Here is a 72,089-nt window from a genome sequence, read left to right on the forward strand (position 1 = left end):
GCAGCAATATTTGCAAAGTTGGGAGAGATTCTTGCCAAATAGGGAACTGGTGCCTCCAAAGTCCAAGGTTGAGAGAGAAGTTCCAGGCAGACAGAAGAGTGATTGCCCTTTGTTGTGTGTGTGTGAGACACAAGACAACAAAAATCACCAGGGAGATAACCTTGATTAGAAAAGATCAGTAACCCAGTTGCCATGGGAAATGCATATATAAACAAATGCCCCTTGTTGCTGGCTTATCTTCAGATACAAGCTAGGGGCTGTTTGTTAAAGAGTCACCCAACCCAAAGGGAGATAAGGGGAAATCTGTGTTGAGAAATGGAAATTAGCTAACCCCAGGTAGCATGCCCTTTTGTACTTTCCAAAGGGGAACCCTCTCAGTCAGTTGTAACAAAAACAATGGAGCCTTGTAGTACTTTAAAGACCAGCAAGTTTTATTTCGCATAAGCTATGGTCCTGGAGCCCACTCTATCAGATGCAGAGAGCATTGTCTCAACTGGCAGATTATTATACCCATGTCTGAGTCTCAGGTATTCAGGTGGATGAGTGGGTACAGAAGGTAACCAGTAAACTGAGAGAGAATTAAAATGCCAAAAGTGCAGGCACAGATCATTAAATTTTAAAGTTTCTCCTAACTTCATTACAATAAATTCCTGTGATTTTTCAAAGTCTAACCATTTTTTATAGCATGTGTTGTTGTGGTTGGTAGTCTACAATATAGGTAGTGGTATGTGGAATTTCAGGTTTTTATACAGTATGCAAGTGTGATTATAGATTTTGAGATCAGAGAGGAAAAAAAATATTGATAGTAACAATTACATTATTAATGCTAGGATAAATTTGTCAATCTTTAAGATGTCACAAAACTCTTTGTCTATGCACCAGTGTGAAAATGTTGGCTGTCTTGAGTTTCAGGGTCTACTTTCCATAATTTCATTGGGGTCACAGAATTTTGACTTGTTATTGTGGTGGTAATACTGTCACACACACCCCTTCAAATAGGTACACCCCATTTTTTTATTTATTTACTTCATTTGTATACCCCAAGAAAAATTCAAGTTCAAGTTTCCACTCAGCCATAAAGTTTGCTGTGTGGCCTTGCTTGACCTAGTCACTCCTTCTTAGCCTGTGCTTCCTCACAGGGTTATTGTGAGGATAAAGCAGGAAGAGGAGCCAGAAGCACCATAATGACCTCACGCAAGGGATATAAATGTGTTAGGCTCAGCTTCTGCCAACCTAGAAGTTCGAAAACATGCAAATGTGAGTATATCACTAGGTATCGCTTCTGCAGGAAGGTAACAGTGCTCCATGCAGTCATGCGGGCCACATGACCTTGGAGGTGTCTACGGATAAGGTCGGCTCTTCGGTTTAGAAATTCCCAGTCGGACACGACTCCACTTAATGTCAGGGAAAACCTTTACTAATTAATAAATAATAATACATCAAAGTGATGTCTCTCATGAAGTGGCCACAGGACTGCATTTTAAGATAATCTTATATGGATTAGTCTTTATAGATAAAGTAGATTGTTATTTGCTTTTTCATTCAAAGCCACCCAAAGCCCTGATGCAAGCCCAAACAGTTAAGCTATCCACTCTCCAAAGAGAAGGAAATCCCTATAGATAAAAAGAAACATTTATTGTCCCAGATCTATATTTCCTTTGTTCTTCCAACAGAATGACAGCTCAAAAGGCAATTTTCCTGCACAGATTTTTTTTTAAAAAAAACTAGAATACTGCCTGCAATACCTGCTTCTCTATTCCTACTCACACTCTTCTTTTTCTGCTCTGGGAGATAACATCGTTTTTTGTTATCATACTTGTTTGAGACTTAATATATCTCTATACAAGTCTTCAGACTATTTTACACGCTAAGACTTGGCCTTTCTAAAAGATGAATGTCTGCGGCAGGAGAGCGTATTCTCCAAATGTCCCAATCTTGCAGGGACAATCCCAATAGATTCTTTTTCATCCCACTTTTTCAATGGCTTTGAAAATGTTGTAGTTTTTCTCTCCTCCTCCTATTTCTTCCCATTGCCCTCATCTTACTTTAAGTGCTGCAAAAGAATTGTAAAGTACAAAAGTAGTTTGCACTCAGTTGATTCAGCAAGGGGAGAAGAAGGGAGGGAAGGAGTTTTGCCTTTCCCATGTTTATCAGTCAATGGAAGGCAAACACATACTGAGAAATCCTGCAAACACCCAGTAGGGTGCATGCACCGACCATTTTAATCTACCACAATATCCCGTAATGATACTATGCCAGGGACCTTTGGGGAAAGTCATATGATAACTATGTTTAGCCTGCCAGCTCTACTCAGATTGGGTGTTGGGTCCAAAATCCACCCAAATAGACTCTTTAATGTCCCAATATGCCCTGGTTAAACCTTTGTCACTCCACTTTGTCATCTGCACTTAAAATGTCCCAGTTTTCTCCTCTCACTTTTCCTCAACTGACTTCAACTGTGGAAAAGTGAACTCAAAGTGCAAAAATACTTTGCACTTCATAGACTCAATGGAGGGAGAAAAGAGGACAGAATCTTACCCTTCACAGTGGGATCGGACAAAAGGAAATTGCTCCGAGCTGGTATGTTTTTCCTCATTTATAACCTTTGTCATCTTGACCACCCTCTGATGTTGCTTGGTCACATGCATTCCAGTTTTGATTTGTGAAACAATGGCATGAGAAGACCAGATCTGACACTGGTGATGAATTATACTGAGTGCTTCATGCAAAGCTTGTCAAAGGATATCAGCTCATACTTGACCCTGAAGTTCATTAACTTGATACTTAACTATGTTTTACATCTATAAAGGTGATTGTTCAAATATGTGTGAATGACAAAGAGAAAGAGAAAAAGTGAGAGGAAGAAATCAATACGGGATTACAAAAATGTCCACAAACAAGAAAAAAAGCAGTCTGTTGCTGCCCTCTAATGTTAGATGAAAACTAACACCACTGTAGCATTCAAGGATGAGGCAAGCATACTGTTATGAGAACACTTGCTTACAAAAGTGAGACTTGTTTTTTAAAATAACTATGAGTGGTATCGTAAAGCCAATGCATTCATGGTTTAGATTTAGCAGTAGCATTACAATTATTTTCCCATACACAATAAAGTAACGGAAAGAGGAAATTAATAAGTTTTGCAACAGGCAGATTTTTTTGCAACTTTTTCATAAGAGCCTATCTGATCTTGGAAGCTAAGCAGGGTCAGACCCAATTCGCACTTGGATTAGAGACCACCAACAAATACCAGGTACCATAAAGTCTATTTCAAAGGAAGGTACTGGCAACTCCTCTCTGAGTATTAATTGCCTAAGAAAACTCTATGGAATCCATAGGGTCACCATAAGTCAGTAGGCAAACTGAAGGGACATGGGATACATGTATGCTCTAGTGCTGAATGTTCCTACACCATAAAAAGTAAGAGCAGTTCAACATGCTTCAGAAAACTTCTTATTTAAAACTAACAACATGCACATCTATACAAATAAAAAGTAATGTTCGTTTGTGGGATTAGCATAACCCAAAAACCATTGGTCGAATTGAAACCAAATTTGGACACAATACATGTATCAGGCTAGCATGTGACCATCACTCATAAAAACACTGAAAAACACAGCAGAAGAGACTTAAAAAGAAAAAAAATATTAAAAAATTACATTACAACGCATGTGCAAAACCACACACACACACACACACACATATATATATACGCAAACACACGTATATGCACATATACACAAATATATATGCATACATATACACACAGGAAGCACATATACACAAACTGGGCCACAGCAACGCATGGCAGGGGACGGCTAGTATGAAATGAAATAACCAGGTCAGGTAAGGGAGTCGAATCCCAGCTCAGCCGTGGAAATTTACGGCATGTCATTTGTTAAGTTGAAGTCTCTCAACCTAAAGGCAAAACAATGACAATTAATCAGCTTGTAATAAACGTTGCAAAGGAAACCCCACCTGGGTTACCATAGGTCATTAACAAGATGCCACAGTTGCTATGGCACCAATGCTACTCATAAGAGTTGAGTTGCCACAGCTAACAGGGGATCAGCTGGTATGATTTGTCCCATTTATGATCTGATGCTTCTCAATTCTGCAAAGAATGCACCCAATTAAAATCCAAATCTGAGAATATCTAAAAGTACAAATGGTGCAAATCTGAAATTGCAAAATTCCCTAAAATACTATAAAAAGAATACAATTAAGTAGCTACTACTCGGATTTGTATCCTATACCCAACCAAATGAGGATAGAGAATAAAACATATTTGGAAAGAATTAAATGGGTTGCTGAGGGCAGACCTTCCCCTCTGCTCAGAGAGCACAACAATCCACCTATTCCTGGCCTATGACAGAAATCTCCACCATCACTGTTCAATCTTCATTACCCTGATGAAACTTTGTTGTTGTGTGCCTTTGTTGTTTTCACTTTTTGATGACTGCAAGGCCACTATGTTGTGGGGTATTTTGGGGCTGAGAGAGTGTGACTCACCCAAGGTCACCAATTGGGCTTCCATGGCTGAGTGGGAAATCAAACCTTGATCTCCAGAGTTCTACAGTCATGAAAAGTATCTGAGGTTAACTTGAGAAGCCCTAGATCCATAGTCCCTTAGTTCCCCAACCTGTTGCAAAAGTGTGCTAGCCCTGTAGTTGCTGTCCTTCATTCCTGCCTTTCACTGAGAAAAATGGAAAAGAAAATATTTTAAAAGTGAAACTGATCAATAAAGAAAGCTAGGAAGGAAAGCAGAGGACAAGGAAGGCCTTCGGCCAAATTTCTGTTTTGGCAGATGCTAGATTTGGCAGGGCATAAGAAGTGCTTATTGTTCAAGCACAAATTTCCGCATCTCATATTTATTTACTTATTTCACATATTTCTACCCCGCCCTTCTCAACCCCGAGGGGGGACTCAGGGCGGCTTACAAAAGGCACAATTCGATGCCTACACAATAATACAAATAAACATATATAAACAGCAATTAAAACAATTATAACAGTTAAAAACAATCAATTATAACTCACAATCAATAAAAAACCATTTGAGGTTGAGCATTCCTTATCCAGAATTCCAGAACCTGAAATGTTCAAAATTGACCACATAGGTGGCTGAGAGAGTGACTCCCTTATCACTAACTATGTTGAATGGGCTGATGTAGGATTAAAAGTGTTGGTGAGATATACTGGCATTAGTATATACTACACTCACTTGAATATTTACTATGCCATTTACTTGGTTTATCTGATTTTTAGATTGTTCAGAAATAAATCCAGATCACTGTCATAAAGCGAATAATGTCTTAAAGCCAGTGCATATACTGTTTATATCTTTATATACACATACATATACATATACATTTGGCTTGTTCCTTTCACTGCTGGCTGCTACTTCCCAGCAGATATCGGGTGGTGCTGTCAGCCCTAGCTTCTGCCAACCTAGCAGTTCGAAAACATGCAAATGTGAGTAGATCAATAGGTCCGTAGACACCTCCAAGGTCATGTGGCCGGCATGACTGCATGGAGCGCTGTTACCTTCCCGCTAGAGCGGTACCTATTGATCTACTCACATTTGCATGTTTTCGAACTGCTAGGTTGGCAGAAGCTAGGATTGACAGCACCACCCGATATCTGCTGGGAAGTAGCAGCCAGCAGTGAAAGGAACAAGGCATTGACATCTCCAGCCCATCCTCTGTTTGGATATCAGTCAGAAAGATTATGCTTTAAATCAAGAAACAGCTTCCTAAGATCTACACAGTCAAAGGCAGGAACATCTCAGCATATGAGAGTCCAAAAGTGGCAGGCTCAAAACAGGAACCTCAAGCCATTGCTGATACCAAATGAGAGACTTCCTCCTGGGCATACAGAAGATCGGGCGATTTGGAAAGCGCTGAACAGACTGTGCTCTGGCACCATGAGATGCAGAGCTAACCTTAAGAAGTGGGGCTACAAAGTGGCGTCCACAACATGTGAGTGCGGAGAAGAGCAAACCACAGACCACTTACTACAATGCAGTTTGAGTCCTGCCACATGCACAATGGAAGACCTTCTCAAAGCGACACCAAAGGCATTCCAAGTGTCCAGCTCCTGGTCAAAGGAAACTTAGTATAATGCCAAGTTTTAAACTTTGTTTGTGGTCTTTTTATACATTATAACTGTATTCTCAATTTGCTTCTGACATGATAAATAAATATATAAGGTATTTTAATAGATATTGTATGTCTTTTAATATATTTTAATGGTTTTAATGGGGTTTTTTTAATGCTCCTGATGTTTACAGGTTTTTGGTTTTAAAATGTACATTGTTTTTAATAACATTGTTAGCTGCTCTTAAAATGGGATATAAGGTATAAACAATAACAATAAAAAGATGTTTGCATTATCATTTACTAAGCGCACAATAGCACTAGGCCTAAGAAACATGCAAATGTTTTAAAAGACATTTTAACTGCCAGAATTTCACAGAGATATAAAGTGCACAAATCCTATAAACAGTAACAAATGGCACTGGACTGTATCATCGAAAAACACCACTTCAGTGAAATGCTCTAAAAGTAAAGCCCCTTCAAACAAAATAGGCCTGTAGACATTCTTAATTGATTTTGTTTTTAAGATGAAGATTGGAAAAGCATTTAGAAACCCCAGCTATCACAGTCCACTATTTCTTCTGCTCCGTGTGTATAACTCGGACCTCAATGTGCAAAAAAAGAAGGAATACTTAATACTGTCAGTACAGTTGACCCTTTGTGTCCACAGATAATGCAACCACAGATTCAGCCATCCAAAATATTTGAATATATATATATTTAATATGCAAAAAGTAAACTCCAATTTTGCCATTTTATGTAAGGGGCACAATTTCATTAATCCATTGTATATAATGGAACTTGAGCATCCATGGATTTAGATGTCCATGGGTTATCTCGGAACCAAAACCCAGTGGATATATGGATACAGAACATACAGAACACATGATGCTGCTTTACAGTGGGGCCCCACCTATGCTTCCATATAATCCAGTTTCTGAATCCAGATTATCTGCTTTAAATTGGATTATATGAGTCTATCCTGCTAAATAATCAAATTTAAAGCAGATAATTCTGATTGAGAAACTGAATTATATGGCAGGGTAGATGGGCATTGGGTGAACTGGTCCATCTAGCAGCCTCAAAGTAGATGGGAGAACAGTAAGCAGATCAGTATTCATTGCAGAATTCTGGGTGGTTTCAGCAAGGCTTTGGAGCTTGCTATTACTTAATTATAACTGTGTTGCAAGTCTAAATTAGACAGGAAGCATTTTTCATTTGAAGTAAGCAGGCCCTTCCGCTGTGGGGCCCAAGGAAGACAAGGGGGAATCATGTATTTTTGACTTGCCTTAGCTTAATGCTATGGAACCGCAGGAGTTGTAGTTTTACAAGTTCTTTCACTTTCTTTTTCCAAACTAGAACTTCCAGGACCCCATAGCACAGAGTCATAGGAGTTCAGGTGGGGCCAAACTGCATTATTTCTGCAGTGAAGACCCATCAAGTTTTGTAGAGTGATTATTCCGTTTAAGCCCTAAACGGTTCTGGCCCTACTTACCTCTCCGAACGCATCTCCTCCTATGAACCGACTAGGACATTAAGATCATCTGGGGAGGCCCTGCTCTCGGTCCCGCCCGCATCGCAGGCGCGGTTGGCGGGGACGAGAGACAGGGCCTTCTCGGTGGTGGCCCCCCGGCTGTGGAACGCCCTACCTGTGGACATCAGACAGGCCCCCTCACTGCTGGCATTCCGGAGGAAGGTCAAGACCTGGCTTTATGAACAAGCGTTTGGCTAATTGTGCAATGAAACACAGTAAGATGGTACAATCAAACATAGGAATTGGTATAAGGATTACGATTGCGGATTCTGATTTTGATCTGTTTGCTGAGGCGCATGTTTATGTTAATGATTGCTTGATTTGATATGTTTTGTATAATGTGTTTTAACTGCTTTTTGATGTTGTTGTGTTAACCTTTACTATGTAAACCACCTTGAGTCGCCTTTTTTGGCTGAGAAAGGCGGTATAGAAGTAAAGCAAATAAATAAATAAATAAATATTCCACTTCAACTGCCATGGCAACATCCTAGGCTTTGTAATTTACTGAGGAAAATTGCATTCAAAGCCCCCTTGACAGACAGCCATCCAGCCTCCCCTTAAAAGTCCCCTAAGAAAGAGCCTCCACCACACTCCGGGGCAGAGAGTTCCGCTGCTGAACAGCTCTCAGTCCGGAAATTCTTCCTAACATTCAGGTGGAATCTCCTTTCCTGTAGTTTGAAGCCATTGTTCTGCCTCCTAGTCTCCAAGGCAGCAGAAAACAAGCTTGCTCCCTTCTCCCTATGACTTCTCCTCACATACTTATGCATGGCCCTTTCAGCCTTCTCTTCTGCAGACTAAACATGTCCAGCTCTTTAAGTCGCTCTTCATAGAGCTTGTTTGTGGCATAATGTAAAATAAACCATGTGTAGTTCATGTTGGATGAGCCCACACACTACCTTGCTAGGGAAGGAAAATATGCTGCGCTGGTAAACAGTAAAGAACAAAGTAATTTACTCTTCTTAGTTCAGAACAACATATATGCAATATGGTCTGTAGCATCAACTCACTAAATGTCCTTTTAGAGAGATTTAAAATGGTATTTCTTTGTCCATATGAGAGATCTACAGCAGCCAACAAGCAAATCAGTCTGTCTTTCTCTGCTTCTCTCGTCTTCTCTCCCTGCACATGCATAGCTTGAGCCTGAATAAAAATGAAACAGTATCCAAAAGTTCCAAGCTCAGCCACCACCACGTGCATTGCCTGACCTATCCACTTTATGCATCTCATTTTACAGTTGACACACATACACTAACTGATATCTTGCATGCTCCAACATTTTTCTCTGGACCCATGATCATTTCTCCTCTGGACTCATTCCAGCTTGTCGACATCTCCTTTCAATTGCGGTGCCCAGAATCGGACATAGTGTGATTCCAGGTGTGGTCTGACCAAGGCAGAATAGAGGGGGAGCATGACTTCCCTGGATCTAGACATTAGACTCCTATTTATGCAGGCCAAAATCCCAATGGATTTTTTTGCTGCCTTGAGGGTACTGCATCTGCAGTAATCTTTGCACCTAGAAATACAAAGTCTATCACGGCCTCCACGTTTTCTCCCTCTATTTGCCAGTTATCAGTCAGTCTGGTTGCCATATTCTAGTTTTTTTATGTTTAACTGCAACCCAGCTTTTGCGCTTTCTTCTTTCACCTTGATTAGAAGGCTCCTCAGCTCCTCCTCGCTTTCGGCCATCAGAGTGGTGTCATCTGCATATCTAAGGTTGTTAATGTTTCTTCCAGCAATTTTCACCCCAGCCTTACATTAGTCAAGCCCCACACATTGCATGATGTGTTCTGCTACAAGTTGAATAGGTTGGGTGAGAGTAATCAACCCTGTCGTAATCCTTTCACAATCTTGAACCCGTCTTTTGTTCCATGGTCAGTTCTTACTGTTGCTACTTGGTCCTTACACAGATTCCTCAGGAGACAGGCAAGGTGATTTGGTATGCCCATCCCACCAAGAACTTCCCACAATTTATTATGATCCACACAGTCAAAGGCTTTAGAATAGTCAATAAAACCAAAATAGATGTTTTTCTGAAACTCCCTGCCTTTCTCCATTATCCAGCGGATATTGGCAATCTGGTCTCTCGTTCCTCTGCCTTTTCTAAACCCAGCTTGAACATCTGGTAACTTTCGCTCCATGTATTGCTAGAGTCTTCCTTGCAGGATCTTGAGCATTACCTTACTGGCATGAGAAATAAGGGCCACTGTACGGAAGTTTGAGCAGTCTTTAGCATTTCCCTTTTTTGGTATGGAGATGTAAGTTGATTTTTTCAAGTCTGATGGCCATTCTTGTGTTTTCCATATTTGCTGGCATATGGCATGCATCACCTTGACAGCATCATCTTTCAAGATTTTAAACAGTTCAGCTGGGATCTTGTCATCTCCTGTGGCCTTGTTGTTAGCAATGCTTCTTAAGGCCCATTCAACCTCACTCCTCAGGATGTCTGGTTCTAATTCACTTACCACTCCACCAAAATAATAATAATAATAATAATAATAATAACAATAACAATAATAAACCTTTATTTATACCCCGCTACCATCTCCTGCAGGACTCGGTGCGGCTTACAAGAGGCCGAGCCCAAATACATCAATAAAACACAACAACAATAAATAACTCATAACAAAGCAAAACAATAACAATAATATCACAACGCATTTAAAAACCTGTGGCAGGGCCAAATATAATGATTAAAATTTTAAAAATGCTGGGCATAATATCCTCAATGTTATTATCCTTCCTATACAGATCTTCTGTATAGTCTCGCCACCTTCTCTTGATCTCTTCACCTTCTGTTAGGTCCCTGCCATCTTTGTTTCTTATCATACCAATTTTTGCCTGAAATTTACCTTCAATGTTTCTAATTTTCTGGAAGAGGTCTCTGGTTCTTCCTATTCTGTTGCCGGACTCATATAATTGTTTAATGCGGAAAACCTGGGATCAGATCCTGGTATGTAGGGCCTCTATATTATTATTACTATTATTATTATTATTATTATTATTATTATTAACTTTATTTGTACCCCACTAGCATCTCCCGAAGGACTCGATACGGCTTACAAAGGCCAAGGCCTCAATACACAACATAACAACACAAAACCTAAAGCAAATTAAAAACAATTAAAGCAATATTAAAGAACAAGCAATAAACAATACACCAAGACACAATAAAACTGGGCCGGGCCAGAGTAATGGGTACAGAATTAAAAGTGCTGATGTGACAGGTGGTATATAAGGATTATAGGGTAAGTGCAGTGTGCAGTGTGCAGCAATCTTAATTATTCTAATAAAGTGCTTCTGGGACTTGGTATTGGAGTTTTCCTATTCTGGAAAGGCACATTGGAACAGCCAGGACTTCAAGTTCTTTCTAAAGACTGCCAATGTAGGGGCCTGTCTAAGATCTTTGGGGAGGGTATTTCAGTCGGGGGGCCACCACAGAAAAGGCCCTGTCTCGCGTCCCGACCAAACGAGCTTGCGATGCAGGCGGGATCACGAGCAGGGCCTCTCTGGATGAACGAAGTGAACGTGTGGGTTCATAAACGGAGATGTGGTCACGCAGGTAGGATGGTCCCAAACCGTTCAGGGCTTTGTAAGTAAGCACCTGCACCTTAAATTGGGCTCGGAAAATAAACGGCAGCCAGTGGAGCTCCTTGAACAGAAGGGTTGACGTCTCTCTGTAAGGAGCACCAGTTAACATCCTGGCCACTGCCCATTGGACCAGTTGAAATTTCCGAGCCGTTTTCAAGGGCAGCCCCACATAGAGCGCATTACAGTAGTCCAATCTAGAGGTTTTGTTGTTGTTGTTTTTTTTGTCGTGTCAGGAGTGACTTGAGAAACTGCAAGTTGCTTCTGGTGTGAGAGAATTGGTCGTCTGCAAGGACGTTGCCCAGGGGACGCCCGGATGATTTGACGTTTTATTATTATTATTATTATTATTATTATTATATTATAACTTTATTTGTACCCTGCTAGCATCTCCCGGAGAACTCGATGCAGCTTACATAGGCCGAAGCCTCAAAACACAGTACAACAATACAATACCTAAAGCAAATTAAAAACAGTTAAGCAGAATAAACAATAACAGTAACAATACATCGGGACACTATTAAAACTGGGCCGGCCAGAGTAGTGGGTACAGGATTAAAAGTGCTGATGTGGCAGGAGGTATGTAGGATTATAAAGTAAGTGCAGTGTGCAATGATCTTAGTGCTACTAAAGTGCTTCTAGGACTTGGTATTGGAGGTTCCTAATCTGAGAAGGCACATCGGAACAGCCAGGTCTTCCAAGTTCTTTCTTTTTTATCATCCTTGTGGGAGGCTTCTCTCATGTCCCCGCATGAGGAGCTGGAACTGATAGAGGGAGCTCATTCGCCTCTCCCCGTATTCGAGCCTGCGACCTGTCGGTCTTCAGTCCTGCTGGCACAGGAGTTTAACCCACTGTTCCACCGGGGGCTCCATGACAAGTCCCTTATAGTCAAAATCCCTGCCTTCATTACACCATCCATGATGTCCATTGCACAGCAAATGAAAGCTGTGGAAGATGAGATTAAGAAAGGAATGGACCAGACCAACCATTTTCCTTCCTTACCTGAAGCAGTGAATTTTTTAAAAATTGTATGTGTCATTGTTTTCTTTTCAAAGCAGAAAACCAAGATGTTTGATTCCCTATTATGGGTCTAAGTAAAGTGCAACTATCAGCACTGCAACTACTAGCGTTTTTCACCACTGGCTGGGGACGTTGAGTGCTGCACTCCAACAATATCTGGAGGGCTGCACTTTGTCCACCATGACAGCTAGGTAGGTTGCAGCATCATGCTGACTTAATTTGACATATTTTGGATCCTGATTTACAGCCCTAGACAAATCAGGGACTGGAGCAGAACATAGAAAAATGTGTTTTTCTCCCCCAAATTGGACCATATATCTACTCCATCTAGAGGTGACCAAAGGGTTATCTGAGTCCAGGGCCATAGCCAGAAAAAAATTTCGGGGAGGGTTGAAAATTTGGGGGGGGGGGGGGGAGGTTTGAAAATTTCGAGGAGGGTTGAAAATTTCGGGGGAGGGTTGAAACCTGCCTCCTAGCTCACGCTGAATCAAAGAGCACAGCAGGAGGCAGAGCAACCTTCAATAGCCTGCAGTTCAACTCATGTCAACCACTTCCACCAAGTCTGGCCTCCTTAATGAGAGCATTCAACACACACACACACAACTTGGTTGCTACAATACATCGGCTATTGCTGCAAGTAATGACAGTGTAAATAAATTGCCAATATTTGCTTGAGATAGTGCTTACAGTTCTGGAGAGACTCTTAATTTTTTGCATCTCATAGACTTAGCATGGGGATTTGGTTAACCAGTTAAAATTCATGAGTAAACCAGGTCTTTTAAAAAATCTGAAACATTTCGGGGGGGGGGGGGTTGAACCCCTAAAACCACCCCCTCGCTACAGGCCTGGTCAGGAGCGACTTGAGAAACTGCAAGTTGCTTCTGGTGTGAGAGAATTGGCCGTCTGCAAGGACGTTGCCCAGGGGACGCCCGGATGATTTGAGCTTTCAGCACTTTTAATCCTGTACCCACTACTCTGGCCGGCCCAGTTTTAGTAATTGTCTGATGTATTGTTACTGTTTTGTTTACTTGCTTAACTGTTTTAATTTGCTTTGTATTGTTATGCTGTATTGTTGTTCTGTGGCTTCGGCCTGTTGTAAGCCGCATCGAGTCCCTTGGGAGATGCTAGCGGGGTACAAATAAAGTAATAATAATAATAATAATAATAATGTTGTTATCATCCTTGTGGGAGGCTTCTCTCATGTCCCCGTATGAGGAGCTGGAGCTGATAGAGGGACCTCATCCGCCTCTCCCCGGATTCGAACCTGCGACCTGTCGGTCTTCAGTCCTGCTGGCACATCTAGAGGTGACCAAAGGGTTATCTGAGTCCACACAGCCATATATTCCAGTTCAAAGCAGAACATGTGGGGTTTTATTAAGCTGCGTGGAAGGAGCCTAAAAGGCTCAAGGTCACCCATGACGTTTCACAGGGAGACTGGGCCTTAGCACGACGCCTCTTTCTCCTCCCAACTCCTTCTGTCTGGATTCGCCTTTCGAAACCCTCCCTCCAGTTCCTCTGCCGCTTCTCTGCCCGCCCGCTTACGTTCTATCCCCTCCTTGCCGTCTGCAAACCGCAGAATCAAGCAACCAACCCGCCCAGTTTGCTTCCCCTCCCACCCCGCGCCCTTTTTTTTTGTTATTGACGCATCCGCCCCCCTGAGGAGGAGGAGAAGAGGAGGTGCCTCTTTCGCTATAGTCACGTGACAGCTGCATCCGGGCCTTTTGCCTTCTCTCCCTCTTCCCAACATGGCGGCCTCAGGTGAGTGGTGTCTCGGTGGCGCATGGGCCTGCGGCTCGAGCGGCCGGTCTGACCCTTTTACGACGCTGGGAGGGAAACGGGGCGCCTCAAGGGAGGGCAGGCGGCTTCGCTTCGGCGGCCACCTTGGAGCCTGGGTCCACTGGTGTGGCTCCAATCGCACCGGCGCGGCCTTGGCTGCCCTCGCTGCGGCGCGCGCTCCCAGAGAGAGAGAGAGAGAGAGAGAGACAGCGCGCGAGGCGAGGGCCTTGGACTGGGATGAGGGAGTGGGGGAGGGGCGGCAGGGGAGCGGGCTGATGGAACCTTCGGCCGCGCGCCAGTGCGCAAGCGCGAGGGCGCGCGGCAGGGCGCGGGCGAGGTGGGGAGGGGGAAGGGAAGGACCTGGGCGGCACCCACGTGGGCCCAGCTCTTTGCTGACTCCCCACAGTCTGGCGTTAGGGGCGGGGCGTGGGTGGGACACGTCGCGTGGGAGCCTACGCCCCGCCTCCCAGACGGGCGTGAGGTGGGTCCACGTCCCTCCTGGTGCTTTATTTTTTTCCCCCCACCACCTTTTCTCTTCCCTTTCCCCATTTGATGTTTGGGTCATCTCTCGCCTAGACTGTGAGGTCATAGAATTACAGGCCTGAATCTTCCAGTTGAAACCAAGTTTGCTCAGGTGTCAGTGCAAAGTACTCTTGCAAGGGACCCTTCCACACAGTCCAGAATATCAAGGCAGAAAATCCCACAATATCTGAGTATGAACTAAGATAACCCAGTTCAAAGCAGATATTGTGGGATTTCCTTCCTTGATGTGTAGGGCTGTGTGAAAGGGTTCTTACAAGGTTACTTCCCTCATTTAAAAAATAATAATCAGTGGAAACTTCTCCCTTATGCACATTCCTGACGCTCAGATTGTAGTGGAAGTGGCTTCTTGTTGTAATGGAGAAAGTCAATATAAAGCTATAAATGTATTTACACATATTAATAGCCAAGCCATTTTTATTCATAGAATCATAGAATCAAAGAGTTGGAAGAGACCTCATGGGCCATCCAGTCCAACCCCATTCTGCCAAGAAGCAGGAATATTGCATTCAAATCACCCCTGACAGATGGCCATCCAGCCTCTGTTTAAAAGCTTCCAAAGAAGGAGCCTCCACCACACTCCGGGGCAGAGAGTTCCACTGCTGAACGGCACTCACAGTCAGGAAGTTCTTCCTCATGTTCAGATGGAATCTCCTCTCTTGTAGTTTGAAGCCATTGTTTCTCGTCCTAGTCTCCAAGGAAGCAGAAAACAAGCTTGCTCCCTCCTCCCTGTGGCTTCCTCTCACATATTTATACATATGTCACTAGACCTATGGGTCACTAAACATAGTGATACATAGGTCACTAAAGGGGAGTTCACCAAAATACTGTTGGTTGACTTAAGACCCTTCCACTTAGCCACATAACCCGGAATATCAAGGCAGAAAATACCACAGTATGTGCTTTGAACTGGGTTATCTGAGTCCACACTCGGATAATGTGGGATTTTCTGCCTTGATATTTTGGGATATAGGGCTGTGTGGAAAGGCCCAGAGAGAAGTGCCCCAAGACAGGCTTCTTTGATTAGGATGGGAAAGAGTGGTGAGGTTTGGCATCTTCTATATAATGCGAGGAAATATGTTACAGGAAATAGGTTGGAGACCCCTGTGGCGCAGTGGGTTAAACCGCTGAGCTGCTGAGCTTGTTGACTAAAAGGTTGCAGGTTCGAATCCGGGGAGTGGCATGAGCTTCCGCTTTCAGCCCCAGTTTCTGTCAACCTAGCAGTTTGAAAACATGCAAATGTGAGTAGATCAGTAGGTACCGCTCCGGCGGGAAGGTAACGGCTCTCCATGCAGTCATGCCGGCCACATGACCTTGGAGGTGTCTCCGGACAATGCCGGCTCTTTGGCTTAGAAATAGAGAATAGCACCACCTCCCAGAGTCGGACACGACTGGACTTCATGGAAAACCTTTACCTATATTACAGGGAGAGAGGGAGATCTAGGTTTTTGTTGTGAGTCTTAATAGGTGTCTTAGGTTCATCCCATCTTTTTTCTTAGGACCCTTCCACACAGCCATAAAACCCAGAATATCAAAGCAGAAAATCCCATAATATCTGTTTTGAACTGGGTTTTCTAAGTCCTCACTGCCATATAATTCAGTTCAAAGCAGATAATGTCAGAAATTAGACAGCTATGTGGAAGGGGCCTTAGGGTGCATCAGCAGCATGCATCCACAAACTGCAGCCCTCAAGCTCTTTGGGCTTCCAGCTCTCAAGAATTCCTGACAATTGAATAAGCTGACAAGGGCATCTGGGAAGTGGAGGTCCAAACAGCTGGAGAGCCGCAGTTTGAGGGCCCTTCCAGATAGGCTCAATATCCCAGGATCTGATTCCAGTTTTTCTGTTTATTCCAGATTATCTGGCAATGGGAACTCAGGGCCCTTCCACACAGACCTATATCCCAGAATATCAAGGCAGAAAATCCCACAATATCTGTTTTGAACTGGGTTATTTGAGTCCACACTCAGATAATGTGGTATTTTCTTCCTTGATATCCTCCGATATTGGGCCTATCTGGAAGGCCTCTGAGGATGCTTTATAAAATATTGCATAAATAAATAAGTATAAAACTAATAAAATAAAGGGAGCACAAGTAGCTAAATATTTTTGAGCCTAAATGGGCAACAGTGACCACATTGTAGCTTTAAACAGTTCTTCCTCTGTGCATGAGGCAAGGCATTGTGTGCAAGCGTACAGATGCTGAGTTGTTTCTTCTGCTCCAGAGTCGCACAAGGTAGAGGATTCTTTTAAGTAGTGCCATTTTGCCAGGTTGTCTTTTGATCTGCCAACTCGATTTCTGAGTCTGTTCAGGGACTTCTTGGTTTGCCTCTGGAGGAAGTCCTTCGTAGGGGGCTATCCATTTGGAATTGCCTGAGTTTCCGCCCACAGGGATATTATTGCTGTTGCTGGAGGAATGCCTGATCTGCAGTGTCTGCCATGGCTCGGTGATATGGAATCATGGAATTTGCATTTTGATGAGACAACATAACTCTTTGACAGAGAGGCCCAAAAGACCTTGTAAACTATGGCTCCCATGATCCCACAGCATTGAGACATGGTTGTTAACATGGTGTCTGTCTGTATTAATTTTGCAGTATAGATGTACCCCTCCTTGCAGCCACTCCTTAAATATGCAACCTTTAAAGGTTAAAGTTCAATGTTCTGTTAAATTTCAATGTTCTGTAACTACTGTAAAGGCTTCTGCCCTCTGTCAGTAAGGGTTTTTTACCTGAGAGAACAGCTCACTAGGAATAAGCCTTCCATTGCAGTTCTGTAGTCTTGTTGACCATAGATTTGTGCTGGAGGATCTATATTCCATCTAGGAATGAAGATATTATTCTCATCTGCAGAAGTTAAACTCACAAATGTAGAGGGATGACTGTACTAGAGTTAATAATAGTCTCTATTTCTGCTTAAATAAGTATGGGATCGCCATGTTTTCCCATCTTTCCTACTAATCTGGACTGTACATGGACTTTCTATTCCTGGATCAATAGTGTCTATGTTTCTGTATTGTTATCTTCTAACTAGAAACCCCAGGTGCCTCTGATCTTGCAAGCTAAGTAGGGTCAGCCTTGGTTAGAAATTCATGGGATCACCATAGGTCAACAGATGGCACTTATAAAATGTTTTGCATATTGGATGAAGCGTAATCGGGACTTGTGCAGGGTTATTCCAGCTTTTCTTTCCCACTGCCGCTCCCACATACCACCATCTTGGTCTGTCCTGCTTGTGTGTTAGTTAGAGCAGAATATTTGGATTGTAAACAGGGAAGCATTTTAATAGCTTTCTTCCATAACAATTTGTCTTACAGGTAGAAAGCCAGTGCAGCCTGAACCAGGTATGATAAGAACCCAACTTTCTTGTATCCCACTATTTTATTTGATTGGAGAAGTTTTTAAAATGGCTGTTGGCATGCAAATCACTCATTCTATTCATTTTCAGTATATGTAAATTAAGCATGCTAGATAATTTCTTCTCAGTGGTGTCTTTCATCCTGTTTCACATATATGATTTATCATCAAGTGTGTGTGGTATGTTGCTATGATGTGCCTGCTGCCTATGTAGCTTTGTCCTTCAGGGAAGGCTTGCAAGAGGCGAGGCCTGTGGGATGCTTGCCATTTTGTCTGTGATCAAACATCAAATGAAGCTATTTAGTCTGTGTGCGTGTTTCCTCTTTCACTGGCATATGGCACATTGCTATTTGTGCAGAAGCTGCTGGTCATGGTGTGGTCTTCTCCTTTCGTCAGAGGTAATTTATTTCTATTAGAATATCATGGCATGCTCTGGGTCATTTCCTAGCAACTCCAGTTAGTGTTTCGCATGATGGGAAATACATCTAAGAGATGTGGTGTTTGTATCTTTAATGTATCTGTCTACTTATGGCAACCCCATACATTTCATAGGGCTTTCTCATTCAAGGAATATTCAGAGATATTCTCACACGAAATGGTTGGATCTTGGTAAACTATATGTGCAATTTTGTAAGGCTTTTCCTTGTGTCTTTTTCATTACTTGTGTATTCAACAAGGTGCAACAATTCCTTTCATTGTATATATTTCTCCTAGGAGTTACATATTTGTTTTTTTCAAGTGGAATTCCAGGGAATCTTGGACTTCCTTGCACAGTTATCATTGATTCCTCAAAACAAAACGAAAAATAGTAATCATGGACAAGCTTCCTGAAAAACCAGCTTGTCCAAAAGTGCTAATATCTCCTGAGTTGAATGTGCTGCGTATGTTTTAGGGTGCATTTTTAGTTCATATATAGAGTTGTTGAACCCAGACAGGTTTGGCAAGAATTCCCTGGATTAGCTGTAGATGCCCCAGGAAAAGGATGGCGAATCACTAGCCTACAGGCAAAATCAGACTCCCAAGGCAGTTTAATCTAGCTTCCTTACATCCATAAAAACTTTTAATTGGAGTCTAATTTTAATAAATTCATATTGTTAGACTTGAAAGGCAAAGAAGCAAAATGTCACGCTTCTGTGGAATGCAATGCTCATGTAAATATTGTATCTCTGATTCAGGTACATTCTTCAACAAAGACCAAACTACCTCTTGGGGAATCTGTTGTCTTTAAGGATACCCATTCATTCTATGACAAATATCACTTCCCTAGTCAGTGGCATGTCTCATGAGTGCTCAGCTCCATACTTATGAAGCCTTACTTCTAAGTAGTGACAAAAACAACTGTAAACTTTAGCTTCTTCTGGCTCCTGGATTGAGAATGTGGAAACTAGAGTGGATGCTAAGCGGTATACAGAACCCTGTTCAAGGTTTTTGTGAATAGGTCAGTGAGGAGAAGGTTTGCTCTGTGTAGGAATTCTCAAAATGGCAGATCTCTTTACATTGGAGAGTTATTTGTTTTGCTTTTTATAATAGTGCTACCAACATATTCCCTTGCATTACAACTCTGGGTTCAGATTTTGTTCTCTTCTCCCCAAGTAGCTAGCTGTCCTCCCTTTTCAAGTTAATCTGATTCAGTACCATCTTGCCCTTCAGTAGTATAGCATTTGTTTTCTGAAATTATAACTCTAGATGACTTACTAGCTTCCCATTTCCCTTTTTGTATTACAAGAGACAAAAGTTTGAACTATAGATTCTCTATGTGAGACAGTGATTCCTTGACCTTTCTTACTCACTGTGCCCCCTTTTCAATCAGTTTTTTTAACTTCCTGGTATGGGTGGGAGCATAAAATAACCTTTGCTTTTTTCCAACTTCCTTATTTATTGATCCCTTGGATTCTTCTCGAAATGCAAGTTCAAGGTGAAAAAGATGTCAGTATTTCATGTTCCCTTTTTGAGCTTACTCTGAAATATTTAATCTTGAATATAATGCACAAAAGGTTCTGTGGATCTGTTAAAGATAAAGGAGGGTCCTACAGCATCTTCCCGCATATTCATTCATTCCTGAGTAAGGGAGCATCTATTTATCTCTGTCTGTGGGTCATTCTCTGGCAGACTTGACTTTTCCTCCCAATGATGTAATACAAACTCTGTATTTTGAAATGTGCCAGACTGCACCAAATAGCATTACACAGGAAATGCTATTGTGCAAGGAAGAGGTAAAGGCCTGATTAATCTTAACTGAGCATCAGTTTTATATATATTGTGGTAAATAATGCTGAATTCCTTTATAATTTTTTAGCTTGTTACATTATTTGCTACCAGGAATGTTACTTATAAAGATTTTGTCTTTCCAGAGGCTGTGCGGGGGAACTATATGAACTGGGTTTCTTTTTTAATTTTCACTGTACAAGAAAAGGTTGAAGCTTTGAATGTTTGCCTTTTTGTGTGTGTAAGCTTCCCTGAGTCCTCTCGGGGAAATAGTTTGGTCTAAAGTATTATTATTATTATTATTATTATTATTATTATTATTATTAGCTGCCTAGTGCTGTCAGTTGAGGCATTAGACCCCCCCTCCCCCCAAAATTGCTAAAGTTTTAAAAATACCCTCTTTTACAACCAAGTCTCTTGTTTATTCTGCAGACACAGTGGGCTCTGCCCCATCTTTCTTTCTAAATAAATAGCAGAACTCAAAAGTTGTAGTTGCATTTATTTTTATAACATCAATGCAGTTTGCAAGCCAGTGCTTCAGTCCAGCAATTTTAACAAGTACCTTTCATATGTACTCTGAAAGAGAAAGAATAAACCATTTTTTAAAATATATTTTCAGAATTTCATATAAGAATTATCTGGCTATCTTTATGTCAGTCTCTAAACAAAATTGCAAGTTAAATTAGATTGAAAAGTGTTGAACTGCCCAGGGGATTGTCATGAACGTTATAGTTAGATGAACCTAGGTTTCCTATACCTAAAACCAGTAGGGTGTCTTCCTTCATAAAATGACCTTTGTCTTGTTCCCAAGGATAAGTACTTCAAATAATAAACAGTTCCATAAAGCTGTATTATGCTAGGACGAGCAGCTTGTATTTCAGCACCAATTGCTATGTGGCTGTCAAGATGGCTTCAGCTAAGTTACAGGAATTGTATCTGTTGTTAACACAGTAGCTTTTAGGTCTAATTTCTGACCTAGTTCTTAAGAGTAGCAAATGTGAAGAAAACGCCTGTGCCAACTCAACTGGTACACACATAGTGGAGTCTTTTTGGCAAAATCTGAACAAGCTATGAGCAGGAATTGGCATTGTTTTACATATATAATGTACCAAGAAGACAAGTTCTTCCCATACATTTGAATTATCAGTATTGTTTTTCTTGAGCTTTAATAGAGTTGATAATATAAAAATAGTATTATACTGTAAATTTTTGCAGTAAGGCTTGCCTCATGCTGTTTGCTCTCTGCCTACCTACCGAGTTGTCAGCCGTTTGATGCAAACCGAGCCAGCAGGTTTTGAGTCAAGTGCCTGCTAGTTGCACTTCAATAACAGTCACTTAGGCCCCTTCCACACAGCTGTATAAGATTCCATATTATCTGCTTTGAACGGGATTATATGACAGTGTGGACACAGATAACCCAGTTCAAAGCCGATATTGTGGATTATCTGCCTTGATTTTCTGGATTATGTGGCTGTGTGGAAGGGCTTTGAGAAAGCAGCATAAGGCAGGCTTTTTAGGAGTGTGTCATCAAGAGAAAAGTAGTGTAGAGATGGCTATATGCGAAACATATCTGTTTTAAGAAATTGCACATATTGCAGTAGAAATACAGCAAGGTTTATTTTCGAAGTTTGTAGTCAGTAGGTCACTACTGCTGACTGACAGGGTTTTTATTTTCATTTCCAAGTTGACGCCATAACATGTCTGTGTCCTTGACAGTTTGAACCTTCACCTTTCCAAAAGGGCTGATACTAATACTTTAATTATATACGATACTTTCAAAGAGACTACTGCTTTAGGGATGCTACCTAGCATGACTGGTAGCGGTAGTTTATTGGCAAGTAAAATTCCTAGTGTAGGCTGAATGACCCTTATTCAAAATGCTTGGGGCAAAATGTGTTTTGTTTTGTTTTTGTGATTTGAGAATATTTGTATTTTTTATGTATACATAATATCATATGATGTCTTAAGAAACAGGATCAAGTCTAAACATAAAATTTGTGTTTCATATATCACATATATATATATCCATCCCCTGAAGGTAATTTTAATATTTAATAATTTTGCGCATGAAACAAAGTTTATATTGGAATATCAGAAAACAAAAATGTCATTATCTCAGCCATGAGATTTTGGAGTACTCTGGATTTCAAAATTCTGTATAAGATACTCAACCTGTAATTGCTTTTTATTACACTCAGTATGTGTGCTTCGACATCTAATGTTTTCCACTCATACCTTTAAGATCCTACTTTGCCTTTGGTGCATGTGCGAGAAGATGGAGCTAGGTAGAGTTAAGTGATACCTGACAGAGCAAGGGATGGTCTGGCAATTCTTCATTAGAGTGGGTCAAAGTGGAGCTGAGGAACTCTAAGCAACTCCACAGTGCTCATATATTCAGTGCTTGCCCTCCACAGAGTCCTCAGATTTGTTTTTTCTCCACCCACCTGACGGCCTCCAGGAATTTTGGAGCAAATCTTTCTTTCTTTCTTTTTTTAATTAGAGGAATTTTATCACAACCAGAATCAGACCTCTGACTACTTTGGGAGGTTTTCGGAGGGCAGGTTGCTATTGAAATATAATGGAGTGGCAGTGTGACTGTTATTAAGCTGGCTCAGGATGCCATGAAATCTAACAAGGGCAAGTGTTTTGTATTGTTTGCTGAACAAATGTATACAGCATTTTATAAGCGGCTGCAGGAATCCCCAGCTGTTAAGCATTGGCATGAATATTAAAGCCAATAAAATGAACTCCAGCTGAAATTCCATATAAATTTACACGATTTGGGATTTTGAGATTATTGAAGGGTGCTGTGGTGTTTAAAGTGACACAGGAGAAGCCACCTTCTGCCTTTCATTTATATATCTTGTCTCATTGGAAGGCATTCGGAAAAAGAGATGGTGGAAGCTTTGCTTCCTGTTGAAATTTATTTACTTTTAACAGATTTGACAGTGCTTCCTTTTATTGGGGCTGAGGGAGAGATGTCAGGGTGAGTCAGGATAAAAAAGGAATTTTATGACTAAAATTAATGACTTTAAAAGAATGAAGGCCTAAAGATAGATCTTCCATAAAGAGAGATCATGGAGGTGATTCTTACATCTATATCTCTTTGTTTCCAATTTCTAAAGAACTCTGGGTGCCCATTTTAAGAAACAGTGGCACCTCAGGGCTAAAGTTGTGGGGATATTTTTGTCCCAACTGTGATGTAGCATTTCCATAGGTTCAAGCTATTTGAGAAGAATTGATTTGATGCTACAAATACATATGCTAGACCATACTGTTATGGTAGTACATCAATGCTTGTGACTAAGATTCATCAAGGAACCAAGACAATTCAGTTCACATTAGCATGAACTAGTTACATGGTCTTAAGCCAGCTAATTTAAGTCTTAGCTCCCTACTTGCCCCCAGCTATATGGGGAATAATACTGCTCTTTTATAGTGTTATTTTGAAAGTATACTTGGACAGGCTGTTGTTTGAATGCTTTAAAAACTACTTTTTAATACGTTTCATGTATTATGCTGGTGTCCAATTTGTACTGAGGTATTAAAATGGAATCCAGTACAGTGGTACTTACTCTGATGGAGGGTTTCCAGAGGCTTGGGTCGATGTCTTTTGAAGTCTTGTTATGTGTGATAACTTGATGGCAGTGAGTAAAACTGGAGAGTTACATGTGCATGACATGCCTTCCATTTCTCCCTTCTGCAACATGAATATTTATAATGTGGATTCTAGTTGCCGATGTGTGTTTCCTTCTCAGAATACTAGTTTCCTATACTGTACACAAAGCACAAAAACAGTGAAACAGATTCTTCTGCTGTAGCTGGGCAAAGCTGACTGTCTGAAATACTTTTTTATCTTCTAGTCAGCTCTGCCATGAAGTCATAATGAGATGACATAACTGAAATTATCACAATGTGGCAAATAAAATGACTCTAGGATTTACACTCTTAATAAGAGAGGGGAGGGAGAAAATAGTTTAAAACCATGCCGTTTAACTTTGGTCAGGGACTGGTCAATTACTATGCAGGTTGCAGAAGAAAGTAAGTAAATGGGTCAAGGAGCAGCAGCAGCTGAAAGACACACATTGCTGCATAGCATTGCTAGTTAATTTCACAAGTTGGAATAGTGCCATACCCTTCACACAGGAAGCGGAGTTGTGTGACAGCTAGTTTTGTGAGGGATAAGCTGCCATCCTAACTGAATCTGCAGATACCTTGAAATAGTATGGAATGTGTTGTATAATGAACCACCCTGTTAGTAGTGCATTTTAAAATCCCTGACTTTGCTTCACTGTTTTAAATGGGCAATTCCAGTGAAAATACACAAGTTATGGACCCATAGCTGCAGTGGGCAAGATATGCATAAGATGTCCACTTGTATAATAACCATAAAGGTAGATTCTAGTGTTATGAGTTGTCTGTCAAGACTTTTGCAGAGAGGTAGTCAGTGAGTGTTATGTACCCATATTGTATGTTTTCCTCCAGAGCAAAAGATTGGCGGGAAGCCAGGCTCTTTGAGTTACTGACAGGCTGTTAGGATGTCAATAGCAAGTGGATGTTCATAGCATCAGTTGGCATGCCTGTGAACGTGAGTAAAGAGAATAATTCATAAATTGGAGGGGGTGAATGATATCCTACTGAGTCTTTGTGCTATATTTTTTCAAATATGTGATAGCTTTATTTTATGAAGAAGAGTTGAAGGAGCTGGGCTTATTCAGATTAGTGAAAAGAGGATAGGGATGACACAATTGCAGTCTTTAAATACCTCAAGGGCCTTCATAGAGAAGATGGGGCAGCCTTCTTCAGAGGATAGGACATAGGTCTAATGGTTTTAGGTTAGAGGCAGTTAAATATAAATTAAACATTAGAAGGGCTTCTTGACAATGGAACTGCGCCTAGAGAGGTGTTGGGATTTCCTTTTCTGGACCTCTTCAGAAAAAGTCTGATCAGCTACTAATGAGACTACTTTAGCTGGAGATTCTGTACTCAGCAGGAGTCAGACCTGCTGGCTCATGAAGCCCCTTCCAACTGTTATATTTCTGTGATTCTGTCACTTTACTTGTTACAAAATTGTTAAATGAATGCTATTTTTTTTACCTTAGAGCCCACCTCTAAGAAATTGTAAATCCTTCAGCACAATTCTGTGGTCACCTTCTTCAGGGAGCTGACCATAGAACCCTACTGGAGGATCTAGAGATTCCTAGAGAGCTCTTCCAGTGTGATTCAATTAATTGTCAACTTATGGAGGAAGTTGTTCTGGAGGATCTATATATTTATAGAGAGAAGTTAAATTTGTGAATAATTAAACTTGCAAATGTTAAACCTGCAAATGTGCACATCATTACAAATGTGTACATCATTGTTTATTTGGACTTGTATAGTGTACTCCTGTGCGCATCCACTTGGGACTAAATCCCATTTATTTCAGTGAGACATAATCATGGTTAAGTAGATAAATGATTGCTGCTTTAGTAAAGATAAATCTGTTCCAGTCCTTAGTTTGAAACTTTGGGAGGTACAAATTAGTTGTGAAACTCAACCGACATAAAAATAGGTGATCCAGAACACAACATTGTTGATGCAGGAGAGATGCTTCAGTTGTTAAGGTGCAATAATTAAAATGTGGATTTTGTCTCTTCTTGACCCACATTAATTTCTTTCCCTCATCTTTATCTTGAGGCATTGTCACATAATGTTTCACAGTTATTGTGCTGTTAATTTTACAACTGTTTTAAAACATGTGCATCAAAGTTTGTTTGTGAGAAGCCAAGATTGGCTTCATCTTCCTATTGAACATATTTTTGGTATTCTGAGTTCGTGGATTATGTTATCTTTTCAGCAGTTGGCATGCTACACGTTGTCTCATATGGTTGTGAAGATAAACGAAGTTGGAATTATAACGTGTTTATGCTTATTGAACATTCTGGCAGAAATTAGTGTGGAAGCTATCCATTGTCAAGTCTACAGGTTTAGCAATAGCCAAGATGTAGTACGGATTAAGTTTCTTGTATCTGTACTACTAAAACCAATCTGAGGAGGTCATCTTTGGATGAGGTCAAGCAAGTCACAGTACACTATGAGGAAGACCATTTATCCCCACCTACACTGCCTGTTTTGGAACTGAGAAGTTAAAAGATTCTCATAACATTCAAGGAGCTTCAAGGGTGTTTATGTAACATCAGATTGAAGGCCTTCAGCCTTTGCAGAGCAGGCAAGGTTGCAGTCAGTATAAATTGTGTTATTTCCAAGGCCATCAAGTGTTTGTGAGCCCATGCTTAATCTGGCTAGGTTGTCCCCTTATACAGGATTGTTGTTCCCCATACTTTCTCCTTCTTTGCGTGAGTTTTATACTTCATCTCAAGTCAAGGGCAGCGTAATTCTTACTGCAGCCCAGTTGGCCATCTTTTATAAAGAAGGGTTTGTGCTGTTTAGGAACAGATAATGCTTTTGGCTTCTTTTTTTTAAGGCATGCTAATGAGAAAATAGAAACACTGAGCTCCCCATCTATGTTGGAAATGATTTTCCCCCAGAGACATTCCTGTGGTTTCATGATATGTAGTTATCCCAAATCCCCGTCTTTTTGGTTCACACCATAGTCTGCTTTCATGCACCATCATAAGACAGTAGATGAGTAGTACTGCTGAGCAGAGATTTTCTAGTCCTTCTCTTCTCCACTTTTGTGATGAGAGTCATATTCCAATATATCTGAGAAATCCCAGGTTGAGGGAGGCTCTATTAATGGAACAACCTATCTGCTTGAATTCTGATAGCTTGTAGCAAATACCCTCCCAGTTTGTTTGTTCAGCACTTAGGCTAAGGCGCAGGTTCCTTGCAATAAAGTATGGGCTTGAAAAATGGTTTGGTTTTTTAACAGAAGGGTATTATGTGTGGAGTTTTCTTTGCCTTTGTTCAATAGGATTGGGTTATTTGGGGGGGGGGGTTGTTGTTTTTTTGTTTTTTGCAAAGGCTTACAGTTTCCTGTGAAAAACCAGACCCAAGTTGAAGCCTCATATTCCTTTTTCATATGGTAAACCTATCAAACATGCTGCAAAATTTTTGTTATGTCTTCAGGATCTGTTGAAGCTGCGATCTTGCACTTTTTTGTGTGTACACATACATACACGTATGTAAGAATGATGAGTAGAAATTGCCTCCTGATAATTTTTTCACATGAAAAATCAGTCCAATACAGATTAGGAAACTGAATTGTTTTAATTTCATTCACAATATAGTATTAAAGAAGGCTATTATGTTCTCCTACAGTAAAAAAAAAAGGTTTCCAGTAGTACTACATTTCGGATTTTGTTTGAACCACTTAGGTTGGGGATAAAGTGACTTTTTAAAGGCTTTGTCATTGGAGATTTATCTTTGTGCAGCATTTGAATATTAACTACATATTTTATGTAAAAGGAGAGTTATCTTACCAAGTTTCTTTCTAGATAAAAGTAATCTTAACATGTAAGATGTGATTTTTGTGTACTAGGAAAAATATACCATAGTTGTTGAGTGTGTTCTATTTGTATTCACAATTTTAATATAAAAGTACTTAAAATATAAGATGTAATTGTAGTGAACTGTGAAAAAATACAATACTTGTGGAAAAGCCTGTGTATGTATATATACACACATAATTTTTCATTATTGTGAATCCTCAATTTCTAACAGTTATTCGTGCTTATCATCAACCATATTCCCAGGTCTCAGACAGTGAAAGTAGACTAAAGGGGACAAGTGTCACAAGTTGTGCTGGGCTTTGGAGAGGACTACTCTGTCCTAAACTTTTTTCTGTTTCACACCTAAGTGTGATGTAAGATATGTCCACAAGTTGTAAGGGGGGAATATCTGGGGATGGGATATATGAAGTATTATGCCTAGCCAGTTTTTCCCATTTCTGGGGCATGAATATGGAAGATAGCAGGATGCTCCCTCTTATCTTCCATAGAACCATCATGTGGATTCAGATTAAGTTGAGAATGAGGAAGCTGAAGCCATAAAGTGAGTTTCTTATCACCATAGTATTTTAAACAATAGGGTTCCTCATGTCTGAATGTCATTCCTAGGTCATGCTGCCAGCTTTTTTAAACCTTGTATTGTACTGAACTTCAGAAAGGGTGTAGCAATGCCATTTAAATTCTACGTAAGATTTTTTCCCCCCAGTAATTTGATAATAGCATTTTCATGTCTTGGCAAAATAAAACCAGGCAGAAACCCTGCTATTTTTTTGTCACCTTTTACTTTCGGTTTTCATCTGTCCTTAATTGCTTGAAGAGTTTCACCTGCCATTGAGGTTTCTATTTCTTTTTGTCTGCAGATAGTGTTTTTTGAATTACTTTTTGACAGTGTTCCTGACTTTGGGTCAGAGGTCTTCCAACTCCCAGTCAATTAGGCTTAAAAGAGGAAATCTTTGGTTTGTTTACATTATCTTTAAATTCTGTGGAAGTCTTCTTTGGCTTATATTTTAGCACAGTGATTGGCTTAGTGTACTTTAGCTTTATTCTAGTTTTTGATATTAGCAGTTCATTGTTCTGCAATCTGTTCCTCATTTTGTTTTTGACAATTTCTGCTTCCCGTTTTGCAGCTTATTTGATTTCTGTATTAGTGATCAAGTGATATTCATATATACAGTCGCCTTTTTGGTTGCTTGAATAATGCGTTTGTAATGAAGAAACGGTTGGCCTTGCAAAATGTAATCAGTTACTGTCCATATTTCTGGACATAAGGCCAGATTTTCCTACAATTTTTGCTTCTGTTCTGTTTCCTATTTTTGCATTTCAGTGATAAACAAGAGGTTTGCTTTTGGTGTGTGGTCAATTTCCTCCTGGACTCTATTATATAATTTTTTGGTTTATCCTTCTGCTCAGTAGTTGGAGCATAAACTTGGATTATGGTTGTATTGATAGGGGTTTCCTGAAGTTTTATTGATAGTACTCAGTCAGACTTTGCATTGCATCCTTTGATTGTTTTCGCTACATCTCATTACTAGTAATGCCAAACCATTTCTTCTTCGATTGCAATTCCCTCAGTAAAACATAATGACTCAAAATATCTTGTTTCTGTACACTTTAGTTTGCTCACTCCGTGCATTGCAATGTTTATACGTTACCATTCCTAGTTTTATTATGTTTAGCTTCTCCTGATTCATGCTTCCCATGTTCCTATGTGTTGTGCAGCTTTGGACTTCCCTTTCACCTCCAAGCAAGTCAATAGTTTCGGCTTCAGTCAAGTTGTATCCTTAGCCACAATGCTAGTTGTAGTACTTTGATGTATCCAAGTAACTCATTGAGAGTACCATCTCATCTGGAGGAATCATCTTCTGGCACTACCTTTTGTTTCATTTTGGGTTATCTCATCATAGAATTTTCATAGTAAAAGATACTCAGAAGAGGCTTCTCTTCAGCACTAATTAGTGTTAGGTATAGTGCCATTACCATTGTCTCTGAAAAATCCTTCTCCAGGGTTGCCCCCATTGCCCCACACTACTGCTGCTGGATAGTAGTTACTTGGCACATTTAGACTGACTCCTCAGCAAAAGACTATCTGATCTGGGGGAGCCTTCAATCAGCACTGCTACCATCAACCTCTCCTCTTGCCTCACAAGAACATGCAGTGCTGCCATCACGGAAAAATTGTGCCATTGATGGGTCTGGCACATTCAAGGAGACAAAATAATATTCTTTCCTTTATCAATATTGATGGGTTTTTAATGTTGTCTTCTCTTAAATGGACAAAACCAATGAGTTTTCTTATAGCCCAGAACCTTATAGTGAAGCTTGTAGCTCCATTTTAACAAAAAAAAAAGTTTCACTTTATGGATTAAAACTGAGCCACTAGTGTTGAGTAATATTGTTGAATAGGATTGGGAAAGTACCATTTTTAAAAACTTGGAATCCACAGGAGAGAAAGCTTTCTCCTGTTCTCTTTCACCAGAAAAAAGCAACAACAAAAGTCTCTTGCAAATATGGGAAATGCTATAAGAGTACAGTTAATACATTATGAATAATTTGCTCTGTGATAAAGCTATTGTGTTTGGTATATTAAAAGAACAGTTTATTCAGAAAATAATTAGACATGGAATTTAAGTTTTGAAATTCCAGTCTTATGTAACAAAGTCTTAATATACTTTTTCCCCATTTCCTACAGCTAAAAAGACCAAGAAGAAGGGAAAGACCCTGACTCTGACAGACTTTCTGGCTGAGGATGGTGGTAGTGCTCCTACCTATGCCCCAAAGCCAGTCAGCTGGGCAGATGAGACAGATGACCTGGAAGGAGATGGTAAGACAGAATTTTCCTGATTCTTAACCGGTAATAGAACCTTTGTCTGTGCTGAACACTTTATTTGCTCGTAGACTAAAATTCCTGTTAATCTTTTAGACATTCTTTTTTAGAAGGAGCTAACAGCATCTCTGTTCTGCTTCTGATAACAGAATCTGAGTAAGCAGTTTTCTCTCAGAAAAGAAAACAATGTGGCAGAAACACCAAGAGATATTGCAACTGGGGGAATCTTCAATTTTGACTAGATTCTAAATTTTTGCCCATGACAGGAGGTAGACCTTTTGCTTTTTGATGTCACCTTGACCTTTGGCTGTATCTAAAATATTTTGAAAACAGAAAACTATAGAAATATGATCCCACTTCCCTCTACAGTTAGTCACCTTGGTAATAACCTCAGCCCCACCCCAGATTTGGCAGACCATGTATAGGTGAAAGGGCACTTCACAAAATCAGTTCTGTGTGTTGTCCTTAAACCCAAGGAAAACAGAGCCCACTCATGTACACCTCACCTACATTTTTAGTGTAAAAGGTGTGGTAGTTACTGATTTATAATTGTTGTTTTGTGAAATTTACAGTATGAAATTCTGTCCATGCTGTTTGAATAACAGGGTGACAAATACTGTTAAATGGCAACTGTAATAAACACAATACACTGTATTTTCTGTCATGTCAGCTTTTTCTGTAGTTTGTTGTTGGGGTATTTTCCTTTAAAAGAACAGGCTTTATTCAGTGTGTTTGATCAGTAGATTCAACAATTACAGTTGACATCGTGACTATGAATTAATTCTGGCAAACAGCCTCCAGCAAAATTGTGGTATTTTGTTCTCCAGAAAAAGTCTCAGGATTTCCCCTATTCAGCTGTTTCTCTTATTGAAGTATTACACATTAGGGTTACAAACTAATCTCTGAATCATTTTTCTCACCACGCCCTCAGTTCCCTGGTTTGTGCCATTTTTTAATTCTTTCCTTTTCTGTATGCCTCCTTCTACAACTCTCCCTGGCTCTACACTTCTGATGAATTTGTTCCCAATTCTCCAGATGTCCATTCTGTAAGCTTCAAAAAGAGTTGCAAGAAAAAGAACTTCTATTTGGGACTGTTATTCCCACTCCCCCCCCCCCCCCAATTCTTGGGGAAACATCTAAAAACCCTAAGAAATGCTTATTGGATTGTGTTCATTCAGTTAAGTTCAGGGTAGAGAGGAGTGAGGAGAACAGAATCTATCCCAGGCAAGTAATTTGAAAAAGTTGGGTGAACATGTATGTGTCTATATTCTTGGAGAGCATTTGGAGAGGAGGGGAGAAACTAGGAGTGGTTTGTGGTGAGACACACATGTATGTAGGTATTCCCCATTTAACATAGGAAATGTGTTTCTGGCCTTGACTTCTTTAACAGAACCAGAGGCAAAAATAACATGGAAGCAACAGTGATAGAGTCCTACACTACAAAAAATAAGAGTTCAAACTGTTTAGCAATTATTTCATCAAAACTAACATACACGTGCAAAATGAAACAACCAGGTTGCATAAGTCTTGCATAACTAAACAAAACTTTGTGAATTTTGAGCGACCGGTGAAATCTTCCAGACTGTATCCCAGACTGATTTCATTCTTTTAACGCTCTATTTTTCTCATTATTTGATGGTGGAAGTTTTGCTTTTTCAGCATGCCAATGTAACTAATGTGTCAGGCAGGCAGGGTTCCTTTGCCCCCTTTTTCCGTTTTGCTCTTCACACAAACATACAGAGTAAGTAATTCTGGATGCATCTATTTACCTTGTGCATTAGCAGATAAGGTAGGATTAACTAGAGTACAGGCCCGTTCTTTTCCAGTCCAAGCTTTGATGTAGTCTTTACTGTCGATGCTGCAAAACAAGTTCAAGCTTTGTTAATTGGGGTATGCCTGTACCCACAAAGAAGATGCACCGAATTTAATTTCCAAAAAGCGAAGCACTTGGAATTTCAGTTGCAGGGCAGAAGCTTTGGCATCTGTCCTGTAAGCACTTCTCTTTCATTCTGATGTGTGTGCATATCTGTATGCAAAAGAGGGAGGAGCAGGGTCAAGGTGCAGTTGCTCAGTGGAAAGATAGAGGCCTTCTGCTAGTTACATCATTGTTTGCCATCAAGCCAAGAGGCCTGTATTTAGGTACACAGCTGATAGTCGCCAATGATAGGGAATGGTGTGCAAACAAATTTTCAGGCTGGCAGAAAAGGGGTGAAGTTTCTACCTTTTTTTCTTTATTCTGCATGTAAACCAAGTTCATTGTTTGAAGGGAAGCCTCATTCTCCATATCTAGCACAGAAATTTAGCCAGCTGTTGGAGGAGCTTGAGAACTCTCTTCTATCAAACTCCAGCAAGCTAGTAAAATATTCATTGGTTAGGAAAAATCATAACTGTTTTTATAAACTAGTATGCCATACTGCCCCTTGGTTGCATCTGCATAGATATCTGTGAAGTGACATTTCGATGTAGAGCAATGGTTCTCAACCTGTGGGTCCCCAGATGTTTTGGCCTTCAACTCCCAGAAATCCTAACAGCTGGTAAACTGGCTGATTCCTGGGAGTTGTAGGTTGAAACACCTGGGGACCTACAGGTTGAGAACCACTGATGTAGGGGATTCATCTTGTAAGCTGAAAATGTAAAGAAATGCTGCTTCACTCAAAATTACCCTCTATGGTGCTATTTTTGCAGCAGACTCTCTTCCTCTCAGCTAGTTCCCAATAGCCCTTTGCTGCAAAATGTGCTGTGCACATTTAATGGGTGTCAGCTTAACTAAGTAACTGTCTGCTGTTAGTTATAAACATTGTAACAGACACTAATGTGCAAACTTTTCTTCCTAGTTTCCACCACCTGGCATAGCAACGATGATGACATGTATCGAGCCCCTCCAATTGACCGTTCCATCTTGCCGACTGCACCTCGGGCAGCTCGGGAGCCCAATATTGACAGAAGCCGTCTCCCAAAATCACCCCCCTACACTGCCTTTCTGGGAAACTTACCATATGATGTAACAGAAGAGTCTATCAAGGATTTTTTCAGAGGACTTAATGTGAGTATGTAGTGAAGATTTCTCTTAAATAATAATACCCCCCCCTTTTTTTTAGTATCATATAAAAATAGCTGGAAAGCATTCATTGGAATCCAGAAAAATGTGAGCTTATGAAGAAGTGTGAACCATGTGTACTTGGGAATATTATTGTGGTAAACTGAGTTCAATTATAATGTCAGGGGAATTTCAAATTCCTGTTCTCTAAAACATACTTCTGGCACAAAACCTGTAAGGTTTCCATGGTTGTAAATCTCTGTGAAATAAAACTGTCTTTTCAGTTTGTTATTTTAGCACATGTTTTTTATCTGCTGAGTACCCTTTAAAATTAAGAAATGATCACTAAAATGATCAAGGGTCTGGAGAACAAGCCCAATGAGCAGTGGCTTAAAGAGCTGTGCATGTTTAGCCTGCAGAAGAGAAGACTGAGAGGAGACATGATGGCTATGTATAAATATGTGAGGGGTGAAGTCATAGGGAGGAGGGAGCAGGCTTGTTTTCTGCTGCCTTGGAGACTAGGTTGCAGAACAATGGCTTCAAACTACAGGAAAAGAGATTTCACCTGAACATTAGGAAGAACTTCCTAACTGAGAGCTGTTCAACAATGGAACTCTATCTCCTGGAGTGTGGTGAAGGCTCCTTCTTTGGAGGCATTTAAACAGAGGCTGGATGGCCAACTGTCGGGAGTGCCTTGGATGTGATTTTCCTGCTTCTTGGAGGGGGATTGGACTGGATGGCCCACAAAGTTTCTTCCAACTCTATGATTCTATGTTTCTATCTTGACTTTTACATTGCTTGTCGTTTAATAACACAGACGTTTGAAGGTGCAAACGGTCTTTGTTTTTAGATTATATTATGTTCTAGATTGGCCTATTAATTTTGAGAGATAGTTTGGATAGTTGGTAAGTCAAAATGTTCCAATGCAAATGTCACCCTGAGAAGATTTTGTACAAAAAATATATCGATGTTCTTTTCCTCTGAATTCTGCCATTCAGGACTTGTTGGTATCATTCAGTACGCAGGAAGCCTGATTACAATTCCCAGTAGACAAATATCATGTTTTGAAACTACATTTGGCATGTTAAAGATACCTTAAATTTAAGAATAGCACCACGGATCTTTTGTGCTGTTGTCCTCAAGCCAGTCTGGGAAAAGTGAGCATAATTTTGTGGTGCTTTTCAATAATCTTGTTTGTCTAATTTATCCAAACTTCAGCAGTATAAAATACAAAGTGCCAGTCTGGTCTTGCAGCAATGTGAATGCAGGGTTGGTAGAGAAGTATGTTGCTGCAGTAGTCTTTAAAACTGCCCTGTGTCTTCTAAAGAATCTGGTCATCTAATTTATATATTTAGCACTCCTTTAACATTGAATATAGTTAATTTCGCATTTAGCAATTAGATAAAAAATCCTCAGAGGGTTGGTTAGATCGGGCCCCTCCCTCCCGTCCTTCAGAAACATGGTGAAAACCTGGCTGTGGGACCAAGCCTTTGGGACAGTGAAATAAGGCAATAATAGGAAACCCAGCCAGCATGGTGTTTTGAGATGATTTTACACAACTGATTTTAAAGTAGATATAACTGATTTTAGTGTTTATGAATATTTATTGTTATTTTATGTCCCGTCATGGAATGCTTGCCGTATATATGTTGTGCTCTGCCCTGAGTCCTCTTCGGGGTTAGAAGGGCGGAATATAAATGTTTCAAATAAATAAATAAATTTAGACTTTTTGAATTCGAAACATGTTTCTCTCCTCTTTTCTGGTGTACTTAGTCTCGTTAAATAGAATCAGGGGACTCCTTAAGTCTCCTGCTCAACCCAGAGCAAAGATGGCTTCTTTAAGTAATCCAAATCTTTATAATAAAAATGTTTTCAAAAATAAGATGGACAAACTGAAATCTGTCTTAACTCCATGGCATTATGCCTAATTTCCTTTCCTTTCCTTTCCAAATTAAGCTGTGTTTTCTGTACTGGCATGACTGACCACCCTGAAATCTTCATACTGCAGAAAATTTAACCATATTTTTCAAATAAAAATATGAATTTTATTTCCTGATGTAACCCATATAATGTGACAACTGATGACTACTCTGGTATCACCATTCTCGGGAGATGATCACTGAAAAATATTTCCTCGTTTTGCTCAACTGCAGATAAGTGCTGTTCGTTTGCCTCGAGAACCTAGTAATCCAGAGAGATTGAAAGGATTTGGATATGCTGAGTTTGAAGATTTGGAGTCCTTGCTCCATGCGTTGAGTCTCAATGAAGAGGTAAGTTGAACTGTGCCTGGAAGTGCTGTATCACTGCCATTGTGGCCTGATCTCACCTTACTCTGAGGCTTCAAGGACAAGTAGAATGTTACTACATTTTTGCAGGTGTATCTGCAATCATGTCTGGATCATTTGGGCAAAATTCAAAAATGTGTCCAGTAATAGGCTGCAGCGAATATAAATCTTTCAGTGTATAAAAGGCACTGACTTTCTATCAATAACTGAAATGAGGGTGATTATGCAGGCTGTGAAAACTTACTGAGTTGCAGTCTTCTAGACTCAATACACAATTTGAGCAGCAGCTTGAATTATTTGTGTAACCAGCTATGTATGCTTAAATACCTATTCTTTACACTGGGACTATTATAACTGATGCCATTGTGTCCCATGTAGTGAGCTTCTCTATTGGAGTGGCATGCTTCAACTACGGTCCAAACTTCATTGTGGTTTTGTTATAGACACTGGAGTGTATCTTGAAAAGTGCACTGTGGAAAAATCACTTTTTTGGAACCAGATTTCATGGAATTTTCCAGCCAATATGGCTCTGCTGGATAGCGGATTATGGGAATTGTAGCTTTAAATATACCTTTTGGAAAAATCTGCATTACAGTAACATTTCTTCCCCACATCTAGGTTTCACCCAAGAGGCTAAGGCAGAGGTTACTTCCCACAAGAAGTATTCCTTCATTGGTTAAACACTGGCAGTACTGAGCCCTGTAGTTGTCACAAACTAAGGGAGTTGTATGATTATTATAACTTGCATTCTTACGGTTTAACACTTACTGGAGTTGGGAGTCGGCTTTCAAACATGCGAAGATCTGGATTGCCCCAGTAAAATGACCAAGGCTTTATAATTATTCTGGAAATAACTATTTTGTTGGTAGTGCTCAAACAATGACAAGATCAGAGTTGCGGTTGTCTTTTGCAGTCTGGTGAGCAAATATTTCTGCAAGATGCTTTAAAGCTTTAAGCACACATTTTAAGAATGATCCAAGGCTCAGATGGAAGCACTTTTGGAAAAAATGACTTGTATATGAAAGTACTTCTATAGTATTATGATTTTTTTAATTTCTGCCAGGGCTTACAAAAAGAAAGAAATACTGATCTGTGAAGAAGCTTGGCACACATTGAATACTGTCTCCCACCCCAAAACCCTTTAAAGATTTTTAATTGGATTTTGAGATTCAGTCAAATAAAAACAACAACATTGACTCTGAATGATAAGAGTAAATCAAAAGGTCTGTTTCAAAAGTTATTCACATTCAGAAGTTCAATCGTTTAAGGCCTGCAGAGTAATAGCACTCTGTCTTTTGTGGAGTTAATTCTTTTAATCTCATTCTGACTTCCCTTTATACTCCATGCATGCATGTCTTTTCCTCCTGCCTTCCTACCCAGTGGAATAGAAGCAATTGAATTGTGGGGAAACAGCACAGCAGTTGTTTGACTCAAACACAGATTAAATTACCCAAGTCTATTTCTTGTAAATGGCGAAGCTGGTTTATTATGAGGCATGTGGTGTAATTTTGGCAAAGTAGAGCAGACAAGCTGGAAAAATGATGCCGATTTCCACCAGGAAAATAATATTTGTAGATGATGTACTCTGCCTTAGCTAGCTTAGATTAATTATTTTTGCTTTATCTCCAGATGCTTGACAAATTATCCTGGCACTAAAGTCTGGATGGTGTTTTCTGAAACTCTTTTTAGTCTAGTAAAAGAGAACACGTAATTTGTACTATACTTAGAATCTTTTTTTGTTGTTGATCTTTATATGTAACTTTAAGCCAGTAATAGTCATTAAAGTGTGGTTATTAGTAAAGCATGCATAGATCTTATGCAAGTTTCTCTTCTACAGTAGTTTCTGCAAAGTTTTATAGCTGCCGGAGCATCCATTTACTTAGTATTAGTTCGTGGATTAGCTACAGATGACTTTAAGCTCCTTGGACACTTTATTCTTTGGATGTAAGCTAATGTTTCTTTGTTCTCCCAAGTCTCTAGGAAATAGGAGAATACGAGTGGATGTTGCTGATCAAGCTCAGGATAAAGGTAAGAACTTTGGCTCAGTAAATAGAGGTTGTCTTGTACCAGTTAAATCTATGTATAGAAACCTGCAAAGAAGCTATGAAACCAATAACTTTCCCCTTATCTATCTACTAGCACAAAAGAATTTATTCTTTTTTTCTAGTACAATTTCATTGATGAGAGGCCTAGAAAATTTCACAAGGCAGGTCAAGAAGGTCACAAACTAATATGCAAAGAGGTGATTTTTTTTCAAGGGTTAGGATAATGTGTACATAATCCAGAGGTGGAATTATGTGTCCTTCCAGATGTTGGACAATCACTCCCAGCATTCTTCACAATTGGTTGTGCTGGCCAAGGCTTCATAGACTTGCATTCCAAAAACATCTGGAAAGCTATGTGGTTTGCATTCTTCTAGAAAGAAATAATTTGGAAACTAGATTGTTGGGGTATTCTGTGGCTGTCTATCGAATATCAGGGACCAGGATAAATGTATATAGAAATGGAGGGATCGCATTCGATCTTCCTTCACCAAATCACTGTTGTCATAAGCATACTTTATCTTATACACCTGCCCTTCTGTTCAATATGGCTACTTCCTTAAGAAATGCAGTATTCCACCCCCACCCCCACCCCCGGTGGAACTCTAATGTTAATCTCTAGCTACCATTGGAAATGCCCACGATTCTGTTTAAAGCAGCCTGTCTGATGTTGGTGAGTAGAGAAAAATGATGGCTGCATAGCTGCCAAGAACATATTGAGCCAGCAACCTTCTACCTCAAGTATGAACATTGTATTGTCTTGCTATAAAATGCCATACAGGGATTATTGCTTTGTAAATTAAATAGGTTACTCCTGTTTCCCATTGTCCTTTCTATCGCAGTGATTTAGAAGGAGGCACATGTTTAGCCCTGACCAAAATAAGTATTTCCTGCAACCAGTTTTTAATGGAGCAATACATTCTGTTTATGAATGGTGTAACAACATCTATTTTGATTATGAGGATTTTAAAATATCCTCTGTAGAAATATTTGAATCATTGGACTAAGTGATTGCTTTTAACACCTGAGTCTCTTTTTTTTCCCTTCTGCAGATCGGGATGATCGCTCCTTTGGTAGAGACCGTGATCGCAACCGGGATTCAGAAAGATTTGAGTCTGACTGGAGGGCTCGCCCTGCTACGGATAACTTTGATGACTACCCTCCCCGCAGGGGAGAGGACAGCTTTGGAGACAGTAAGTACATGAGTGGCTTGCTTGTTTGCTATGCAGATGTTCACTGCCAATCATGCTAGGTTTTCTCTCATCCTTTTCTGGCTTCCTATATATGGGTTTAAAACTAAGTTTACTGTGATCTTCTGACTTACCTTCCTCAGTTGAAGGGCCTACCTGTTACAAGATTAGATTGTGATCTCTTGTACCATTGACTTTTAAAAATTAAAAATAAAGTATACATATTTTAATATTTGGGCCCCCTGGTAGTGCAGCAGGTTAAACCACTGAGCTGCTGAACTTACTGACTAAAAGGTTGATGGTTTAGAGATAGTTTAGAGGGGGGTGAGTTCCCACTGCTAGCCCCCGTTTCTGCCAGACTAGCAGTTCAAAAACATGCTTATGTGAGTAGATCAATAGGTACCGCTTTTGCGGGAAGGTAATGGTGCTCCATGCAGTCATGCTGGCCACATGACTTTGGAGGTGTCTACGGACAATGCCGGCTCTTCAGCTTAGAAATGGAGATGAGCACCACCCCCGAGTCAGGCATGACTAGACTTAATGTCAGGGGAAAACCTTTACATTTACCTTACGTTTTAATATTTAATTTAATTTTACTGTTTCTGATCCAGACTCTGTCAATTTTAATAACATTCAGATACTTTTGACATGACTTGTCAAAGAACACCTGTCTTTTAACACCTGCTTTAGCCATATTGCCTACTTTGAACTTCAGTAGAATGTACAATTTAAATGCTTTCATATATAATTCAGTAAGAATGTCAACCGTGAGGTGGATAGGACTTGCCTGTTCCTCGTCTTCTGCCTATTTTAAAGGTAATTAAAATTTAAAATCCGACTGTTACAAGTATAAGTTTCTTTTCTTTTTTAGGGTATCGGGACCGTGACCGTTATGATTCGGATCGGTACCGTGATGGTCCCCGAAGAGAGATGGACCGTTTTGGTGGCAGAGATCGTTATGATGACCGTAGTAGGGATTATGATAGAGGAGGTACTTTGAGTCATATGCTTTGTTTGTAGGCCAGGAAATTAAATGGAATCTCATGTAGGCATATCTGATCTACAATTTGCTTCTCTTGCTCTGCTGTCTTTCTTTCATGTCCCCTTCCTGTTGCTAAGATTATTGGAGTACAGTCCTTTTTGTGTGTATGGTGAGGTGACGTTGGAAGGTCTTTCTTGAAGCTGAAAATAATTGGGAAATTATTGGTAGAGAAGCTGTTCTGAGCTGGTAGAAAATTTGTTCTTTGAATTATAACAAATGGGTTTTGCTTTGCTTTTGTGTTTCAAGCTCACCTGTTGGTCTAGCAGTGGAAGTAAATTGTGGAAGTAAATTATGCTACTATTTCCTGCACACACACACACATATATATAAAGAGAAAGAGAGAGGGAGGGAGATGGTACACTTTCATGCTTTTCTCTGTCTGCAGCACTTTTCCACCACCTGGATATTGTATTGTTTAGGGGTACATTGACCATGAAAGGATCTCTTCTAGCTGTTAACTGTTCCTGGTTTCTTATGTGTTTTTTCCATGTTTGAATGACCTAATCTCTGAAGTCAGGATTACATGATATTGCACATGACTGAAGTCCCAACTACTGAATATTCATTAAACCTTGCTTTGGGCAAGGTTTTCAACTGAAGTGGGAGGAATGTTTTTTTATCCTTATGTAGAAGTTATATGCAGTATTTCTGCGGTATTTATCTACACCTGAAATGTTGCTCCCTTAGCGTTGTTTTATTTTGCTAGTAGCAGCTTGTTTTAACTATGTGGTTATGCTCCTGGGGAAATCTTTTCATAGCTGTCTCGTGGCTTCTCAGATTTCTAAATCACTGTGACTTCACTTCCCTGCAGGCTTTGACTCAAGGTCAGGCAGTAGCAGAAGAGCCTTTGGCAGTGGATACCGCCGTGATGATGATTTCAGGGGCGGTGGGGACCGTTATGAGGACCGTTACGATAGGCGGGATGACCGGAGTGATCGGTGGAGCAGTTCACGAGATGACTATAGCAGGGATGACAGCCGACGGGATGATAGAGGTAAATCCAGAAAAGAGGACCTTTTTGATGCTGTGGTTTTTGTGTATTGCTACAGTAGTTTTTCTTCCATTAATTCTAGTTGCACTCCTAAATGGCAGTGGTGAGGGCAAATTGTTTTGAATTTGACTCTAGGCCATCTACAGCAATTCCTTTGTCTCCAACTTTTTTCTTCTCTTCCATTACACCCCCACATTAATATATACAATATCCTGACAGAACACATGGTTGAAGGAAAATATATGCAGAATGGTTAATTGCTTTTTTTGGTTAAAGGGTCATTCTATAATTCTATGGCTCTTTTTGGTCTCTGGGTTTTGTCCTGACTTGTGTGTATTTTCAGAATCCTCATTTGGTGGAAATGGGATGTGCAAGCCAATCTTTAATTCTCTCCCACTCATTTGGGATTTTCATAATTTTCTTGCTGTTAGATTTTCTTTGTGTTACAGTCACTTGTCTACTTTTCCATTTACTGTTTCTGCACTGTTCATTTTGCCCAACTCTCTCTCCTGCTTTCCCTTTAAGGTCCCACTCAGAGGCCGAAATTGAACCTGAAGCCCCGGAGCACCCCTAAGGAGGAAGATACATCCGTGGCGCCTGCTAGTCAGTCTAGCCGTGCCGCCTCCATCTTTGGGGGGGCTAAGCCAGTGGACACTGCTGCAAGGGAGCGTGAAGTAGAAGAGAGGCTACAGAAGGAGCAAGAGAAGCTGCAGCGTCAACTGGAAGACGATAAACCCAGACTGGAACGACGTCCCAGAGAACGGTGAGTAACAAGGATGGGTTTGTCGTGTGAACAATCCCAGTAGGGGGCAGTAGCATGTTGAGTGGCATGCAAACCTTAATCTGGCATGATTCAGGCTCAATATAGTTTTTTTTTCATGTCAGGAACTATTTGATAAACTGCAAGTCGCTTCTGGTGTGGGAGAATTGGCCGTCTGCAAGGACGTGGCCAAGGGAGGCCTGGATATTTACCATCCTGTGGGAGGCTTCTCTCATGTCCCCACATAAGAAGCTGGAGCTGACAGACAGGAGCTCACCCCGCTCCCTGGATTTGAACTGCCGAGCTTTCAGTCAGCAGTCCTGCCGGCACAAGCAGGACTGCTGAGTGTAGATGTCTGCAATTCCCAAGTTTATATAAACTGTGTTGTTTTCCAAACCACAAAGATAGGCTAAGGCTATGCAGCTACAAGACCAAGCCTACAATTGCGATTTGATCCCCCCCCCCCCCCCCGCGCGCCAAACAATGTAGCCTTAATTTCTATTCAGTATAACTTGATACAAGCATCCCTTGCTCTCTGTACTTTTTTCAAACCAAACCCTTGCCATATTGAATAAAAGCATTACGTCATGTAGTCAATTTCCCATGGCCAGGTCCTGAAAATGTTAGTGTGCAGACCGCCACCAATGTCACAACAGATTATACCGACTCCAGAAATTATGGAAAATGTAGGCACAAAGAACATCTTTCCCACGATGTGATTCATCTAAGCTTTGTATAAAGAAAACATTTTCCCATCCACACTGAGCATTGGTTCCATTAGATTTAACTATGGTTTTGCATGCAGTTATTTGTGCCTGATTTTTCCAGTGTTTCATAAATAGCCTAGGTAACCTTTGCTACTTTGTGTATGCTCTAGGCACCCCAGCTGGCGTAGTGAAGATAATCAAGAGCGGTCACGGACTGGGAGCGAGTCCTCACAAACTGGTAGTACAACTCCTTCTGTGGGGACGGGCCCAACAGGGAGAAGTAAGTTGAAGTGAAGTTGCAATTCTGTCAAGCAAGTTATACAAGCATGTTTCTGATCAGCCCTGCTATTTACCCTAATTATAACCAATCTTGTTGTATTGCATTTTATCTATCAGGCAAGTTCACTGTGTGTATACATTTGAAAAATGGGGGATATAGGGATTTATAATACACAACAATATTAATGTTTTATAGCTTGCTGTTATTTAGAACCCAAACTCATCAGCAGATCTGTTCAGAGAATAAGCAGGTTGCAGTCAGTGTATTTGCATATTAATACAGCCTCCATGTTAGAGAGAAGATCCCTCAGGAAGGGAGTTAGACATGTTATATGGTTAATTTCACTGTGTTTTTGTTTATGCTGTAGACTTATTAATAGGACTTAGCAGTTTTGGGCTGGTCTTATCAGGGAGTACCACAGCTTGAAAATGCAGGCTAAAGATATTGGGGAACATATTCCTTTAGCCATGTTAAAGTGTACTTGTACTCTGCACTGGTGGAAAGGATTTGTTAAGTCAGCCGTGGATTTCCAAGTTGCATCCATATTCCTTGGCTGTGCAGCTATCAAACACCCCCAGCCTTCCACCCAACTGTGGAGCTGAGGAGATAGCAGTGATGACTGTACTTCTGCCAAGCAAATCCCAATTCATTTCTGTACCTTTGAAATTGGAAGAAAGGCAAGTTATCCATTGTATTTTCCAGAGTGCAGTGCCATTCTTTTGTGGTCAGGCTTTTGGAAGCCTATTCATTCAGAAGAATAGCAACATGCCATTCTCATATAATACCCAGCCCCTTATTTGATTTATAATTTTCATTTTGAGACTGTTAGCGGGGGAAAGCTGGTTGCATTTTCAGTGAAATGTGAAGGTACTGCATTCAGTTGAATACTCACTTGGAGCTGGGCGTAGAACTATGGGAGCAATGTAACATTACCTTGAATCATAGAATCATAGAGTTGGAAGAGATCTCATGGGCCATCCAGTCCAACCCCCTGCCAATAAGCACGAAAATCGCATTCAAAGCACCCCCAACGGATGATCATCCAGCCTCTGCTTAAAAGCCTCCAAAAAGGAGTCTCTGCCACACTCTGGGGCAGAGAGTTCCACTGTTGAACAGCTCTCACAGTTAGGAAGTTCTTCCTCGTGTTCAGGTGGAATCTCCTTTCCTGTAGTTTGAATCCATTGCTCCACGTCCTACTTTCCAGGGCAGCAGAAAACAAGCCTGCTTCCTCCTCCCTATGACTTCCCTCATATATTCATACATGGCCATAATGTCTCATCTCAGTCTTCTCTTCTGCAGGCTAAACAGCTCTTTAAGTTGCTCATCATAGGGCTTGCTCTCCAGACCCTTGATCATTTTAGTGATAATTTCTTAATTTATAAAGGGTGCCCAGCAGATAAAAACATGTGATAAAATAACAACCGTGAAAAGACAGTTTTATTTCACAGAGATTTACAACCATAGAAACCTTTGCGGTTTTGTGCCAGAAGTATGTTTTGAGAACAGGGATGTGAAATTCCCCTGTCACTACATTTGCCTCTCCACATAGAGCTTCGATCTCAGTTGTCTTCAGATTTTAGCAAACCAAACCAGCAACCAGTTATCCTATTAGGAAGAAATAGTGTTCTGCAGTATTTTAACACACAATTTATCGTGGCTAAAATGTGTTTTAAGGATAAGGCAATCTTGAAAAAGGACAGCTATGCAATTGATCGTGTCAGGGGTTCTGGGATAAAGAGGATGGTAACTGTGGACAACTGTTCTCTTGCACATGGGTTGCTGTTTTTCTGCTTGCTGGGTGAAAATTTGAGGTTTTCAACAGGTGAGAAAGCAGGAGGATGGGACTGGGTTTCTTCGCAAAAAAACAAAAGAAAACAAAAAGGCTTCTAGAAAGATTATTATTCCCTTCTTCGCTAATTCATCATCCATTTCATAGTACCCACTACAGACAGTGATATTGGAGTGAACTGCTGGGCTGGGCTAAATTACTTATCACACACAGCACAGTATAAACTCTCTTTTGGCTTGGGCCAGGTTATTTGAAGAACCGTATCTCCCTCGACAAAGTTGTTAGAAGTCTATGATTATCTGGGGAGGGCTTTCTCTCAGTCCCACCACCCGCTCAAAAGCATTATGCTGTGCTGTGTGTGAGAGGGACTTTTTGGTGGCTGCTCCCAGACTATGGAACCCCCTCCCAAGAGAGACTAGGATTTCCCCATCACTGCTGACCTTCTGCAGGCAAATCAAGACATATTTTTGCTCCCAGACGTTTGAGGGCTGATGAGGAACAGGCTGCTTGGGAGGTTGTGGGTAGGATTTTTTTTTGTGGGGGGTGGGCTTTTGTTGTATTAATTGTATTTAACCATATTTTAACTTTATATCCATGGCATGACACAAATATTTAATTGTTTTCTAATCTTCGTTTTTACCTTGTTTGCATTTTTAATATACAATGTGTAAACTGACAGTGTTACTTAGTATTGCTGAAGCATTGTCAGCAAGTTCGGAAATGCTTGAAAGGTGATCCAGAAGAATTTGCTTTCAGTCACAAAACGGAAGCCCTCCTACTTTACTCACATATTGTCATGCTTTCTAGCCTCACGGAGGAGGGAGAGTGAGAAATCATTGGAAAATGAAAGCATCAGCAAAGACGATGAAGGTCTGTCTCCCACCTCCAAGTCTCCCAGAGAAGAGAAGCTTCCCCTGAAGGTGATGCCAGCTCCTCCACCTAAAGAAAATGCCTGGGTGAAACGCAGCAGCAACTCGCACCCAGCACGCTCACAGAGCTCCGACTCAGACCAGCATTCCCCCACAAGGTGAGGGTCTGTGGAGGCTGGGGCATGCCCTTGAGTATGTCTCTCCCACACAGAGATTACCTTTAAAGACTTGATAGAATCCTGTTGATTCCAAATTACGGTTTTAAAATATGTAAAGCTTGTGGAGAACAAGTGTTGAGACTCAGCGTCTGTCTTGCTGCCTGGCCTGGGTCTTGACAACAAGGTTGCAGAAAGAATGACTTGAAGGGTAGGATATACTAGGAACTGTTTTTGGGTTAGGTTAGGAATCAAAATAACTCCTAAATTGTAAAGTTGAATTCATAATTGTGGAATAAGAATAGGGCGGATCATGAGTGGATTGTAACTGTTCATGGACTGCAACTGCCATTTGCCCCCGCCAGTATGTCCACTTATCTGAGGTGTTGGGCATTACAGTCATGTACGGTCTGCATACATGTTTGGCCAAGAGGACCATAAAGCATCTGACCCTTTTGTTGAGATAATACAACTCTGCAATCTGACATTCTTGATGTTCATGAACATAACACACAAATTACTGTGAACTGAAGTGGCCCAGTTGTCTGCTTCTCTGTTGGCATTTATTCAGATAGCCACTTTCCGTTTTTAACATGTTGTCATGTTTCATCTGTAACAAAAATAAATTCTAGGCTTCTTTTGAAAAGGCGAACTGTTACAACTTAGTGTGTATGGAATGAAATGGGATTTTGAAATTAACTCTAAAGCTGTAATTATAATGCAGGCCAAGCATGTACGCAGACTGTTATTAACTACTGATACACAGTCACAAAGTTTGAAGCAACAAAAGGTCTCTGCTGGTCTGCTCCTCATCTGGTTCCCATAAGAGATTGGATTCTGTTTGAGTTTGTTTCTTCAGCTTGTTTTGCTAAGTGGCTCCTGTTTCCTTTAGCTCATTCAGTTTGTATATACAAGCCCTTGACTTAATTTGCATATGCAGTCTGCTTCTCTTACTCTTGAGAAATTGGGAGGAGCTCCAGGCCACATGCCCTCCATCAGTTAGGAAAAATCCCCACTCTTTTTGAACTAGAGCTCCGTGGCTTCAGCTGAGGATTCTGGGGTTGTGTTTAATAGAGCCAAAGATGCTCATATTGGTTAATGTTCTTCCCACAACTGACTGCATGCAATTGCTACTCTTGTGCAGGCTATGAGCAACCAAGCTTCACATCCTTCATGCCTTTGAATTAAATGTAGAGCCATGAGTTAAACAGTAGAGAATTTTTAAACTAAATGTACATGCATAGACTTTCAGAGCAGGATTGAACAGAGGTGAGCTGGTGTTGGTGGCTACATGTTGTTCCTTTTCCATCCTTCTTTTCTTGAGTGTCCTTTTTAAATGTTTAAGTCTAAGGGCAAGCTTACCACTGATGTCTACAAGCCTACTTGTCTAAAAGGCAATAATAATAATAATAATAATAATAATAATAATAATAATATCAGTTTGAAAAATGTATAGGGTTTGTTTCTTGGGTAAAGGATGTGATTGGATTGTTTCCTATGTAGCACATGTTGGCTTCTGAGAAAGACCTTCCTGATGCTTGTACTGAATTCAGTTCAGCTCTGAAGCCAGTTTCTTTATTTTAGGCCTAAACTGGCTATTTGCAATTTATAAAGGTTAAAAGGTAGATTTTCACTAGAGCAGGGGTGGGATCACACAGCTATCCAGAAGGTGTTTAACTCCCAAATACCATCAGCCCAAGCTAGGAGTGCCAATAGTCAGGGCTGCTGGGAATTGTAATTGACCAACATTTAGGAGGTACATGGTTCCAGCCTGTATATGAGGAATGAAACCTTCAACATACGTCTAATTTACTCTTGGAGCAAAAACCAAGTTCCTCAACATGTATAGTTTTAGGAAATAACAACTGTTCTACCTGTATTTCCATGCAGTGGCAGCCAGGCAATGCCATCCCTGTCACCGGAAGATGGAGTGCTCCCTAAGAATACCCCAAGGAAAGGTAAGACTAGAGTGCAGCAGCCTTTGAGAAGCAGCAGTGGATGAACAGCTGAGAATTTACACTCTGTGTGCATGCAGCCTCCCTTTCCTTACATTGGAAATGTTTAGGATGTACATAATATTTCTGTGTGAAGTGCGTACATTTTTTACATTTTTTTACATTGGAGATTTTTATTCTTCCTTTCCCCACTCAAGGCCCCAACATAAAATCCTTAAAACTTAAAATCCTAAAAATTCAAATGCATAACATTTGAAGTATTATAATAATAATAAACTTTATACCCCACCAACATCTCCCCGATGGGGACTTGGGGCGGCTTACATGAGGCCAGGCCCTACAACACAATACAATAAAAGAAGTCAAAAACAAACAATGACATAATAAATTACATAAAACATAAAAATACAGCAAAAAATATAAAATTAAAATAAAATCATTCATAACACAGTAACAGTGAGCAGGCCACATGTACAGAATAAAATACTAAGGCTTCAGCCTTCCTGCAGCCTTGCAAAAGCACAATGAAAGCACCTCTTGCTTCCAGGAAATGCTTTTGCAAGGCTCCAGGAAGGCTGAAGCTTGCACCAGGCCACACCCCCTTTCTCATCCCTTCCTGCCCTCCCTCCCTGCTTCTGGCCTTCTTGCTTTGGCCTGGGAACTTCCTTTTTTCCATCTTTCCTGCCTTCCTTCACAGAAGCCCAGCTCTTCCATGTCCTCCTCCTCATTGCAGGCACCCGCCCTCCAGCTCGGCATGTTAAGATGACAGACAGGGTGCACCAGGGCATGTGCAGAGTGCCCCACTCCCCTCCCTTGCCCTGACCAGTGACCTGTCTGTCTCCATGGAGCGGGCTAGAGGAGGAGGAGGACCAGCAGTAACATCAGCCTCCTCCTCCGGTCCGCTCCATGCAGCCCAACGCCAGCCGGCTTCAGAGATTTTTCCCTCAGACTCAGACTCCCACCCTGAATTGGCTCAAGAATAAGCCGAGATGGGCTTTTTCAGCACCCCAAAAAGGGCTGAAATACTCGGCTTGTTTTTAAGTATATGCCGTATGTATGTCTCAACTGCCTAGGTGGCTTGGTTGGGTATGAATCATAGCACTTCCATCTTTTGTTTCAGAAATGTGGGTTGCCGCTCATGATGTGCAGATCCCTCACATCCCTGCCAATCAGGAGTAACTACGATAATTACCCAGTGTCTCAATTGTGGCACGTTGAAAAATAGATTGGTTTTAAATGAGGATAAGCTGAAGAACAATGTCTTCAAGGCAGTTAAAAATATAAATAAAAAGAAAACCAGTCAATAAATCCACAACTTTTGCAATTGCTCTTGATGCTAGGGTGACTTCATGTTGACTTCAACTTATAGAGACCCTATCCTATGGTTTTCTTAACAGAATGTATTCAGTAGTGGTTTAGTGCAGCCTTCTTCTGAGACTGAGAGTGTATGTATCATGCTTTATTCCTGTGCTTTTCTGCTGTTTAAGACGCACTGAGTCCTGTTTGGAGAGAGGGTGGGATAGAAATAGCTATTATTATTATTATTATTATTATTATTATTACTCACCCAAGGTCATCCAGTTGGTTTCCATGACTGAGCAAAGGTGGAATCTTTGGTCTCCTGCAGGCCTACTCCAATGGTTATTCCACTACATCATATTGTCTCTGTTAATTGATATTACTCATGGCTGAGTGTGATTGTTTTCCACGGGTAAAGACATAGATTTCCAGATAGAAGACAGTCACAACAAGGGTTTGCTTCATACGCCTTCCTTTTCACTCTGTATTCATGCCTCTTCAGTAGCCATAGCACTGCTGGTAACAGCTGATTTTCAGTTACAATGATTGAGTGCCAGGGTTTCCCAGTTCTTGGTGTTTATTCCACATTTTCCTAAAGATTAGCTTAAAGGCCATCTTTAAATTTCTTTTGCTGTCCACCAAGGCTTCATTTTCCTTTCTTGAACAGAGAGTAAAGTAATTGCTCTGGGAGACAATGATTGGGCATTCGGACAACATGGTCAGCCCAGTGAAGTCAGTGTCTCCCTTATAAGAACAAAAGCAATCAATAGCATAGCTCTTTAACTACAGAAAGAATGTAAATTGAAGTGGGGGGGGGGGCACAGAGGTGAATATATATACACACACATACACATACACACACACAAGATATATATACACTTAGAGTTGATGTAATGAATTAAGGATGGAATATAAGAGTATTGAAGGTATTGATGTATTGATGTATTCTAAGAAAACCAATAAAATATATATATATTTTAAAAAGAATGAAATCAGCCAAATTTTAATTATTTGTCTTTCCAGAAGGGGGCAGCAGAGTTCTTTAAGATGTTAACTGAGAGGCAGTTATAAATTCACTCTAGTTTGAGAAGCTTTTGCCTGTTCTCTTTATCTTGATTTCACTGCATGTTCGCCTTATTTATTTACTTCGTGTTCTGCCTTTTGGCTGAAACAATGGCATAGAAAACTCTTCACAGTAGTAAAATTCATATAAAACGAAAACAACGTAAAGGCATGAAAATAAAAAGACAATGTAAAATACATGGAGTGCAAAAGAAATAGCAGCATCCAGTCAGTTAAAACTCTTTTATCAGCATGGAAGGCGTGTGTGTAAAAAACCGTCTTGGTCTGCTTATAGGGAGATAACAGGGGCCAAGTCAAGCCTTTTTGGCAAGGGAGTTCTGGAGCCATGCATTAGCCACTTAGACAGCCACTTCTTATTCCCATAACAAGCATGTATTCGAAGGCAGTGAGGCTCAAGAAGGTCCTCCTTTATGGATGAGATAGATAGATAGATATATTACGGCATTTATATCCTACTCGTTTCAGCCCAAAGGCGACTCAGGTCGGCGTAGAGATCAGCAACAATTAGGTGCCATATAGAAATACATATATCAATAAAAAACAATTAAAACACATCAAAATACATATAAAATCCATAAAAACTATAAAGCTATAAAAATCAATATAAAACCAATGTCTACCAATCCAAATTCCTCATCCGTTTACATAGACTTAGCCATTCCATGTACAAATCTTATAGATTCCCAGTTCAGTGCCTTTTCAGTCTTACTTGCAGGAGGCTTCTCTTATATTTTTAACTAGCTGTCCCCTGCCACGTATTGCTGTGGCCCAGTCTGTATATATGTGTTTTTTGTGTGTATATGTCTGTATATGTCTATATGTGTGGTTTTGCGCGTGTGTTGTAATTTATTTTTTGGATTTTAAGGTCTCTTCTGCTGTGTTTTTCAGTGTTTTTGTGTGTGGTGGTCACTTGTTGGCCTGATAGGTGTATTGTGTCCAAATTTGGTGTCAATTCATCCAGTGGTTTTTGAGTTATGTTAATCCCACAAACGAACATTACATTTTTATTTATATAAATAGATTCTAATAATTACTAAATGTGATGGTTTGACTGGGAAATAGCAAGTGGTATGATACAGCATTTTCCTGTCTGAAATTCCTGTCTGAAAAGAGGAATTTATCCCACCCTTCCAGGATTGTTTATTCAGAAGTTCCACTTAGTTCAGTGACCTTACTTTCAGGTAGATGGGATTCCACCCTTAATATCCTCTCATTGGAGGCAGGGACAGTGTAGGCTCCCACAGGCAGGTTCCTATTCTATTTTATTATGTTGAACAACACAACAGCTAGTACAGAAACTGATCAGGAGTAATTGAAGCCCTGGGTTCATTAAGAAGTGATTATAGGAAAAACTATCAGACACTAAAGTTTAAAATGGGAGATATGACATGGAAATAGAACATTCTTAGAAGTGCTCTTCCTTTCAAATTACAGAAATTTACACGAACTTCTGCTCATCAAATTTATTTTATGTACTTTATATATAAAAAACAGGGACGGTCAAACAAAAAGCAAGTTCAGGCATGCTATAAATCTAACTGAAATGGATGTTAATTTGAGATAGGTGTGCTGCTAGTGTTGGGATGTTAATAAACAGCAGGTAAACCAAGTGGACTAAGTAGGCATAAAAGACAGAGGAATTAGCTTGTAATTCCTTTAGATAGAAGGTTGCTGTGGTCAAGAATAATGAGGATTTTTTTCTCCCCACTTGTTTCAGGAGATGAAAACAGACCCGATGGTGGAAAGGAGAGTATTCCTAAAGCGAGAAGTGGGAGCTCTAGCCGTTCTCCTGGAGATGGAGGCAGCAGAGATCATTGGCAAGACTCAGATAGGTATCCATTTCATGTTACACTATTCAAGCTTTGAATTTGTTCCTATGTCATTCGTGGTTGCATTTGTTTGTTCTTGAAATAAATGCTCCTGTTGGCTCACATTCTGTGCAAACCTCCAATTGGTGCTATTTTTTTTCTTTTCAGGAAAGAAATCAAGAAAGAGCTTGACTCAAGATCTGAGCCAAAGACATTTGAAGAGAACCCTACCCCTGTAAGCAATGATCTGCTGCTGTTTAAGTCTTTTTAGCAGGAAATCAGGTGGTGGGTCTTTGTAATTAAACCAGAACTTACTAGAATGTAGTTCTTTTTTCCTTATGTAGCTCACTCCCATTACAAACTTACATCTCGGTTGGGCTTAAAATGGACAAGAAGCCATATTTCATTATTTGTATGATGCTCTGAGTCCCCCTGCAAGGGTTTGAGAAGGGTGGGGTACAAATGTTTGAAATAAATGAAATAAATAAATATGTATATTCCACCTTTTCCTCGGCCCTTAAATTGTGCAAATTTAAAACAGGTACAAATAAATGTCCATTAAAACAAAATTAAAATCGAAAGAAATATAAAATAAAATCAAAGGCCATTCTTAGAGATGCTGTGGTGTTGTAATGCTTAGCAACTGTTATAGTTCTGGTTCCTATGACATTGATTACTATTGCATTTTTCCCCTCATAAAGTTAGTTACCTCTAATGTCTTCATAGGGAGCCAAATGTCAGTTTTCTAAACTATGAACTGGAACAGAAGAACCAGAGCTTACTACAACTTTACCCAAAACTTCTCTAACGGTGATGGATCACAATGTTTGATAGATGAAAAGCCCTTGGTTCAGTTTTGACATTTAAGAGAAGCTGGGATGTGAGAGTCTCATCCTCCTTCAGTCAAGGAAATATGATACCGTTCTGGAAAGGCCAATTTGGTATAAGTAAGCTTTCTATGCTGTTTCAGCTCTGGCAGTGGGTAATACCATTATTTATTTACATAAGTCACTTCCCCCATTATTTATGCTCAGTGACTCATAGAAACTGGGAGGCAAGAATGAGTTTTAATAAGCACCAAGTTCTTGTTTCTGTGCTTTCCTGTAATGGGAGGGACTACTAAAAAGGTTTAGCAAAGTAAAAGTTAAAAAGCAAATCAATATATGTTAAATAGGGACCAAAACAGGAAAGTCAGGAGATTTTGTGTATGTGTGTGTGGAGTGACTTGAGAAACTGCAAGTCACTTCTGGTCTGAGAGAATTGGCCATCTGCAAGGACGTTGTCCAGGGAATGCCCAGATGTCTTGATGTTTTACTATCCTTGTGGGAGGCTTCTCTCATGTCCCCACATGGGGAACTGGAGCTGACAGATGGAGCTCAATCCACTTTTGGTCAGCAGTCCTACTGGCACAAGGGTTTAACCCATTGTGCCACCGAGGGCTCCCAAGTCAAATTTTATCAACCTGGGTTGATAAAATATTCCATAATGGTTTTTCTTAGTCCATCAGATTTGGAGAGTCTTGCTGTCCATCTTCTTTTCTGCATATGGTTTATTTAAAGGTGATGCTGTAGAATCATAATAGCATATGATAGTGAACTGTTCTGTTTTTAACACTCCCATAGAGCAGCCCTATGTGTCCTGTGTCTGTTTTTACATGGTATTTAACACAACCTTTTTGCTTTTTCTCGCTTGCAGAAATTTAGCTATGCTAGCAAGTATGCTGCTTTGTCAGTGGATGGTGACGATGAAGCTGAGGGAGATGAGTATGCCGACTAAATTCTCCAGTCCCTCTGTGTCATCTCCTAACCAGTTGCCGCCCCGGAACATTTGGAGAGCAAAACCAAACCTTTATTCAGACAAGACAGAAAAAAAATAAAAGCCTACAAGTCAACATCTCCTTGGAGAGACCTTTCTTAAAATCTTTCTTTAAAAAACAAAAATGAAAAAATGATACAATTTCTCTTGCATGCTGCTGCAGCCTATAAAGTATTGAACTAACTGGAGAAATCCCTGTTTTCAAAAAAAAATTGTAGCAAGAGAGGAAATGGCAGGTGTCTTTAAAACAAACAGACAAAAGGAATAGGCCCAATATGTGTCTTGAGTGTGACTTCACGCAGCTTCCAATCACGTCCAGAGCCCCAGGTTCTTCCTGTTAAAGAGCTGAGGTTAGTGCTTTTGCAGGCCAGGTTTCTATGAGAGAGAGAGAGAGACAGAGAGAGTGTGTATTGAGGACTTGGGCAGCTAAGGACTATCGCTTTCCTTGTTTTGTCAGCTTGGTTGACTTCTGCAGTGTAACCTGAAATAATTTGCTCTGAAAGCCTGAGAGCACTGGGGAAAGAGAGCAAGCATGCATCAATAACTGGAGGAAGGGGTGAGGGGGCTTCCAAGGTAGGGGCTGTATCCTTGCACATGTTGGAGAGAGTGATGAGCAGTTGCTCTCCCACAATCCAGACAGTTTTGAAATCCAGCAGAAACAAGCAAGGCCAGGCTTTGAGGCTTTCCTACCAAGGGCATCCTCTTGGAGGTCTCAGAGCTGCACTCCTACCCTTGCTGACAGGGAGGGTGCTGACAATAGCTGTTGTATAGAAAGCCATTTCCTACATGGTTCAGCCAAAAGGTGCAATCTTTCACCCATCACAACCCAATCTGTACTTATGAGGGCTTTTTAGTGCTGAGTGCGAGAAGGGTGCAGTTCGGTTGAATCATGCAGAGAGCCGTTTTACAGGCATCACCATATGGAATCAGTTTTCAGTATCCTCCCTGCAGGAGGCTGTAATATATGAAGGAACCATTGGATTTATAGGAATCAGTTGCTGGGAGCAATTTCTGGGGATGATTAAATTTCCTTGGACTTTTTTTCCTACCCCCTTCCTAGACTTTTTAAATCATTGAGCTAGTACTACACACATTTATCATAAATTTAAATAGCAAAGTTTTTACATTTTGGGCAGTGTTTTACAGTAGTCAGAGTCTTTGAAGGTCTAGCTGAGCATATTTTGCTGTAGCATCATGTGACTGTTTACCTCCTTTGTTTTCTCCAGCTTGGGTATGTCGGTGACTGGCAAACTTTTTTCAGCTCTTATGGCAAAAGGCTGACTTTTGTTCCCCTGAACTTTTTTATTTTTTTGGCCCCAATTCCCCATCATTACCAGACATTATGAAGAAATCACTTTGGGGTGAGATCTCGTGTTGTTTGTTTAGCACTGGGGTTCATTTATTCTTATTCCTTGTGCTAAAGGGAAGCATGGGAGTAGAACTGAAGTAGCACAAAGTTTTAATAGCCCACTCTCGAAGTCCTGTATACAATGGTGGATGTAGAACATCTGGCTAGAAGGAGCGTCTGACTTTATGAGGTGGCGCACACATTCATTGGGGAATTGACGCATTTTACATAGTTTGTGGGGGGAGAGCAGTTTGATTTTTTGCTCTTGAAACAAATCCCAACTGGGTGAAATTTATAGTAAAGCTGCAGTGGTTGGTGTCTTATTTCAGTAAATTTTAGCTACAGTTCACGTCAGTCCTTTGAAATGTAAAGAGCATTGCCATCTCCCATGGGCAGGATTGGAAAGGGTGGGGAAGAGGCCCCACTGTGAGCAGAGATAGATTTCAAATGCAGTATTGCTTTGAGTCTATTAAATGCAGAGAGAAGGGGGGCTACGCTGGAGGCATACTGTTGATTTGCATACCCCAGAAGCATTTTCCTCCCCTCCGTCCCCTTGGCATCTCTCTCTCTTTCTCTCTCTGCTATCAGGACAGGTTCACAAATGGATTGAGGTGCATTTTACACATTCTGAAGACATGTAAAATTTGTACAAAATATCTTCTATGAAAATGATTTGTAATCTGTGTGGACTTCCTGGGAGATGTCTTTTATTATGTAAAATTCCCCCTTCCCCACCCCTTGTTTTTTTTCTCCAAATAAAACTAATCTTTAAAATAATTCTTCATTGCCAAAGAGTGCTTTGCAAGTGTTAGTTTGTCCTCTGCAATACAGGCAGGAGGAATTGGTAGGTCCCTTTCCCCACCTGTGGGTTTCTCCAAGGGCTGGACTCAAAAAGCATTGGCTTCTGAGCCTGTATAGAGTTTTGGAGGCTTCCAGTGAGACAGTCAGCCTTTTGAGAGAGAAGCTTCACTGAAATGAAGCTTCTCTCTAAGGAAGCATGATGTACCGATGATGTGTATTCAGATGGTCTTCACCTCAGAGTGAGCTACAGAGCCTTCTTCAAATAAATACATAAGGAAAATGTTTTGTGAATACTTTAAAAGAGGCACTGTGGTTCTTCAAGAGAGGTGAAAGCACTGCCATTGGAGGCAACTCTTGGCTTCCCAGTTTATTAAAATAACATCTTTGGGGAGGAAACATGAATGCCTTGCCCAAAACATTTATTCCTGGCTCTAAAAGAAAATATTACATAATCTAGTTTTTGAATTTCCTTATGTTCTATTGTAAGGGGAAGTAAAGACTTTGAGGGGAAAATGACAGGGTGCAGGGCTGATGAATTGGTTATGGGTTTTCCAGAGGGTTTTTTTCTTAGGACCTTTGCTTCCTTCCTTTGCGACTGGATAACTTTATGCTGTATTTATTATCATTAATATTGATCATTCAGATTACCTCAAGTCTGTACCTCTGAATAAAATTGATTGCATTCACTTCTAATTAAAGTAAATGTTTATGACCATAGGGCTCTTTTTAAAAAAGAAATGAAGTGTGGCACTTGAGTAAATGGCATTCGACAAGGTCTCCCATGGCAAACAAACCAGTCCAATGTGGGTTAGGCAAAATTGTAATTGGTTAAGTGAACATATCCAGAGGTGACAAGTGGAATACCACAGGGTTCTATCCTGGGCCTGGTTCTGTTCAACATCTTTATTAATGACTTAGATCAGGGGTCCACAAACTTTTTAAACAGAGGGCCAGGTCACAGTTCCTCAAACTGTTGGAGGGCCGGATTATAATTTGAAAAAAAATGAATGAATTCCTATGCATACCACATATCTTATTTGTAGTGCAAAAATCACTTAAAACAATACAATAATTAAAATTAAGAACAATTTAACAAATATAAACATTAGCATCTCAATGGGAAGTGTGGGCCTCCTTTTGGCTGATGAGATAGGATTGTTGTTGTGTGCTTTCAAGTTGTTTCAGACTTAGGTTGACCCTGAGCGAGGGCCGGGTAAATTACGTTGCAGAGCCGCATCCGGCCCCCGGGCCTTAGTTTGAGGACCCCTGACTTAGATGAAGGGCTAGAAGGCATGATCAAGTTTGCAGATGACATCAAATTGGGAGGAATTTGGGAGCTAATACTGTAGAAGACAGGAGCAGAATTCAAAACGATCTTAACAAATGAGAGATGGGCCAAAACTAACAAAATGAAGTTCAGCGGGGACAAATGCAAGACACTCCTCTTAGGCAGAAAAAAATGAAATGCAAAGACAGATTGGGGGATGTCTGGCTCAACAGAAATACGTGTGAAAAAAATCTTGGAGTCAACAATGTTGTGGTGGTAAAAAAAGCCAATAGGAATATAGTGTCTAGATCCAAGGAAATCATGCTACTTCTCTATTCTGCTTTGGTTAGATCACACCTGGAATACTGTGTCCAGTTCTGGGCATCGCAATTGAAGGAGATGTTAACAAGCTGGAATGTGTCCAGAGAAGGGCAGCTAAAATGATCAAGGGCCTGGAGAACAAGCGCTATGAGGAATGGCTTAAAGATCTGGGCATGTTTAGCCTGCAGAAGAGAAGACAGAGGAGACATGATGAGGGCCATGTATAAATATTTGAGGGGAAGTCATAGGGAGAAGGGAGCAGGCTTGTTTTCTGCTGCCCTGGAGACTAGGACACGGAACAATGGCTTCAAACTATAGGAAAGGAGATTCCACCTGAACATTAGGAAGAACTGTGAGAGCAGTTCAGCAGTGGAACTCTGCCCCGGAGTGTGGTGGAGGCTCCTCCTTTGGAGGCTTTTAAGCAGAGGCTGGATGGCCATCTGTTGGGGGTGCTTTGGATGCGATTTTACTGGTTCTTGGCAGAATGGGGTTGGACTGGATGATCCACAAGGTCTCTTCCAACTGTTTGATTCTGTGATTCTAAATCAGATAGCGGGCTAAGTCTCACTACAGTTGTCCTCTCCTGCAGATGGTGCCTTTCACTAAAACATTTCATGCTGATACTTAACTCTTTTGCTGCTTTTTACACTTTTGTGTAAACCTGAAAAATCTGTATAAAAGTGAGCCGAACATCAGGTGGAAAGTCAAAGAGCAGAAATCCATATTCTTCTGATTGGCTTACATCTCAGTCGTTCTTTGATAGCTACAGAGCCAGCATCTTTCTTTGTGAAGAAATTAAGCTCAGCTTGCTGTTGGTTTGTGCTTTTTTATTTTTTATCACTCAATTTTCTTTGCAGCCCTGTGAGGACTTGGTTCTTCATTCTTGAGTCTTACAGTCCCAGAGGCTCTGCTCAGGAGATGTGGGGCAATAAATGGCTACCTTCTCACAGTCATTTACTATTCCTTCTAGTGCCTTGGAGAGAGAGATCTGATAGATAACATCATATTCTTAAAGCTTCACTCGACAAAACTGTTTTAATATCTCTGGTGATAGGCCCTCTGAACCCCAGATAGCTACCACACCAAAATGGTCCTCAAAGAGGGTCTTCTGAATCCTCTTAGGAAGTTAGATCAAATCACTCTTCCAGTCCAGGCAAATCATGAGATTTTGTCTGCTATCACACACCAAGGTTTAGCTGTTCTATTATTACTGATGTCAATTTTTACAGAAGGTTATCACATATAACAGGGTGGGAAGTAATGGTCAGACATAGAGGTGCATCTTTGAAGCAGTTTTCTTTTGCTTGTTGAACAACCTGATGGACTTCTACACTTACAAGTGAGCATATATTGACATACATATATTGACATACATACACTCTGTTGTGTTTTTAAGTTGTTTCTAATCTATAGTAGCCTTATCACAGGGCTTTCTTGGGAAGATTTGTTGTGAAGAGGTTTAACATTGCCTTCTTCTGAGGCATAGAGAGTGTGATCTGGCCAAGGTTGCCCAATGGGTTTCATGGCCAAGTGGAGATTTGATCATTAGTCTCTGAAGTCATAGTCCAATGCTCAAACCCCACTACATTACAATAGAAGATTAATCCTTGCCTTCAGGTCTTACTTGAGTAGTCTTTTCAAAATTGCACTTATCTGACCTTGGAAGCATTCCTGGCATAGAAGGGAAGGAATGTCGGAGAGAAGACATTAAGGATTGTCTTTGCATAGCTATAGGGGAGAAAAGTAAGAGATCTAGTGCCCTAACAAATTTGTGAACATCCTGTGGCTCCTCCATGATGACATGATGGCAACAGTCTGGGACAGCAATGGCTCCCAAAGTGACACATTTAAGGTGGAATCAGGTGTCAAACAGGGATGTGTTATTGACCCAACTTTATTCTCCATCTTCATCGCTATGATACTTCACCTTGTTGAGTGGAAATAATCTATCGGACAGATGGCAAGCTGTTTAACCTCAGCAGACTGAAAGCCAAAACCAAGGTCACAACAACATCTGTTATAGAACTCCAATATGCTGATGTTCAGAAGAAGACCTACAAGCCACTCTAAACACCTTCACAGAAGCATACAAGAAGCTCAGCCTGTCACTGAACATCGAGGACCAAAGTGCTCTTCCAGCAGTCATCAATCAATCCCTCTCCAATGCCAGAAATACAGCTTAATGGTGTAACGTTAGAAAACGTTGACCATTTCCACTACCTTGGCAGCCACCTCTCCACAAAGTCAACCCTGGCACTGAAATACAACACCGCCTGAGCTCTGCGAGTGCAGCTTTTTTTCCGAATGAATCAGAGAGTGTTTGATGACCAGGACATCCGTAGGGATACCAAGCTGCTTGTTTATAAAGCTATTGTCCTCCCAACCCTGCTATACGCCTGTGAGACGTGGACTGTCTACAGACGTCACATGCAACTCCTGGAACGATTCCATCAGCACTGCCTCCGGAAAATCCAGCAAATCTCTTGGGAAGACAAGTGGACAAATGTCAGTGTGCTGGAAGAAGCAAAGACCACCAGCATTGAAGCAATGGTCCTCTGCCATCAACTCGGCTGGAAAGGATGCCCGATCACTGTCTCCCAAAGCAGTTGCTCTACTCCGAACTCAAGAATGGAAAGCGGAATGTTGGCGGGCAGGAAAAGAGATTTAAAGATGGGCTCAAAGCCAACCTTAAAAACTCTGGCGTAGACACTGAGAACTGGGAAGCCCTGGCCCTTGAGTGCTCCAGCTGGAGGTCAGCTGTGAGCAGCAGTGCTGCAGAACTTGAAGAGGCACAAATGGAGGGCGAAAGAGATAAACGTGGCAGGAGGAAGGTGCGTCAAGCCAACCCCGACCGGGACCGCTTTCCACTTGGAAACTAATGCCCTCACTACGGGAGAACATGCAGGTCAAGAATAGGGCTCCACAGCCACCTACGGACCCACCAGCAGTACACTGATCTTGGAAGACAATCCTACTCGGACAACGAGGGATCGCCTAAGTAGCAGATCAAGATCAACCTTGAAACATCTGAAATAATGTTTCTTGTGATTGCAGGACCATTTTTCCTCATTAAAGAATAGCTATAGGCATCCTTAGACAGCAAAGATTTCCAGATCCTTGCCAATATGTTCCCTATATCTTATACACACAATTGTAAAACCACCCACTCCTTCCTGATGGTAATTAAAAATGGCTAAACGAAGAGCTGTATATTCATGTACAATTCTGAACAATCCAGATGCAGAAGAGATAATAAAAGAATATGCAACTTTTGTAATAGGATTAGAAGTAACCTTAGATGTGGTGAGATCTTAATTCCCAACTCTGCAAGTGAGGCTTACTTTTCAGCAACATGGCATCTGAGATCTGCTTTAGCCGGGTACACAGAAAGGGATGAAAATCTCGTCTGAACTTGTTCCAGTCTTATTGGCACTTCACATTCAAATGCACTAAAGCTCTGGCCTTTCCCCTTGCACAAAAACAAAGTGTTGCCTTCCCTAAATCATGGGTGGGAAAGCCCACCCACTACCATCCCTCCAAAAAATTGCTTCTGAGAATCTCCAGAAGTGCTGGTTTTCATTTATAAGTGATCTTCACATTCAGACAACTTGCTCTCCAAAAGCATCACACTCCTAAGTGGATTTCTGTATGTGTCATGGGAGGAATTCATCCAAAGTCTCTCCAATGCTGTTACCCAGACTCTGGATGCTATTTACACAATTTGTCTTCATTTTAATGGGCTTGGAACAAGTCCACAAAACCTCATGGATTCTGCCCTATGGTTATGAATGACCCACAAGCTTTCCATTCTCTTGACTTCCTAGAAAGATTGCTTCCAATGCATTTCCTGTTTTGACAAGCAGTCGATGTCGCTCAGAATCTAAGGGCCCTTCTGGACAGACCCTATATCCCAGAATCTGATCCCAGGTTTTCTGCTTTAAACTGGATTATGTGAGTCCGCACTGTCAGATAATCAGGGATAAACAGAAAATCATATCCTGGGATATAGAGCCTGTCTGGAAGGACCCCAAGATGTGGTACTGGTTAAGTGATTATCAAGTCCATGCACAGACGAAGCAGTTTCTCCTTACATTGACCAAACTAAGAAAAAAGCTAGAAAACACTTAGTAAATTCTCAGGAAGCAGAACACATGTCCATTTCATAGAATCATTGAATCAAAGAGTTGGAAGAGACCTCATGGGCCATCCAGTCCAACCCCCTGCCAAGAAGCAGGAATATTGCATTCAAATCACCCCTAACAGATGGCCATCCAGCCTCTGTTTAAAAGCTTCCAAAGAAGGAGCCTCCACCACACTCTGGGGCAGAGAGTTCCACTGCTGAACAGCTCTCACAGTCAGGAAGTTCTTCCTCATGTTCAGCATAACATTTTTGAACTTGTTCTCAATCTCGACAGCTTTGTATATTAAGTAATGGCAATTTCTCTTTGTCCATAGTGTGGATTTTTTTTCGTAAGACTACATGATCATTTATTATTAATATTGTTATTATGTTTATATATACCCCCACTTTTTCTCTCCACAAGGAGACACAAAGCGGCTTATGTTAAAAGCATACTTGTATGCAAACAATAAAGCAGAATTAAATAGCAATAGTATTAGAAATTCATTTTAAATCCATAAAAACATATTCAGAGCTATAATCCACAGCACCCGCTGATGTGATCTTTTACATCTTCTTTTTAAAAAACGGTCTGAATAAAAAGATTTTAGCTTGCTACCAGAAGGACCATTCTGGCTTATGCCTGCTGGATTCTGGAGGTTCAGAAAAAGGAACTTTTCCAAGCCCAGGATATACTGCTGATGATAGAGGTAGAAGGAATAGTGGCTTACTTTATTTCAAGGATACTTTTAAAGGAGGGCTTGCAGTCATGCCGGCCACATGACCTTGGAGGTGTCTACGGACAACGCCGGCTCTTCAGCTTAGAAATAGAGATGAGCACCAACCCCCAGAGTTGGACACGACTGGACTTAATGTCAGGGGAAAACCTTTACCTTTTTACCTTTAAAGGAGGGATGCACCTGTCTATATGCTTTGTTCTGTTGTCTTCACAGTTAAAATGCGTCATCCCAGAAGCATCCTTGTTTCTCAAATGGATGGCAGCACATCATCTAGTTTTCTGCTCTACGTATAGTATCTTATTATCGATAGTGTCTTGGCCAACTCAACCACACTGTGACTCAATGGGAAGCAGCAAAGAATCCAGTATTGGTCCATGTTCACCAATTCACATTAGCAAGGCTCAAGTTACACCATTACGCTTCCATAAGGCAGACGGACCTTACTGTTTACCAGGATTGTGCTGACACGACATATCTGAGGAGAGATACAACTGCAGGTCAAGGTAGTAAACATGAAGCCTCCAGCAAGAGATTTTTTTAAAAATGTGATTGGCAAATACACCACCAAATACCCAATTCGTTGTGAGCCTTTGGGTCACAATGTTCTCACGACAGTAGCTCATTAAATCGAAACCATACAATGTGTATAAAATCAATCCAAACAGCACAATGACATTTCATTTTTATGCACATTTGTGTAGGCAGGAAGGCCAGAACACTAGGTGATTATTATTTATTTATTTACTAGCCGTCCCCTGCCACATGTTGCTGTGGCCCACTCTGGTGGTCATGGGGGTTCTGTGTGGGAGGTTTGGCCCAATTCTATCGTTGGTGGGGTTCAGAATGCTCTGTGATTGTAGGTGAACTACAAATCCCGGCAACTACAACTCCCGAAAGTCAAAATTATATTTTCCCCAAACTCCACCAGTGTTCACATTTGGGCATACTGAGTATTTGTGTAGAGTTTGGTCCAGATCCATCATTGTTTGAGTCCACAGTGATCTCTGGTTGTAGGTGAACTACAACTCCAAAACCAAAGGACACTGCCCACCAAACTCTTCCAGTATTTTCTGTTGGTCATTGGAGAACTGTGTGCCAAGTTTGGTTCACTTCCATCATTGCTGGGGATTCAGAATGCTCTTTGATTGTAAGTGAACTATAAATCCCAGCAACTACAACTCCCAAATGACAAAATCATTTTTTTAGTGAAGGGCATACATTGGGTTGTTAGGTGTATCGTGTCCAAATTTGGTGTCAATTCCCCCAGTGGTTTTCGAGTTCTGTGAATACCACAAACGAACATTACATTTTTATTTATATAGATTTAAAATTCCATTTGAAACTAAATATCCTCCCCAGTGGGTGGTGGCCCACAGTTTGCCTAAGAGGAATGCATCCATGGTAGTGATATTTGGCACGGCACTGGGGCACCAATGGATCACCGGAGTGCAAGCTTTGAAGTGAGATCTGGGGCCAATGGCAGGTGAAAATCAATCCTTAAAACAAACACTGGTACACTGTTCCAATTCTGGACACCACAACTGAAGAGAGATATTGACAAGCTGGAATGTGTCAAGAGGAGGGTGACTAAAATGATCAAGGGTCTGGAGAACAAGTCCTATGAGGAGCGGCTTAAAGAGCTGGGCATGTTTAGCCTAAAGAAGAGAAGGCTGAGAGGAGACATGATAGCCATGCATAAATATGTGAGAGGAAGTCATAGGGAGGAGAGAGCAAGCTTGTTTACTGCTGCCCTGGAGACTAGGCTTTTAACTACAAGAAAGGAGATTCCATCTGAACATTAGGAAGAAATTCCTGACTGTGAGAGCTGTTCAGCAGTGGAACTCCCTGCCCCGGAGTGTAGTGGAGGCTCCTTCTTTGGAAGCTTTTAAGCAGAGGCTGGATGGCCATCTGCCAGGGGAGCTTTGAATGCGATTTTCCTGCTTCATGGCAGGGGGTTGGACTGGATGGCCCATGAGATCTCTTCCAACTCAATCATTCTATGACTCATTGTCAAGAGTGCAAGGATCCATGTGCCACCGCCAATGAGTCGCCCGCAATGCTGTTCATGCCCTACAAAATCTATGTGCAAACACTGCTGTGTAACCGATAGCCTGTGTTCCTATCTGTACATGTTGAAACCTGATTTGTCAGAAATCAAGATCTTAAGTCAAGCATCTAGAAGGAGGTGTGCAGAGCCTTGTTCATTGTGAGCGGTTTAGAAAGGGATGGCATGGCATGATAAAAGTTGTGTTTATTGCCAATTAAAACCTTTGGCACATGTTGTCAAGGTAGCTCTTGTTCTGATTTGGGACTATCATACTATATCGTCTATAGCAGCCACAGAAAAATGAATTCCTGAGCCAATAAATTCAGAAATTTGAGACAGTCATTTCCAGTATGCAAGGAGCAGGGAAAGGTAAATTCAGCACACCCAGGCCGAAAACTCCCATTTCCTCTGATGAATCAGAGCCAAATGTTTATATAGTCTCTGACATCCCACAATGCAGTGTGAAAGAAAGGATGCTGAGGATATCATGAAAATACAAGCCACTAGAGAAGACAATTATGCTGGGGAAAGTGGAAGGCAAAAGGAAGAGGGGCCGACCAAGGACAAGATGGATGGATGGCATCCTTGAAGTGACTGGACTGACCTTGAAGGAGCTGGGGGTGGTGACGGCCGACAGGGAGCTCTGGCGTGGACTGGTCCATGAGGTCACGAAGAGTCGGAGACGACTAAACGAATGAACAACAACAACAACAACAGAGAGATGCTTGATTTGTCATCCTATACTCGCTGGACTTACCGTATATACTCGAATATAAGCCGACCCGAATATAAGCCGAGGCACCTAATTTTACCACAAAAACTGGGAAAATGTATTGACTCGAGTATATGCTGAGGGTAGGAAAGGCAGCAGCTACTGGTCAATTTCAAAATAAACATAGATACCAATACAATTACATTAATTGAGTCATCAATGCCTTGAAAACCCATACTGCAGGTGTAGATGCTGTATGGCCTTCCAGGGGATGTTGAATTTCAGCTCACATTAGCTCTAAACAGAATAGCAAGGAGTTAAGGGATGGAAGTTGTAGTATCATGCATTCTCCATCCCAAATGTGTTATCTCCCCTCCTAAAAGTTCTGGCATCTTTAGGAACAGGTAGAGGCAATGTTCTTAGCTCTTCAGCATTTGCTGAATGGCAAATGTGCCCCTTCTTCAAATATACTTTCTGACGCAGCAGTGAAACATGAAGAAATTATGTTTTTCCAGGCCTTTTAGAGGGATTAGAAGCAATGAACTTGTTTATTTACTTGGAAGGAGGAGGGCGTGCGAGAGATAAACTGAGCCTTGATTCTTTTCCATATTTTCCAGAAGAACTCAGAATTATCTCTTTCTTTGCTTGCACAATTAGGTCTCTGTGCCTCTTTCCCTGGGCTTGGATTGGCAGTGTAATCCACGAGTCAATTCCATTTCCCTTCCTGCCGGCCAAAAAAATGAAGACGCTCAAGACTTGTTTCATAAGCAGCAGAAGAACATCGTTCCTTTTTCATTGTGTAGCATCCTCCCTACACTCACATTTTTTAAAAAATCCCAAAGCAAGTTGTTGATTCAATATATGTTGTGCCAGCGATACTAGGAGAAACATTTGAAAGTCCTGGCCAGCACTCAGCTGCAGAACCTACCTTCTTTCAACTCATTTGACCCACAAGTCTACCTCAACACTTATTGTCTACCTCATCACTTTCGATGACAATATTTCCAGCCCTGCCTACTTGATTGTTGCACTTTCCTTGTGCTCCCTTCAGAATGTATTGTACTCAGTGAGTTCGTACCTCAGCTATGTTCTTTTTCTCAGCCATATTGTTCTGATGTTGTTTACAATTGTGATTGTTTTTATATCTTATCTGATGTTTTTAATTGGTTGTGTTTTATTTGTAATTTTCGAGCTTGTCCCTTGTAAGCCGCCCCGAGTCCCCTTGGGGAGATGGTTATAAAAATAAAATAATTATAATTATAACCTTCCAAAGCAGACATTTCCAAACTGAGGCATACCTTGAATGTTTAGCCCTCCATGCTGCATAGATCACTTACACTGTATGCTGTGGGTGACCAATTCACAGCTCTTCAAGTGTTATTGGACTGCAACTCCCATCATCCCTGCTGGGAAATCTAGTACAACATTGTCTTGAGGGCCACCATTCCCTATTACCGCTGTATTTAATAATAATAATAATAATAATAATAATAATAATAATAATAATAATAATATCGCGCAGACAGATTACAAGCAGAGGCATAACACCATTGCTCAGATGATTCATTGGAACCTGTGCCACAAATACCATCTGCCTGCAACTGGTGGGATCACAAGCCGGAAAATTTACAGAGAATGAACACATCAAACTCCTCTGGGACTTCCAAATTCAGACAGACAGACAGTTTTGGAGCACAATACTCCTGACCTCACAATTGTGTTAAAAAACAAAGTATGGATTGCATGTTGCAATCCTGGGTGACAGTAGGATTGAAGAGAAACAACTGGAAAAGCTGACACGATATGAGGATTTAAAGATCGAACTGCAAAGACTCTGGCACAAGCAAGTCAAGGTGGTCCCAGGGATGATCGGCACACTGGGTGCAGTGCCTAAAGACCTTGGCCTGCACTTAAACACAATCGACATTGACAAAATTACCATCTGCCAGCTGCAGAAGGCCACCTTACTTAGATCTGCATGCATTATTCACCAATACATCACACAGTCCTAGACACTTGGGAAGTGTCCTATGTGTGATCCAATACAACAGCCAGCAGAGTGTCTGCTGTGGACTCATCTTGTTGTGTTTTAAATCATCATCATCATCATCATCATCATCATCATCATCACTATTTATATCTTGCCACCATCTCCCCGAAAATGGTGCAAAAGTAGAAAACAAGTCACATAAAATTATAACAACAACCCCATCAACACATGTAGCATAAACTCAAAATAATACAATTTTAAAACAACAGTAGATAAAACTAATTAGAGTGGCGAGGTCTTGTTTGGTATAAACATACCTCCTTTTTCTGCTAAATATTGAATAGTAACATTTATCTAGTGAGCCAGTATGATGTTAAAGGCTATGACTTTAGAATAGAGTCTGAATTTTGGATCAGCCACGGAAGCCCACTGGATTACCTTGGGCAAGTCATAAATCTCTCATGATTCCATAGCATAGAGCCATGGCAAAATGGTGGTATTAAAACAGATTAATTCTGCAGCGTAAAAGCACCTTGAGCAATCTGATAGCATTAAAAACTTAATGCTAAGAAACAAGACATGTATTTTTTTTGTTTGCTTTCCTCTCTGACCCTTTTTGTTTTCCCATTCTGCCTCTTTAGATTTCAAATCGAAGGTTGAGGACTGTCTGGTCCATTTTTATTAATGTTTACGTTGTTCCAAAGGCCACCCAGCTGCAGAGTTGGATGGATGTGTGTGTGTGCATATATAGGATGCTACCAATTTCAGGCAAAAGAACCTTTGGCTCCAAGCCCAATGTCTAGGAAAACATGTTTTGAACAAATTGGGAGTTCACGAGTCTAACAGGAAACCTAACCAGACTGTTAGTCAATGGCTAGTTATTGCGATTCAAGTTGTAAATGAAAATAGCAGTAGCAATAAAAACTGAAGAAATGCTGAATAACCTCATCCCATACTCATGACAGCATTATGGTGCCAAAACACAGGCCCCATCTCTCCACTGGCTTTAGTAAAAAAACTATTATGTATCCGCCAATGAAAACTGAGACCTATGCAGCCAAGCAACATCAGTGCCTGATCAAGATGGCAAAATATATATAAATAAAAATATAATGTTCGTTTGTAGGATTGAAATAATTCAAAAACCACTGGATGAATCAACACCAAATTTAGGCACAATACACCTATGAGGCCAAGAAGTACCCATCACTTATAAAAACACTGGAAAATACAGCAGAATAGATTTTAAAAGCCAAATAACAAAAAAAAAAATACAACACATGCGCAAAACGAGATACATACACATACACAAATATATGCACACATATATACACACAAAACACATATACACAGACTGGGCCAAAGCAAGGCAGGGGATGGCTAGTCTATTAATAAAGAAGAACAGACAAGACAGGAGAGACAATTGTAGTTTGCTTTTGCTTGAACCTATAGGAAGGGCAATATGCCATACACACCCACCCTTCTTTCCCTTCTTATTGAATTAACCTTGTTTACATTGTGAGCTTTCATTACACTATGCAACAAAATTTGAAAAAAAATGTTTTGTTCCTAGTTTGAAAGTGTTATTACCTGTTTAACTGTGTGGTAGTATGAGGTTGGGAACCACTTTGAGTCCCCCACTGGAGTGAGAAAAGCAGTATACATGTGAAATAAAATAAATAAATACTTTGAAAGTAATTGTTATACTCCAGAAACTGTGCTTTTGTGGTTGCCACAAACTATATTGAATTGGTTGAGACCCAAGATAGCCATTGAAAAATGTCGTGTTTTATCTCACAATTCAGCAGCAGATCAGTTGCACAACTTCAGCGCTTTCCAGTAGCTTCTTCCTACACAGTATTTTCAGTCAACTGCTCCCACAGACTGCAGTCACTCTGGAACTCCTTACGGACACTTGAGCACATGCCCGGCTATTGTCAGTTTTACCGTTGCGCCCCCCCCCCCCCCCCCAATCTAGATGACACTACAAACTTAGCACAGCACACGGTTATATCTTGTCTTAGCAGACAGGTTCTTTTAATCAATTACACAGAGCCTTCGGCAAACAGCATCACAGCACAAGGAGAGAGAATACACTGTACATGACTTCCTTATATACAATTCTGTATATTTACACATAGCAATCTCTGATTGGTTCCCAAGTCATTGACTTAACTCAAACCCAGGATTGCATCATTAACACTCATTTGGACCAGGCCAGAACACATTCCCCAAATGATGTCCTATATACAGTTAATACATGACTCAGCATTTCCAATGTATTGTAATGTAATATAGCATTTCCTATTAGCAGCTATATTACATTACAATACATTGTAAAACCTGATAAAAAAAAAACTAGAGCAAAATGTGCTGCAGGTTGTCCCATGGGAAAAAAATTGCAGTTTAATAAACTTTTCCCATGTTTTTATGATACAACAAATTAGAAAATGACATTTATGACCCCGGAACAAAAATCATGTTACACAGTGTTACAACAACTGAAATAATGCAACAAGAAAAAAAGTAGGAGGTAGGTATTAAAACTGAGGCATTTTAAGACCAACTGAGAAAGTGAGAAGGCAGAAGATTAAATGACAAATTGGACACATCAGAGGGCTGGTTATTTTAGACAGGCATGCATTGAGTCCCTTAAAGGCACAATTCATTCTGTTTATCGTGTCAGAAATGAACTGAGGGTACACTTGTAATGTATTTAAGAACACAACAAAAAAACTCGGCATTATACTAAATATTCTTTGACCAGAAGCTAGCCACTTGGAGTGCCTTTGGTGTTTCTGTAAGAAGGTCCTCCATTGTGCATATGGCAGGGCTCAGGTTGCATTGTAGTAAGTGATCTGTGACTTGCTCTTCTCCATACTCACATGTTGTGGACTCCACTTTGTAGCCCTATTTCTGAATATTGTCTCTGTACCTCGTGGTGCCAAAGCACAGTCTGTTCAGCACCTTCCAAGTCACCCAGTCTTCTGTGTGCCCAAGAGGCAGTCCCTCATTCAGTATCAGTCATGGGCTGAGGTTCTGGGTTTTAGCCTGCCACTTTTGGACTCTCGTTTGCTGAGGTGTTTCTGCGAGTATCTCTGTAGATCTTAGAAAACTATGTCTTGATTTAAGGCATCCAAACATCCAAACATGATATCCAAACAGGGGGTGGGCTGGAGATGTCACTGCCTTGGTCCTTTCATTATTGGCTGTCAGGTGGTGCAATGCCAGTTAAACAGTATAATTTCTCTAGTGGTGTACGGCATAAACATCCTGTGATAATGCGGAATGTCTCATTAAGAGCCACATCCACAGTTTTAACGTGGTGATATGTGTGCCACACTGGACATGCGCATTCAGCAGCAGAGTAGCAAAGCTCAAGGGCAGATATCTTCACCAGGTCCGTAGCCAGGATTTTGATTTGCGGGCGGGGGGGGGGGGGGGGGCTAGTTTGATTTGGGGAGGGGGTGCTGAGTCTGAATGAGAGAGGATCTACCCTAGCAAACCTTTTGTATCATTATCCCAATACCCCCATGCATATGGGATATATTGAACATGGTGATCAGATCATGATATGAATAAACATAACAGTTTAAATAATGTCCCAGGCCTTCTCGCGGACCACCCTGAGAATTGGGGGGGGGGGGGGGAGGGTCTGAAGCCCCTCAAGCCCCCCCCCCCTTCCCGGCTACATGCTTAGTCTTGTCTGGTTGTGATTCCCAGGTTGTGCCAGTCAGCATTCATATGATATTATTTCCAGCACTCACTGTTTGCTTGATAGGCAAGCAGTGCTTCTTGTAAGTCAGAGCATGGTCCAGGGTAATTCCCAGGTATTTTGGTGTGCTGTGGGATTCCTTCCCAGGTAATCCTCAGAGCTTGAAATGTTTGTCTGTTTTTAAGATGAAAAGCACACATCTGCATTTTAGATGGATTAGGAAACAGTTGGTTTTCCCTGTAATAGGCAGTAAGAGCACCTAAAATTTCGGAGAGCTTCTGTTCAAAGCTCCCTGCTTATGTGGTGATGGCACAATCATCAGCATAGATGAAACTCTCTGTCCCTTCTGCTTCAGAAGATTTGGGTTATTACTAACAGCAATAGGCTCCTCAAGGAAGAAACTTGAGGCATGGAAACCCCACTGCGATTGTGATGTTATTCTGGGGCCAAAACCCAGAAGCCGAACTATTTAATGTATTTATTATATTTATAGCCTGCATTTTCACCCAAAACCATGCTAACAGTGATAATAAATAGTACTGAATTGTAACTAAAAATTAAACAAAATATTTTTCATATGAACCATACCTACATGAGAAACAGGCAAGCTTAGAAAAGTGAAAAAATGCCTGAATAAGATGATTTTGCCTTTATGCAGTAGGAGAACAAAAGTGACTCCTTGGCCCCTCCTGTTTTGTAAACACATTGCCTCTCAAAGAGTTTGCATCACATTTCTGCATTTCTTGCCATCTCATGACTTTCAGCAGGGCTGCAAGATATTCCTCAATTACTCATCCGGTCCTCAGAGGAAGGGCTTGGAGCATGAAACGCCCAGGCTGTAGCCTAGAAACCAAGAGTGCTGTTTGGTAGAAACTCCTCTGGCTTATCTCAATGTTGTAAAATGATCATTCTGGATTCCTTGACAAGATGCCTAGCGTATGAGACAGAGTAGATAGAACCCGGGGGCATCTAAAGGCAAACAGATCATTTCCATAATTTTATGAGAGTATGTGCCTTCAAGTCAGCTGTCAACATGGCAAACCAATGAATTTCACGGGACATTTTCTGGCAAGGATCTCTCACAGTTGGTTTTGCCAGTTCCCTTCCCCTAAAATATATCCTACATCACCTCATTTCCCATCCAAATACTAACCAGACTTGAATTTGCTTACTTGTTATGATGAGATTTGGTTCCTTCCAGTTTAGACAAATATAATTTCCCTCCTTTAACTCTTGGCTTTCCAGCTTAGGTTTTGGAAGTATAAAACAAGGCTGTGCAATGGAGGCAGTTGTCTCATTTGTAAACTTGTGTTGCTCTTTCCTTTTGTGTTTAGATCAGGGGTCCTCAAACTTTTTAAACAAAGGGCCAGGTCACAGTCCCTCAAACTGTTGGAGGGCCGGATTATAATGGGAAAAAGCATGAATGAATTCCTATGCACACTGCACATATCTCATTTGTAGTGCAAAAAAACACTTAAAAACAATACAATAACTAAAATGCAGAACAATTTTAACAAATATAAGCATATTCG

General features: G+C 40.8%; 1 protein-coding gene across 2 annotated transcripts; it reads left to right on the plus strand.

Annotated features, from left to right (window-relative positions):
• Window positions 1-13,893: 13,893 nt before the first annotated feature.
• On the plus strand, window positions 13,894-55,621 carry EIF4B (eukaryotic translation initiation factor 4B). 2 transcript variants are annotated; one of them, XM_060763027.2, is made up of 16 exons: window positions 13,913-13,997; window positions 17,870-17,896; window positions 30,255-30,386; window positions 33,224-33,432; window positions 35,580-35,696; window positions 37,685-37,739; window positions 38,806-38,946; window positions 39,815-39,934; window positions 40,797-40,979; window positions 41,502-41,739; window positions 42,614-42,723; window positions 45,320-45,539; window positions 47,427-47,494; window positions 51,591-51,705; window positions 51,850-51,916; window positions 53,377-55,621. In XM_060763027.2, the coding sequence occupies exons 1-16, from the start codon at window positions 13,985-13,987 to the stop codon at window positions 53,455-53,457; spliced, it is 1,896 nt and encodes a 631-aa protein (XP_060619010.2). In that variant the 5' UTR covers window positions 13,913-13,984; the 3' UTR covers window positions 53,458-55,621. The 2 variants fall into 2 exon arrangements, with proteins under 2 accessions (XP_060619012.2, XP_060619010.2); XM_060763029.2 differs by lacking the exon at window positions 17,870-17,896 and having other exon boundaries at window positions 13,894-13,997.
• The last annotated feature ends 16,468 nt before the right edge of the window (window positions 55,622-72,089 follow it).

Source organism: Anolis sagrei, chromosome 2 (assembly GCF_037176765.1).
Source record: "Anolis sagrei isolate rAnoSag1 chromosome 2, rAnoSag1.mat, whole genome shotgun sequence".
NCBI lineage: Eukaryota > Metazoa > Chordata > Lepidosauria > Squamata > Dactyloidae > Anolis > Anolis sagrei.

Coding starts and splice junctions, on each gene's coding strand:
- EIF4B (XM_060763027.2), top strand. Junction 39,935..40,796: donor TAGGGATTATGATAGAGGAG/GTACTTTGAGTC, acceptor ACTTCCCTGCAG/GCTTTGACTCAAGGTCAGGC. Junction 40,980..41,501: donor CAGCCGACGGGATGATAGAG/GTAAATCCAGAA, acceptor TTTCCCTTTAAG/GTCCCACTCAGAGGCCGAAA.